Here is a 72,089-nt window from a genome sequence, read left to right as displayed (position 1 = left end):
GTCCTGATAATCTAGAATAAGAGGGCAAAATAAATATTGAAAGAATCCACCATCACCTCCTGAAAGAGACTTGAAAAGAGAAACTTCTAGGAATATGGGGGTCAAATTTCAGAGTTCCTAGGTCAAGGAGACAATACTTCAAGCAACTAGAAAAAAACAATTTGAATATTGTGGAAATGCAATCAGGATAACACAGGATCTGGCAGCTTTAACATTAAGGGATCTAAGGGTTTGGAATAGGATATTCCTGAAGTCAAGGAACCTGGGATTAAAACCAAGAATCACCTACCCAGCAAAACTGAGTATAATACTTCAAGGGAATAAATGGTCATTCAATGATATAGAGGACTTTCAAGCATTCATGACGAAAAGTCCAGAACTGAATAGAAAATTTGACTTTCAAACACAAGAATCAAGAGAAGCATGAAAGGTAAACAGGAAAGAAAAATCATAAAAGACTTTCTAAAGCTGAACTGTTTACATGTCTGCATGGAAAGATAATATTTGTAACTCTTGAGATTTTTCTCAGTATTTGAGTAGGTTCAGGGATTGCACACACACACATATAGACAGAGAGTACAGGTTGAGTTGAATCAGAAGAGATGATATCCATAAAAAAAATAAAATAAATTAAAAAAATAAAAATTAAGGGGTGAGGAAGGAAAATACTGAGAGGAGAAATGGAGAAAGGGAATGGGACAGGCTATAACTCATAAAAGGGATAAAGAAAAATCTTGTTCAATGGAGGAGAAAAGGGAGAATGGGAGAGGGGAAAAGTGAAGCTTATTCTCTTCACATATGACTTAAGGAGGGAATAACATACTAAATTTGTTATGAAAATCTATCTTACTCTACAGGAAAGTAGGGGAGGAGGCAACAAGTGGGGTGAGGAGAATGATAAAAGGAAGGGCAAATGGGAGAAGGGAGTAACTAGAAATAAACACTTTTGGGAGGGTACAAGGTCAAATGAGGGAATAAAAAAATAAGGAGGGATAGGGTAGGATAGAGAGCAATATAGTTAGTATTATACAACATGATTATTATGGAAGTGTTTTGCAAAATGACACATATTAAGTCTGTATTGAATTGCTTGCCTTCTCAGTGGGGATGAGTAGGGAGGGAGAGAAGTTGGAATTCAAAGTATTAGAAACGAATGTTGAGAATTATTATTGCATATAACCAGGGAATAAGAAAACAGGTAATGGGGTATAGAAATTTACATTGCCCTACAAGAAAAGAGAGAAGATGGGGATAAGGGAGGGGTAGGGGGTGATAGAAGGGAAGGTACATGGAGGGAAGGGGTAATCAGAATGCAAGGTACTGGGGTTGAGGGGAGGGGAGAAATGGGGAGAAAAATTAGACATGTTACAAAGTGATGTAAAAGCAATTAGTGTTAAAAACAATTGACTGAATTAATTACTGAAACTAAATCAGAGACATCTTTAGTTGAGTAATAGAATTTTAGTCTAAGTTTCCTAGAGGCAGGTAACTTTGGGTAAAATTTGGCATTGAGGGAAAAGTTAAGTTTTTAATGGTAAATTCGATTTTATGATTGTTATTTAATCAGGAACTAGAACATGTATAGAAAGGCATGTAAGCCACTTAAGACTTGCCTCAAAAGATGTTCCTTAGCCAGTGTGAAATTTAGTCATATCTGAAACCTGGTTATTGGAACTTTCTATTTTAAGATTCTATGGGACTATTAAGTGACTGTTCTTCTGAGTCTAACTCCAGGTATGGATAGCAAGAAAGGTGGTCTGAGCCTCCAATCTATGATGCCAGTAAGCCTGTGAGATGCTGGTATTAACCAGGTGATCTCCTGGGAATGGTGGGACAGCGGCTGTTCAGCCTGGGCTGAGGTAGGATTCTCCTGGCTCAATTTTCCCACTGATACCTGGAAGATTTTAAGCCTAACTGAATGCAAGTTGACAATCTACTCCTGCCTGGAATTGACATGAAGTTGGGGAGATATTGTTTCCCTGCAATGTTCCTATTCTTAGTGGCAATTTCCTATAGTCAAAAGGTTTGTAAGCTCAATACCAGATCTATTAAATTATAGTGTTGATAGGGGAACAACCAAAATTAAGTCTAAAATTAAGCTATTAGGCTTAGGACTTTAGACTAACAACAATACACTAGGGTCCTTTAATTCTTAGTAATAGTGTGGAGACAATTAGGACAAGGACTTGTGAAGTTAGCGTACATAGTTATTATTTTTGTCTCAGGTGGTTAACGTTAAAAAAAAAATTCATTTGTTGCTTATATTGTAAAGGCTTTAAAAGAAGTATCACCTGACCAAAAGTTGGAATTGTTTGATGTGATATGAACTGTGTTTAAAATGAAAAATAAAAAAATATTTTTAAATCATTCTGGTTTTTGTGGTTGTTATTGCTGTTAGTTTTGTTTTTGTTATTATTATTGAAGTTTGTCATAGTAAATAGTGACCCAGCCTTAGGTTCAGGAAAATCCAGGTTCCATTTTCCCTCTGTCCATGCTATTCTAATGACTTCATTATGCAATGCCCTCCAGTAACTTTCTAGGACTTTCAAAGCAGAAGAGGAGCAGATCTACCTTGGTAAAACAAGTCTCTCTCCAGCAGCTCCCTATATGGATAAAATCATGAGTCCAGTGGATAAATCTGGGCAGTATAGTGGATAGAGCCCTAGACCTGGAGTCAGAAAGACCTGAGCTTAAATTTGACTTGAGACAGTACTGTGTGACCCTGGGCAAGTCACTTAATTTCTGTTTGCCTGAGTTTCCTCAACCGTAAAATGGGGATAATAACAGCAACTACCTTGCAGGGTTGTTGTGAAGATCAAGTAGTGATTATATCTATATTTATCTATTTATAGCAAGATATACATATCTGAATATACAGATACATCTCTAGACATACTGATATATCTAGAAATAGATATAGATGTTTATTCCCTCTCCCCCTCTCATAACAAATACAATTGTTATAATAGCTTGCGTTTACATAGAGTTTTAAATTTTGCAAAACACTTTTCATATATTATCTTATTTCATATGCACTATGTTCAATTCAGTTTTTATTGTTTTAACCAGACATTCTCATTAACTAAATAAAATAGCTGATCCAGTAACTCAATATAGCTACAACTGAAATGTGAATAATTGTGGATTGAGCTAAATCAGTGTTATGCAAATTGACAGCTTGCACATACACACACACGTATACACACACATACATATATACACACACTTTCTCTCTTTCTCATTTTTTTCCTCTCTCATCAATTGTCTGTGGAAAGAAGGCAAGAGCAGAGTGCCAAAGGAATCCTTCAAAGGAGTATCTCCCAGCGGTGGAATTCCCAGAGAAAAGAGGATAGTTCAAGGACAATACCAAGATCCTGGACCAACTAGATTTTGGAAGCAGTAAGAGATAAGGCCAAAGTAGTAAAGGGCAAACTCAGAGTGAATGAATGAAAAATCATTTATTAAGGTCTTACCTTGAGTTAGGTACTACACTAAGCATTGGGGATACAAATAGAAAAGCAAGACATTCCTCCTCTGAAGGAACTCAGATTCAAAATAAGGGAGATAGTATATATGGGAGAATTTGATAACTGAACAAACAGAAAACTCTGGTGACCCTTAGGGTTCAGAAATGAGGCAGAAATCGAGGATCAGGAGTTCTTTAGGTATATGTACAAGTTAGATGACATTGCCTAGGGGTTTTGAAGATATAGCTGCACGCAGATGGTGGGAGCCCCATAGAACTTAAGAAGCAATGACTGGACAGATTATAAAGCCTGATGGTTCATGATCCTGCCATAATGATCACATGTGACCACTCCCTTCTTATCCAAATGGTGTGAGTAGCCACGCCCCTCACCTGTTATTTCTGTAAAGGGAGTAGCCGGCTAAAGGGACAAAGAGGGACAAAAGCTCTGTTTTACCATTCAAGGGAGTAGCAATAAGAGTCAGTATCCATACATCCTGGAGAAGGTATTCAAGCACCTGGTGGGAAGTGGCCACTGGGGCCGAGAAGGGAAATCTCAGATCACTACAACCCTTGTCCCTGTTGGTTCCTTGAATGCCCATTAGTACTTAATAAATTTGAAACTGAAGTGAATTCAATTAAGTGATTTGGCAGACATAATTACAGACTACATTCTACCACTTATGTTTCATGAAGATCCCCAAGATGATTTACTGCTTTCTGAGTTTTCTGCAGTCTTCACTATTGTCAAGGGCTTTGTAAAAGGGGCTTTAGCAAGGATGTTCTCTTCCAGATTTACTCTAGGAAATAAGCGTAAGAAATTTTAAAGTCTATTATTTTCCAAAGTCTTTACATAAGAGTCCCACCGTATAAATGAGTACATATTTTAAAACCTGAGCATCACATTTCAATAGTTGATCAAGGAAATGTCTCAAGTTGATATCAACAATGTGGCTAACAGTTTTAGTAGATAATTTTCCCAATAGATAAAGCCTTGAGTTCACACACATCTTTGACAAATGAAACTCATTGAGATTCATCAGACTGATGGCTACTATTCTTTTATTATACTTAAATAATTCAATCATTAGATGATCTAAGGAGGCACATCAAAGGGAATGCAGTCTCCAGGAAGGATGAAAACATCTCTTCAAACACGCTCTGCAGGGAAGGGCATTTTGACAAGGCAATATATTTGGAATGGTAAAACATTTTAAAATATTATTACATTGATTTTTACCCTACATTCTAGCAACAACACTGATCAATGAAAACAAAATAACTCAGAAGAGGTTGTAATATGGGTGTTCATTTAAAAGGACTAGAGAAAACCTATTTTGTTTTATAGTTTTATGGCTTGTCTCACATCATTCTAAGAAGGCATTATTAGTAAATGATTAGAGGCAAAACATAAAGAAAATCTTAGTCTGAGGACTACATTTCCAAAGCACTAAGTTGGGATTTTTCAATCATTCAGTTGTGTCTGACTCTTTGTGATTCCATGGGCCATAGCACACCAGGCCCTTCTATTTTCTGCTACCTCTCAAAGTCTAATTTCATGTTTGTTGTTTCCATGACACCATCCATTCATCTTATCCTCTGCCATTCCCTTTTCCTTTTGCCTTCAATCTTTCCCAACCTCAGGTTCTTTTCCAATGAGTTCTGTCTTCTCACTAAGTAACCAAAGTATTTAAGCTTCAGCTTCAGTGTTTGACCTTCCAGTGAATAACAGGAATTAATTTCTTTAAGTATTGACTGATTTCATCTCCTTGCTGTCTGAGGATCTCTCAAAGTTCTTCTCCAGGACCACAATTTGAAATCTTACATTCCTAACATCAGAATCCTTCTTTATCATATAAGTGACTAAGCAGTGTGGAACAGAGATAGGACAATGGATTTAAAGTCAGAAAGATCTGTATTTAAATCCCATCTCAAATATATATTAATGTTTGCGATTCTGAGTATGTCATATACCCTTCCTATGCCTCAGTTTCTTTTTCTATAAAATGAGCACGTTAGACTTGACATTTTCTAAGGTCTCTTCCAGTTCTAAATCTATGATGATACTATGATGCAGTCTGATAACAGAAGGGCCCTCTACCCAAAGATGTCTTCCTCATAGACTGACAGTCTAACATTTACACGATTAATCTAATTCAACTGGGTTAAGACATTCAAATGGCAATGACAAAAGACCAGGCTGTGGGGGATGGAAACCTCATTAATCTATTAACATCTACTAATGTGCAAAAAGATCTTTATATATTACACTGCCTATTTATCCACTGGTTCCAAGGACTTTTTTCTCCTCTCTATTCCAAATTCTGGTATTATATTAGGAGATTTCAACATACATATTAATGTCCCTCCAAATACCCAAACTTCCTGATTCTTCAAATTTCATCAACTCCCATCACCTCCCCTCCACCTAGGAATGGTTATATGCTTGACATTATTAGAAATGTTCTACTCTTCCTCAGTCAAAAACTCCAAAATTATTTTATCATATAATGATCTCCTATCATGCCGTGTCAACTTACGACTTACCTCTCCTAAACCTACTCTTTGTCCTTGAGATGGCAACCAACCTCTCCATGGCTCCACACTCATCTCTTTGTACAGTCTCAATTTTGTCTCTTACCAATCTTGGCTTCCTAGTTAACCAGTTAAGTAATATACTGCTCTCTATTCTAGAATTCCTTGTCCTATGTTCATTCTTATGTAAACAACACAAACTGTGGATCACTCTCACCATCTGCCTCCACTCTCTCCTGCTCATATGCAGCTAAATGAATGGAGACCCTTTCCTTCAAACTTACAGTAAAATCTCTCTACATTCATTTTCCCTACTTCCTCTCCTTTCATTTGCATCTTAACCCTTTGCATTCTGGCTTCTGATCTCATTACTCAACTGACACTACTCTCTCCAAAGTTACTCATGTTGCTTGCTGTTAACATTGTTTTTCTTTTTTATTTTTAGTTCTAAATTCTCTATAAACCTCCATTTAGTCCCATTCATTGAGAAAGCAGGCAATATGATACCCATTACACTTACGAAGTCATGTTAAACATATTTCCATAATACGCTTGCTGTAAAAAAAATGAAAAAGCAAGAAAAATAAAGACATTTTTAAAAGTATGCTTCAATTTGCACAGTGAGTGTTGGGGCCCAGCTCTGGACTGTGGCCTCCTGTATGGAAAGTTGAGACACCTGGAGGTGTTAACCTGCTTAAGTAGCTTGCTGGCTGGTCTAGTAAGCTACGAGGTACTGGGAGCACCTCAGTAACAGGGTAGGCTCCGCCTACGGGGAGGAACATGGGAGGAGCTCGGGTGCCTAAAGATTTACTGGAGCATTGGGGAGATCCCGGGGGAGGGAATGAACAATGAAAGAGTGAACTGCTGCCATCTCGGGTGTTCTGTCTAGTTATTCCCCTTCCCCACAGGAGGGACCAGGGACGCCTGAGGACCAACAAAGACTTAGATCTTGAGGTAAGATTCCAAGCGAAGCCCCAGGGAGGGAGGATTAGCTTAGAGAGCCCGGGACATTTAAATAAGTAAAAGGAGCCTGGTATATTTAAATTAGTGCAGAAAGCCCTGGACAAGTGAGTTTATCGGTTCTCTGTGGAGGTGGATAGAATTTTTCACCATGTGTCTAATGTCTTAAATCATTGTACTGATCAGATCTAAGTGTACCATCACAACATCTGCAAAAGGTAATGGTTTTGTTTCCTCATGGTATCAGTAATATTCTTATTTCTTCAATGTCTCTTTCTTGTGTTATTGCGATAGCTATCATTTCTAATACAATATTGAATAATAGTAGTAGTAATGGACAAGTTTGCCTCACCCTCAATTTTATTGGGAAAGTTTCTAGTTTATCTTCGTTACAGAAAATGTTTTCTCTAGATTTTAGATGCTACCTATTATTTTAAGAAAAACTCTATTTATTCTTATGTTTTCTAATGTTTTTAATGGGCCAATGTATTTTGTCAAAAGGTTTTCATGCATCTATTTATAGAATCATTTGATTTTTATTGTTGTTGTTTTGGATGTAGTCAATTATGTTTATAGTTTCCTAATACTGAAGCAACTCTGTATTTCTGCTATAAATCCCAAAATAAATTTTCTGCTCAGCTCTATTTTTTCATAAAAAATACTTCAAAGTCCTCTATTTCTTCATATAGTCATTTTCCCCTGAAGGATTATATTTAGTTTATGTGGATAAATTATTCCTAGTTATAATCAAAGCTCCTTTGCCATCCAGAACATCATTCCAAGTCTTTCACTCCTTTAACATGATAGTTGCTAAATATTACATGATCCTGATTGTGGTTCCACTGAATTTGTATGCTGGGATGAAAAAGTGTCTCACTTTGACCATTTTTTGGTTCTCAATTTGATTTGATGCCTTATTTTAAAGTTTTGGGAGGTTAGGATGGAATGCTGCCTCTACTCTGCCATATTGGTTGCAGCTCTTAATTGCCAAATCTAATGGTCTTGTCTTAAACCTCATCTTTATCAACTTCACAGCAGTATTTGATAATATTGCCTACTCTTTCCTCTTAAATAATTTCTCTTTTCTGGGTTTTCATAGCATAGTCCTTTCTTAGATTTTCTTCTATCTATCTGACTATTCTATGGCTCATTTACTAGTGCATCAGCCATATATGACATGCATTCATACACACATTCAAACACATACATACATGCATGCACATATACAGACTGAATGAGAGATCAGGAAAGACTTCCTGAGCAGGTGGAAATTAAGCTAACCTTTAAAGAGACAGAATGGCTCTAAGAGATAGAGGTAAAGAGCAAGAATATCCTAGTCCTGAAGGAAGACTGGTAGAAAGCCAAAGAGAGTAGATGGAACATCACAAATGAAGAACACAATAAGCCAATTGAGCTGTAACATAGAATAAAGGAAAGAAAACATTACGTTAAGAGGCTGCTAAGACAGATTCAAACCATACTGCAAAAAACTTGCCAAGTAGAATATTTTTTTCTTCTAGAGACAATGTGAGACCACTGAATCTTCCTGAGCAAGAAAGTGAGATAGTAAAGTTGAAACCAAAGAAACCTGGGAAGTTTGAAAGGGATAAGCCTTCTCAAATGTTTATTGGTGCTGACAAAACATGGTAGGTTGCTTAGTAGTGTTGCAAAGATAATTTAGTAAGATCTATAGCACACAAGACAGTCTATGTTATTTAAAAATTATAGAATGCAAGGTCCTTGAGGAAAGACACTGTATCATTTTTCATTTTGTATACTCAGTACATAGTACAGTGTCTGGCACGTAGTAGATGCTTAATAAATGTTTGTTAATTTGCTATAGGAATATCTGGAATTGCTTGTTGTGACTTGAAATGTTCGATCATCTTGGAAAGGCCCAGTTGTCAAGAGCAGATGGTTATTAACAATGTTGTTCATATTCACTGTTTTATGTCACTCTCACTGGAGCCCATGCTGATTGAGAGAAAAAGAAGCCTACCATCTTCCTTCAGTGTTCCCCTGTGGCAATTTGTTATGGCTCTCTCACCTTTGGAGTGACCTCTTTACATGTGGCCATCTTGTTCTCTATTACCCACTGTTATCGGTATGAGTTTCTACTGTTAGCTTCTGCCTGAACTGTCTGTAAATCAGAGGGAGACAGAATATGACTTAACCCTTACCTTTTTTCATAAAATGGACATCTCAGATTGCTAAAGACTCATTTCCTGATTATTGCTGATTAACTTTTAAAATCTACTTGGATATTTGGAAACTGTTTTCAGTCTTTAAAAGTGTATGGGATTTTTTGGTCTACAACTGACTATTTTCTTTTCTTAATTCATTTCTTTTGGTTTCATCACAGAAATTGGAACATTGGATGACGCTTACCTTGTTTCATCGGATTCAGATTGGATGTCCAGCAGAGGTAGAGCCTAGCATCTTCAGAACTTATTTCTTTATTTTGACTTCTAGCCCTCAGGTTCAGTGTTCACATAAAATTCCAAATAAGAATTAACAATAATGACAACAACTAGTGTTTATATAGTGCTTTAAGGGTTACCAAGCACTTTATGTATGTCATCTCATTTAATCTTCACAATCACTCGTGAGGTGGCATTATTATCTCTATGCTGTTTATGAGGAAATTGATGCTGAGGAAACTGAATTGACTTGCCCAGAAATAGACATTTCACACTTGTCTACGCCAGGATTCAAACTCAAGTCTTATCTCCAAGTCCAGAACTCTATCCACTGTACCACTCAGCTGCCTCTACCCTGCATATCTATTATAAGACAAGGCTAAATGACTTCATTTGCAATGCCTATAACTATTATTTGCATTCCATATGAAAGGTAATCTAGTGACCTTCCCAAACTAAAATGGGATACAAAAATTGCATGAAAAGGACTGGTATTATGGTTATTGGTAAGAGATTTTATTTTTTTTTTTGTAGTTAAGAGTCATGGCTTTCACTCCGCTATTTCAAGAAGACAATCTGAGGGGTATTATAATACGGTGGAAATAATGCCAAGCTTGGAATCAGGAGGAATGCATGGCATTCCAAACAGAGCATTGGGTCTGGAGTCTGAGACTTGGGTTCAAATCCTGCCTTTGCCATTTACTACTTGTGTAGCTTTGGATAAGTCACTGCTCCTTGGCCTTGTTTCTTCATATATTAAGTTATAGGGTTGGACCAGATTCTATCTGAGGCCTCCTTTTGGCTTTAGGACTATGATCTATTCTCCTATGATTCAAAAGCAAATTATAAAAACAGTTTTTGTTCAAATCCCAAAACAGTCCTGTACTAGCTGCTTGGGTTTGGACTAGTCATTTAACTTCTCTGAAACTCGCTTTTCTCATAGAGACGATACTTTTACAACCCATATTATAGAATTATTACTGTAAGGACTTCAAAAGTCTTAAATATTTACTTGAAGGGTCCATGATTCCAATAGAATGGATATTCTTTGTAGGGAAAAGGCTGTTCTCAAAGCCAGGAAAAATGGAATTCAAATCCCACCTCTGACACATATTGACTGTGTGACCCTGGGCAAGTCACTTAAGCTAGCAGTGCTTTAAACAATTCTTTAAACTCTAAGTCACATAGAAGTTTTCCACTCTGCAACAGCAGAGGAAATTTAGTCAGCTGGGAGGATTTCATTAGTATATGAAGTCACAGGTCCAATCCTTATATCTACCCTCTCTACTGATATAGCTCAAAACTTCTCCAGAGTGGATTAAGTAGTGCTGAAGAATTGTTGTAGCCAGAAATTCATCATCCTGAAATCAATGATTATGATTCCTTCTGTTTGGTTAACTTGATCTTTGAGTGTCAATCATTTTAAAATGCCATATAAATGTTATCACTATTGTAACCTAAACCAATTACCTCTTGTCTGGATTAACAAATGTTCTGAGAAGTAACACTATGGCTTTAAAGATGGCAAGCTTAATGAACCCCTAGTGTTTGATAATTTTCTGGGCAAAATAGAATAAACAAACCAGAGTAATAGTTTAGAATATGATAATAGGACATAGGTCTTGATATTTACAGAGAAGCATCTTAAGTTTTTGAAGAACTTATGAGTGGGATAGAAAACCCTCGGTGTAGGAAGCATTATTGTTTTATTTTAACTGCAAACATATGGGAACTTCCTTTATAATGAATCTATACTAACATTAAGAAAGTCATCCATTTGCACTGGTGGGAAAGTCCCTTTGAAGCACAGCTTAGTTAAAAAACACTGAAACAAAATGAGACAAATGTTGTAAAGGAACTGTATTCCAAAATTATGGAGATCACAGAAAGTACATTTATACTGGTATTGAATTGTAATGGCAACTACTTGCTTTGGGTGTGATTCACTAAAAGTACTTCAATTCAATTGGACTTCAAACATTAACTGAAATATACAAAATATTCTGAAAGCAATTGAATTCCTCTATTATCATAATGTATGAGGAATTCAGGTTAGAAAATATTTACTGAGCCCCTACTCTGGCTAAGCCACACTACTACCCACAGGAATAAAGGAAGGTTATGAGGCAGACCATCCCCTCTTCCATATCCCTGCATTCATTTAAGTCATCTCCACTGCCACCTGGAATGAACTCTTTCTCCTCACTGCTTCCATCTCTACTTTTCAGAGTTCTTCAGTTCCTTGAAGATATAACTCGGTTGCTAGCACGTCAGCAGAAACTTCCATGGTGACCTCCCTCATACCCAACTGAAAATAATCTCTTCTTCCTCAAATTATCCCCTAATAGAATGTAAGCTCCTTGTGGGCAGGAATTTTTTTTTCAGAGTATCCCCAGTGACTAGCATAGCATCTCACACATAGTAGGTGCTTGCTAAATGTTTTTGGATCGAATTACAATTTCCCTTAGCATTTTGAATCTATTTCTTTGCTTCAGTCACATTTGCCATGTTTTTTTTATTTACATGCATATCTGATCTTTTCCATTAGAATTTAAGCACCTTCAAAGCAGAGACTTTGTCATATCTATCCTTATATTAGAAGTAGATTTTTAATAAATGTTTGTGGAAATGAATTATAATCCCCAGGTGGAAATGTGGTAAGCACATGAAAATAATATCCTAAGAGATGTTGCAAAATTATATGTATATGAGTATTAACCAAATGAGTGGTGAGAGAGAAGGAGAGATCGTTTCAGGATACATCCAGTAAGTGATGACTTCGTACACTGTTAGGTAAGGATTTATGGCTTTGAATCAGACCTTAAAGTATGGGTAGGATTTTAGATAGGCAGAAAAGAGAAGCAAGGGTAGGTGAATGAAGTAGAGCATTTATAAACATGAGAAAAATTCCTTCCTTGCCATTGTGAGTAGTTCTAGAACAAGACTACAACATGAAAATTCACATAGGAATTCTAGTCATGTCCTTGCAACTAACTAACCTTTCAGCTCACTGCTGACAGGTTGCTTCTTCTCTCTAGACCTTAATTTCCACTTCTTTAAGTGGAAGATAACAAGTCTTACCTTCTTCAAACTGTTTCAAAATGATATTGATTAGCTGTTGTTGCTTCCTACTGCATACTAGCCTCTCAACATATGCACAGGGATTTAAAACAACATCAGCAACAAATAGTATTAGTAATTCTGACTTACAGTCCATAATAGAGAACATTTCATTAAAAAAAAAAGCATGTCTATATGAATCCTGAATCTTAAGGGGTTCTTGGGGTCATTGAATATATGTGCTTCTGCCTACAGGTAAGACTGAATTTAATTAGCCTTGGTGGATGACAGGCCATTCTATTTTTAATATCCAGAGAAAGCTATACGTTAACCTTTCTTGGCAGTCTAATCTTGTATCTTCATGCATGCAAAGTTTGTGTCTACAGACAACTGGTTAATAGGAGGAAAATGGCAGACAAACAAATAGTATTTTGAAGTTAGCTTTCAAACAATAATTCAAGTCCTATTTTTTCTTGTCCTCCAAAATAACCATTTGTTTTTCTGAATAATCACATTTTTATTAATAGTTGAGAAGCAGGTTGTATCTTTTTGACGCTAATTGGTCAATTCAGTCCTCAAAGCAGTCAACTTAATTAGGGAAAAAATAAGTTAAATTAGTTATTTATGTAACATGTGGCCCCACACCTCAAGCTCTGAACTTACACAAACTTAATTCAATCTTGGAGGTGGCCACCTCTAATTTAGCTCATCTTTGCCCCAACCTAGATTTGCACTGAAGAAATCTCAAAGTATAGCTTATATGCAGATATGAGTAAAAAGATCCACATTTTCCAGCAAGGACTAAAAGTAATAATGTGTATATGTGTATATACGTACATATACTATATATACAAATATCATATATGTATTTTTGTGGGAGTTTCATTGAATGGGCATGGCCTCAGATAAACAGACCTGGGAAAGACCTTAATTTAGACAAGTCAAGGTCACCCACTACATCCTGGGCCATTGCCACTCCTCTCGACCTTTGTCTTCCCAAACAAAATGTGTGTGAGTGAGTGCATGTATATGAATGTGAGGTACAGGGTACTCTTCATTCCATGCTACAAAAAATGTAAAAACCATAAGAAATCCAAGCCTATGAACTATAAGTACAATTTTCTTCCTCTCTTTGACTCTTTCCTGCCACACATACATGCTCACACACACACACACACACACACACACACACACACACAAGCTTCTTCTGAGTGCCTATATAGTCTCTAAGATTTAGAGTGACACACTCTGATTTATATTCAACTTGGAAGGAAAAAAAATTACTTTGACTGGCTAGATAGGCAACATTTTCCACATTCATCCCTAGGAAACTTTACAGGCTTCTAGCCTCAAAGAATTCTCTAAACAACAGAGACTTCCCATGAAGGAAAACAATATTGATAGAAAGTCAATCCCCTTCCCATAACACAAGTAATGTCCAAATAATTCATTGTAATAGCGGAGAGCAAAGTCCTGCTGTTCATGAACTTCCTCTTCTCTCACCAAAAGGAGGGGTCTCTGAACTCTCAAATTTGGTGTTTTAAGAGGAGTTTGTACTTCCCAGGAAATACTCTTTGTGGAACTTGTGGTCTAAGAGATAACCCCTTAATACCGCATGAGTGAGAACACAGGCAATTCCTATGTGTTTTTGCCCCAAGGCAACCACGTGAATGAATGAAAAGCATTTATTAATCACTAGGTACAAAACACTACATTGAGTGTCAGAGATATAAATAAAAAAGAAAGACAGTCCTTTTTCCGAAAGAGCTCATCTCATGGAGGAGATGACACAAGAAAAATCCCAGGTTACAAGTTAGATAGAAAAGTCCCATGGTCCATAAGGTACAGTGGCAAAGCAGAATACTTTTTTGATGTCATTTCCACTGATAAAGTCACATCAGTTTCTGCTGTTGAACTATTTGACTGTTTCAAGGACTTTGGTGGACACAGCTTTCTTTTCTGGGTCTTTAGAAGCTATGGTCATAGTATCTGTAGAAGCAGTTGCTAGACTGCATACATACAGGGTTTCCCTCCCTAGGAGGTGACCACAGACTCTGTGCTAGAAGTATTACTATTCCCCAGGCTCTTGGGTTCAAGGTTCTGGGTTAATTCCAGGTCTAGGGGAGGTGGTAGTGAAGGTAGGTAGTCAAAGGTAGTCTAACGTATCTGAATCAACTGCCTCCTGTCTTTCCCCTAGTATACTGTGGTGCCTCAGTTCTTTTGACTACCCTTCTAGTAGCAAGTGATTGGAGATATAATTCTATAATTTAGAAGAAAAATTAGGGAGGGAGGAGGGATGGTTGGAGGAAGGAAGGGAGAGAGAGAGAGAGAGAGAGAGAGAGAGAGAGAGAGAGAGAGAGAGAGAGAGAGACAGAGAGAGAGAGAGAGAGAGAGAGAGAGAGAGAGAGAGAGAGAGAGAGAGAGAGAGAGAGAGAGAGATATGAAATAAGTTTCCAAAAGATAAATCTTCTGATATGTTGGGTAGAGAAGGGCTGGATCAATCAGGTGGAGGAAGGAAGAATTTCATGGAAGGTATCATAGAAGATATGGTACCTATGTCAAATCTTAAAGGAAAGGAGAGGTCTTTAACATATCAGGAGGTAGATGCAGAAGTAATAGGGACAAAACAAGATTCTAGGCATGGATGATATCTAAAATTGACTAACCACCCTGTATGCCCCACCACCAGCAGCAAATGCTGATCAGCTTCCACCAACACACAAATGAGCCCAAAAGCTCAGAAAGTGGAAATACTCCCCCCTCCATCTCAGGTCTTCTCCAATAACCATAAACCAAGGAAGCATCCCCTGTGGAAAAGGGTCCAGCCATCTCAACCAACGGCCAACCAACAGACATTTGTCTCCTTATTCCTGATATTGGATGGATATTCCATCAGTGCCTAAAATTAATATCCAGAGTAGACATCATCATAACACATAAGAAAAGTGTCCAAAATCAAGCAAGCAGTTTCTCACAATGTGGCATGATCAGTGATCTAAGTGCCCCACATGTGTTATTATCGGAGTATTTAACACAGTCCAACCATTCTTCCACTTATGAATGAAATACCAGACGTAGACAAGTTCCATTCACTTCCAATGTGTCTATGACAGCAACATCAGTCCAGGAATACATAACTCCTGCTCTTTTGGTCAAGTTGGAAGAAAGGAGGGGGTGTGTGTGTGTGTGTGTGTGTGTGTGTGTGTGTGTGTGTGTGTGTGTGTGTGTGTGTGTGGTGAGAGAGCGAGAGGATACATATAGATATATACAGGCATATATGTATGTATACCTACATGTATAAATATATACAAATGCATAAGATTAAATATATACCAATATTAAGATAGGAAATTAGTATATCGTATGAATAGTTATTTGTTTCATATGTACATAATGTGTATATAAAAAATTTAAATCTTCTTATTCCAAATAAAATCATAAGAACAGGGATTGTATACTGCTGGACTTACTTTGCTCTCATAGAAAAAGTGGAAGTGAGTAGAAATTGTCTACAGCTGATAGTTCATTCAAAAGTGAAAGGATGGCTGGACTACCTTAGAATTTTTTGACGTTCAGAAAAAACCCCACACACATTATGACCTAGTTTGGAAGACAGGATATTTTATATATGTACATAAAGCTTCTATATTTGAAGCATATCTATCTGTAAATATATGTAGATATGTGTATATAATTATGTAACTATATATAATTATACATATACATATATATAATTATATTCACATATGGGGTGTGATTGTGGGTGGGTATGTATATCTGTGTGCATATTTTCCATATCCACCAGCTAACATGTTGAAAGGCTCTCCTCTCCTTCAAGATTCAACTTAATTATTGCATCTTCCCTGAAACTCTGCCCTCCTCCAGCTGATTGATCTCTTCTTTCTCTACCCAACATACTAGAGGACATGCTTTAGGTCTTTTGGAAATCCATTTCAAATACTAATATTTATATCTATATCTATATATATCTAATTTATCATCCAAATTCTAATCCTATATTTCAAACAACCTGCCACATATTTATTTCTACATATACATATTAATTGTATATGTGTGTAGGCAATATGAAGTAGTGGTTAGAGAACTGTCCTCAAAACCAAGAAGACCCGTGCCTGTAACATATACTTGCCATGTAGTTCTGAGCAAGTCATTTACATTTTCAATGTTTAAGTTACAGAGAAGGTACTGACCTGAATTGGTAAAGGGAATTTTCTTATCCAGGAATTCCCTATACCAATGAAATCACAGGTCATCCCTATTCCCATCTCTATTTCTATCCTCTGTCATCCATCCATCCATCTATATATATATCTATATTACACATATAATATGTGTATATGTGTGTGCATGTGTGTGTGTGTAACACAAGGTAATCTTTGCTATGTTTTCCAAGGGGGAAAGGTGAGGCAATTTGGAATAAGTGACTTGATCAATGTCACACAGCTAGTAAGTGTCAGGTGTCGGAGGCTGGATTTGAACTCAGGTCCTCCTGACTCCAGGGCCAGTGCTCTTTTCACTGTTCCACCTAGCTGCCCCAATCTGTGCTAAATTTCAAATAGACATTGTATTTCAAGAATTCAAAAAAGAAGACAATCTCTGACTTAATGCACTCTTAAGTTTCCATTGAACTTTTGGGGGTGGCTTCCAAAAGCTGAGTAGGTCCTTACTCCTCTCCTGAATTTCATTTTGCATCCATAGCAATTTGGAGGGAATTTTCACTCTAATATTTCACTATTTCCTGAACTTCAATCCTAAACATTGAAAAGGTTCTCCCTAGAGCTCTCTATTCTATCAATAGACTCTTCTTTTCCTTTCCCCTTCCATGAAGTGTGCCTTCCAAGTTCTGAGAACTCTTCTTTTATAGTAATTTTCATATCCATTCCTTCCTTTCTGTTCCCACTAATCATCAGCTCACATTTGTATTGTTGTAAATAGAGTCTTCACAGCTCTCCCTACTTTCTATCTCTTTCCCCTATAATTCATCCTACATACTGTTGATATGTTAGTATTCCTAACTTCTATTTTGTATCAATTACATACTTGCTCAAAAGATTTTAAATAGATTTTCAGTGCTCCCAGAATAGGGTATGAGCAGGATTGGGGGTGAGCAGGAGGGTATTGGTTTATTTTTAACCTGGCATTCAAGATCCTTCACAGATGGTGGTGACCTACTTCCTATTCAACCTCACCCTAATCTTCCCCTACACTAACTCTTCACTGTAAGTTTAACTGGTGTAAACTAATTATTTCACAGACCATGTTGTGTGATTTCTGCTATTTCCTTGCATAATACCTCATGTGGATTCCTGACGACATGACTTTGCTTCTGCCATATGCTTTCTTGAAATAACTGTTCTCCCTTTTTTTTTAACTTCTCTTCTAAAACTCTATCACTGACTCTAGGGATAAAGCATGAGGGAGTAGGAAAAGCATCAAATTAGGAGTCAGAAGATTTGAATTTCCAATTCCTTCTTTCACCTGTGGCTATCTGAGCTAGTCACTTCATCTCTCTAGGCCTCAATTCCCTCATCTGTCAAATGAGGGAGTTGGACTAGAATGGAAATGCAAAACACAAAGCCTAACAGCTCTTGAGTGTAGTCCAAACAAGTTTAAAATGTACTTAGGAAACATTTAGCAAAACAAAATTATAACAGAACAGAGGTAATGTTTACACGGTTTTCTAGGTGAATATGTTAACCACAGTGATTCTTGTATTCAGTTAAATGGCTCCATTTCTATTTGAGTTTAACACCACTGGACTAGAAGACCTCCAGTGTCCCTTTCACCTCTGAATCTATGATCCTATGATCCTGGTAAATGTCTTATTAGAGAGTTAATTCTGTATACTAAAAATACTCTACTACATTATCTGAGGGGCTCAGAGAAGCTGAGACTGCTTTATAGAAAGGTCCTTTGGATATTTGACTAACTAAACCCACATGAATGCGGTCAAAGACATACGCTTTATTATCAATTCTGTTCTATAGCAAACTGTGTCAGTGCTTCCCTTTTAAATGACTCTAGTGTCACTAGACTAGTGTCACTAAAACTGAAAGAATACAGGCATCAAAGAATGATTTTTTTTTAAAACCTAATTCCCCGTATCTTTTTTTAGCCTTCCCTACTAGATGTTTAGTGCATAATACCATTAGGGCATTAAGCCATCACCAGATAATCACTTCGGTCATGTAGCTACTGATATGAATTAAGGAATCAGGAAGTTGGAGCTCTTACAATCACGCCCAGTTACTAAAAGCTCAAGTGACTTGCCTGGTATTTGAGATTGTCTTGCTAAATCTGTCTGAATAGCTGTGCCATAATCCAGAGGCCCCAACACAAAGAAAACCACTGTACCAGCCCTAATTGGCACAACACAGAAATGAACATAGATAAAAAAGCTCTCTGGAAAAGGTCAGGGTACTGATAATCTTCCATTATTCAGGGATGCCTCACCAGCTGGTAGGAACAGATCCGGGTTTATTCTCTGTTAATGCCAATCTTTGGGAGGCAGTGAGATGAAAATAAAAAGGATCAACCCAGCTTCTGGGTGCATTCACCATTCCCATTCTATGTCAGCTTACTTGCCCCAAGATTTCCTTGACCTGACAAGGTTAGTGTTGGCACTGGGGCACATGAGAACTGAAACTAAACTATAAAATAAGAAGCAAAATCTGGGAAGATGTGTCAGAGGGTCTGGCAATAGGAAAATGATTCAGAAATGGAGAGAGAAGAAAATGCATTAAACTTTACAGTTTCCAAATTCTTCTAGTTCAAGCTAAACTTTATTGTTTTTATCTGTATCAAGCAATGTAGCTTGCAAATAAATGCTGTTGTTATAGGCCAAGGCTTCTTTTATGTATGTATGAATGTATATATGCAAGCATATATACATATATGTATATGTGTGCACATGTTTGTATATATGCATGCAGATACATACATACGTATGTATATATGAAATTGTTCACATAGAACACTATATCAAACTAAATATAGTCTTTGTTTAAATTAATATGTGCCTGAAAACATTTAGATAAAAATTTCAGTACATCCTGTGTTTTATATGACAAGAATACTTCAATAACGAAGACTTTACTATCCTTCTAGGGTTATTGCATCTCTAGAAAGAGTCTCCATCCAAATACTACAATATTTTTCTTCTAGGAATTTATGCATGGCAAGTACCTTCTGCCTGACATGGAGGGCTTCTGGTACAGTGTTTGAATATGTTGCTAGGTGCTGTCACTTAGTATTGGAGCATCATAGATTTAGACTTGGAAGGAATCCCAGACAGCAGATCTAGGAACTGACCTCAGGTTCTATTGGATGACCACTTATCCAGTATGTTACAGTGAGGGTTCTTTTCACAAAGGAGTTGGACAACACACTTCTCAGCTTCCTTCCAGTTCTCAAATTCTCTAACTTCAAAAGTAGTGAGTCTGATTTCTTTCATGTTCAAGGTTTTCTCTTATGCCACTCTGTTTTACTTTTTCAAGGGAAGGATGGTTGGGAGGGAGAGACAGTGTTAAGTAATACTTCTAAATGATTATAATGTAAAAACAAGAACCTTAAATAAAACTTTTATTTTTTAATGGAAGAAGTATTTTACCAAACATAAAGAATTCAGGCCATTTTCCTAAAACTCTCCCCACCTTCTCTCTCTCACTCTCATCTCATGCCACTCATACATCTTCTCTCTCACCGTGTTTCTCTTCTCTCCTATTGCTATTAAAAGGGTAGCCTTTCTCATTACCAAATTTTGTTATTTCTATAGAGTAGCCTCCAAAATTCTCATAATGCCTAGTCACTCACTGGACAATGTTTCCCTGGGGAAATAGGCCACAGCTGCTCCCTTCCCCCATAACCTTGAGACACATATTTTTAAAAATGTAGGTCAATCCATATTCCCCAGGCAAATTCTTCTTACTATCTAGAGGTCATTTGATCCTCCTCATAAAGAGAAGCCTTAGATTTTTTTCCATGGGATCCCTGTGTGAAGTAGCCCAATTTAGTGAAATCTCTGGCTTTTTTTGTTGTTTTTTTTTTTGGAAGTCAGGCTGCTTGTAAATAGGCCAGCCAATGGTTCTGTGACTAGTGTGCACTGCTGCGTCAGAATCAGACTGAAAGATTAGTGAGCTGTGGGAATCCAGATGTATCAGTCTACCTCTCATGGGGTTGTCTTAATGAACCACAGCGAATGCGACTGACTGAACCTTTCAGTCACAACTAATTCAGTCACGGTTGCAGAGATATGGCCCCTGTGCCAGGGATTTAAAGCAGGTTAGAACTGATGATTCAGCTTTGCTAATAAAATATAGGCCATATTTAAGTTAGCACTTTGGCTCTCTACTAAAAGACAGAGTTCTCTGGGACTCTAGGGATAAAGTCAAACGAAATTTCCCCAACTCTCATTAGTCCTAGAGGTATAGCCTATTATAACATGCTGGACTCTGATTTCTTTATCAGTCTTCCAGCAGAAAAACATATCTCTGACACAAATGTGTCTCAGTATAAGATCAGATTTGATAGTAGTTTAACTTTCTTTTACATCCATTATAAAACATTCCCTAGCAGTTTTCTGTCAAAAAAAAAAAAAAAGCAACACAGCATAAAGGACCAGTAGGTAGATGTGTGATCAAATCCTGTCTCAGGCACTTAATATTTGATCCAAATTTATTACTAAATCAAGATTCTGGTAGCTCTTATCTATGGACTCCCCAGGATATACTCCTTTTTCATTGAGTTCAGTGCCTAGTAAACTAAAACATTCATATTCACATTCATATTAATGCTCCCTCAAATATTCTAACTTCCCAGTTTCTCAATCAACTCAATCCTGATTACCTCTTTCCATTCCATTTCAAATATACCAAGAGATAGTCAGATATTTAATGTCACCATCAACCACGTGAACCTCAAAGTTCTTTTGTCTGATCATTATCTTTTTATATGCCTTATGAACCCTAACCTTGTCCTTTGTCCCCACTGTGATCCCCATTTCTTTTTCCCCTTAACGCTTTATGCCATCACCCTAAGGCTGGCTATATTGTAATCTCCTTTCTTCTCTGTCTTCACCCCTGAGTGAACCTCTCCAACTCTACACTATCCACTTTTCCTGAACCCCTTGTTCCCATGTCCTATGGCTGATCACACTTGGCCTTACAAAATCTCACCTGGGTGCTCACTACAGCAAGACAATCCTTTTATACCTGCCTAATCAATTCATTATTTCACTTGACACAGTGACTATTCCTTTTTTTATCATCCCTTCTCAAGTCTCCAGTTGCAACCCCTTCCTCTATTTTCTCATACTTCATCAAAGAATTCAGGCCATTTTCCTAGAGCTCTCCCCACCTTCTCTCTCTCATTCTCATTTCATGCCACTCATACATCTTCTCTCTCACCCTTTTGCTCTTCTCTCCTATTGCTGTTAAAAGGAATTTCCCCTTTCTGATTACAGAAGCAAATAGCTCCACATGCACCCTTGATCTCATCCTCTCTAGTAGGCTGTCCTCAATATCCTCTCTACTTTCTTTAATCCTTAATCTCTTCCAATTATTCTGCTTCCTACAAACATGTCCATGACTTCTTCCACCCTTAAAAATCCCACACTTTACTTGACCACCCCCACTAGCATATGCCTTCTATCTCTCTGCTTCTCAGCTAAACTCCCTGAGAAAGCCATCCATACTAGATATTTTCACATCCTCTACTCCCACCTCCTTCTTAACTTTCTGAATTCTAACTTCTGACCTCATCATTCAACTGAAACTTCCCTCTCCAAAATTATCAGCAATCTCTTAATCACCAGTGACCTTTTCTTGATCCTTATTCTTCACCTCTCTGAAGTCTTTGACACAGCTGATCACTGATTCCTCCTAGATACCATCTCCTCTCTAGCCTTTCAAGCCACAGTTCTTTCCTCACTTTAATTTTATCTTGCTGACCATTCCTCAATTTTCTTTGCTAGTTCTCCCTCCAAGGCACTCCCATTAATCCTGGGTGTCTCCTAGGGGGTCTATCTTGGGCCTTGTTCTCTTTTCTCTCTATTACATCACTTGGCAACTTCATCACTCTACTGAGTTCCAGTTCCCCATCACCAAATGCTTTTTGGACAGCTTAATCTATATGTCCTCAAAGCATCTCAAACTCAACACGTCCTAAACAGAAGTCATTATCTTTCCCAAAAGCCATCCCCTTTTGCCTGGAGAATAAAATATAATATCCTCTTTCTGACATATAAAGCCCTTCACAAGCTGAATCTTTCTGACCTTTCCAGTTTTCTTATACTGTACTTTACTCCCCTGAACATGCCCCAGAAAACCAGTCATACTTGCATATATGTTATTCCTCTAACTCAACACTCTTATCTTCTGCCTCCATGCCACTGCACTGGCCATCAGCAATGCCTAGAATGCTCTTGTCCTTCATGTCTGCCTCAACTTACCTGGCTTCCTTCCGTTAAGCTTCAGATCAAATGCTTCCATAGGATGTACTTCCTAGTCAAGACAATTCCAGTACCTTTCCCCTATGGTTGGCTTCAGTACAATAGAACATAACATAATATGATACGATATAATTTAATATAAGTATATATAACATAGTCATTTCCATATTTTTTGCCCCTTTAGAATGTGTGCTCCTTGAGAGCAGGCAAAGTGTTTTTGCTTTTCTTCATATCCCCAGTGCCTAGCACAGTGTCTGGACATGGTAAAATATATGATAAATGGTTATTCATTGGATAACCCTAGGAAAATCACCTAACTTTTCTAACCCTTAATTTCATCATCTGTGAAATGAAATAATATTGCCTGCAGCATTTTCCTCACAAGATTTCTGTATTAAATCAATTAGTATATTTAAAAGATTTTGAAAACCTTAAAGTACTGTATAACTGTCTTCCATTCAGAGTAATAACAGAAATCTCATTCTCTTCTTTCTATGAAGTTCAGATTGAAATGGCCCTGCAAAAATGTTGTTACTCTGCTCCGATTCTTTCATATTATATTGTTATTATCATGATTATTTCATTATCTTCTCATCTCTTTCGATGGAATTCAAATAGAAATAGTTCGGTTAGAAGTCACTATCTTTATATTCTTTTTTATTTTCTATATACTACTTCACAAGAATATAAAATAAGTACTTTTTGAAGTGGAATAAAAGTATTAGGATATGAGCTTATTCTTAGTATGTTCACTGAAAGTGTTGTCATTATGCCCCAGGAGCCAACAAGAAAGGCTGTTATGCACCTTATCCTCTTCCCATACGTGATTTTGATCTCCTCTGATAGGTCTCAAGATATTGAATTTTTTTCATGTCATGCACCTTAGAAATTATGAGTATTTGAAATCTATGGAGATAGCTAGGGGGCACAGTAACTAGAAACTAGACCTGAATTCAAATATGTCTTCAGACACTTACTAGCAGTTTGACCATAGGCAAGTTGACGCCTGTCTCCCTCAGTTTCCTCAAATGCAAAATAGGGATAATAATAGCATCTACTTCCTATAGCTATTCTTTTTTTTTTTTAAATATGGACACTTCATGAATTTGTATGTCATCCTTGCACAGGGGTGTAGCAGTAAGCACCCCAACATAACACAGGGCGGCCTGTTACCACAGGTTCTTAGATCTGCATTCATAAAAGGAAAGCAACTTCCAAGGGGCTAACAATCACTTTAATTAAGCACATATATCATTTCTTTAACCAGGCACATATATCATTCACCTACTTCAGGAGAATCAACACCCTGAACTTCAAAGTCTCTAGTGTAGGAAGTTGTGGATAGGGACTTGTATCAGTAAGCACCACAAGGGGTTAACAATCACTTTCATCAAGCACATATATCGTTCCTTTAAGCCAGTACATATATCATTCAGTTAGTTCAATGAATCAGCACCCTGAATTTCAAAGAAAATACAGAGAAATCAAAAGTCAACAGACATGGCTTCCTCTGTCCAAATTCAACAGACCATTGGACCCCCAACTATCTGACCGTAGTTACTAGAGAGGGAAGCAAGACATCTAGGTTCTCAAAGCCTATACCTTTTTTACAGCCAAAGGGCCTCACAACCCTTTGACCCAGTGCCTCAATAGAAAAAGCAAAAGGTACTTGACATCCTCCTATAAAACAAGGCCCCTAATTAAGCTTCCCACAATGGGCAAACCCATCAATGGGTGGGAAAGAGCTTTAATCACATTAAAATAATTAACGATACAAATACACTAGTTAAAGAAACTCTTGTTTCCATAGTTATTCCTTGTAAAGACTCTTGATGGATAAAGGCAAGATTCAAGCAGGGGTACTTGATTATACTAAAACAAAAACAGCGAAAGATCCTATTTTGATTGCCATCACTAGGGGTTATCCTAATCTACTCTGTATCATTCCAATTTTAGTATATGTACTGCCAAAGCAAGCACCTCCTACATTTATTCCAAGGATAAAATGAGATAATATTGATAAAGTGCTTTGCAAACCCCAACATACCATGTAAATGTAAACACTATAATTATTAATGTGTTGTTCTTAAATTTTGAAAGAAGGAAAGGGAAGGAAGGAGGGAGGCTCTAACATATCCCTGATTGATTGTTCTAGGGTGTTTCTATTCCTATTTGGTTATAAGTTGCTCTGTAAAAGCTTCTTAAAGTCATGGGCTCTGTCCTATTTCATCGCTGTTTTTCCAGGATAGGACTTTGCAACTTTGGGATTCTTTCTTGGAGCTGAATTGTCTCAGACTATGTTTCACGGTACATTCAGTCATCCACCAAGACATCAGGACCTACCCAGCTTGATTTCTTGCCATCTTCCCTACCACCCTATAAAGACTTCCTCCTCCATCCCTTTTTACTCTTGTTCTTGCTTTAGGAACAAAAATCAATTCAGTACATGATAGCCCCTAGGGAGAGCATGACACTCTGCTGTCCTGTGGCTCTATTCACAATCCCTGTGACATCCCCCCCAAAAAAATCCCCTTCTCTGGACACCCTGATAATTATCATAAGTGTCCCTATTAGAATCTAAATTCATTGGCAGCAGGTTCACTAACTTTTTGTATTTGTATTTGTAGTTTTCTAAGAGAAAGGCAAATCTTGATTATCTTTATTTAACCCTGATGGCCTGTCTTCCAAGCCCCCTATTAATAACACCTGCAGCTGACAGATACCTTCAGCCTCTGTTGCTATATTTTCATTGATGTCTTGTTTAATTCTCAATCCTTTCCATTTTTCCTTAAAGAAAGTGTCAGAGAGAATCCTCCTTTCTTTTACCTACTTTGTATTCAAATTTCTTCCTGGTAATTGTGCATTAACTCACCGAGTTCTACACTTACTTAGTGATAAATTCCCTTCAGCCTTTATCATAGACTATTTCCTTCTATTATATAGGAATGCAGGCAGTATATGGGCAAAACAGACTATTTTTTAGAGGTATTGAAACCAACCTGGAGACCTGGTTGGCTCAGAACACTAAAGGCTCAAACTCTTGTCATCACTTTTTCATTTCCTGAACACAAAACAGCCAGGAAGTACTCCAAGGATCACTCTGAGGCTTGATTGGTAGGTAATGATAGTTAGTTCAGGCAAGGGAATTTCACTTAGCTGAATATATTCAATGCCTATCTTTGTTGAATAGGCTTATTCAATATGGGCAAGTAAATATTTTTGTTTTTGTTAATAGTTAAATGATCTATGAGTATCTCATGTTATTTCACTATTGAATCTAAACAACCAGGGGACTAGCATACTCCAGAACACATAATATCATGAAATTAATTCATTTCCTTCTCACAGCTATTCCATAAATCAGTCAATAAATCAATGAAAAATGATTCATTATGCTCTTACTACTGCTGGACAATGTGCTAAGCACTGAGAATAAAAATAGTGCTAAGCAAGACAGCCCCTGCTCTCAAGGATCTTAAATTCTAACAAGGAATGGCAACACATAAAGGGGAGCTAAGTTGAAAGGGAGGGCACAGTGAAGGCAAATGGTAGCAAAACTAGGAGATGACTGGGAAGTGGCTTGTTGGGCCAGGTAAGATCAGGTGAAAAATAACCAAGCACATGGCCAGGCTATACATCTGGATGTTATATGAAGCATGGCCTATCTGGACTCAGATAGATGTAGGCTAGGTGAGTTAATTCTCTTTTGCCTATCAAAACAGCGTATCCTCAGGGTAGAAATTGCACAGCTGAATGGATTAAATTCCCCATGAACTGAGGGCATGGATTCTGGTAGTCCCATTCAAAGAATACTATTCCACATGGGGAAAAGTGGGGCAATGGTTGGACCTATGGCAGGATAGCTACAATAGATAGCAGAATTCATGGTCTGATTTGGGGTAAGTTAGATATTGTAGCTATTAACCAAACCAGAACTGGTCTCTAACCTGAGGGTGACTGGAGCAGAAATAAAGCCAACTAGAGACAAGAAAGTCAGGACACAAACAGAAGTTTAATTAATTTCAGTGAGGAAAATGATGTTTGCAAATGGAAGTCCCACCTCCTAAGAAGGAGGGTTTGACATGTTTAACAAGGCAGGTCTTATATACATAAAAACCACAAGCAGGCTGTGCCCTGAGCTTGGCATGACAGTACTCCTTTGTGCTGCAGAATGATCTCATCCTCTGGCAAAGTGTATTGCTTGGCCCAGCACCAGGTGTTCACTGAGGGATTTTGCTCCCTCTGTTTCCCAGGTCCATCCATCACATATCCACAATCCCTGTTTCTTGTCACTGGTAGGTATTATACTCCTGTTTCCATCACAGATCTCTGATTCTGCACCCTGTAAGCAATCACAGCCCCCAGGACTTGATATAATACTGTTCTCACAGGGCCCATGACAATTCAAGACCTAAAAGTGATTATTTCATGTCCCTTATGGTTTCCATGTTTATAAGATCTGCTTTTGGTACACCATGTTAAGCCCTACTTCTTGTGTGTGTGTGTGTGTGCGCGCGCGCGTGTGTGTGTATTGTGAAGGGGGCTTCCATTTATAAACATCATTTTTCTCCATCTGAAATTAAACTTTTCTTTGTGTCCTGACTCTCCTGTCTGTAGCCTTCTCTGTTGTGATCCCAGCCACCCCTAGCTTAAAGGCTTGTTTTGTTCTAGTTGACATGAAGGACACTAGCAGGAAACAAGAATAGACATTGAAAGTTAGGTCAACTCCCTGATCTTACAAGTGAAGGCAATGAGATTTAAAGAGGTAACTTTCCTCTCTAAGGGAACTCTGAGAGGTGATTTTCCTAATATCACATGTCGAGGTAGTAGAAGAGCCAGGACCAGAATTCACATCTTTTTAGTCCCTCTCTGATCTTTTGCCTATACACTAGAACTGATATATAGCATAAATGAAATCTGATCCTGCATGGCTGGTCTATATGCTATTTCATCAAGAGCAAAGCATATCTATCCATGCATTCATCTTGCTGATTCTTTGTAGTACTTAATCAATATTTTTCAAAGTAGAACTACAAAACTACTAACACTTTCAGAAATGCTGCTTCAGCACACACGTGAACACAAGGTAGTGTAAGATTAATAGTTTTGCCTGAGAAACTGTATACAGTACAAATGGATGCTCTTCAAATAAGAATTTAGAGGTGGGGGTGGGAAGGTATCTGTCTGCTGGGCTAGATGAATTATTCCCTTCTGCAGTATAAGCAGTTCAAAAGACAACAATTCTAAGCATCTCCACACATTTAATTTTAAATCAGTTTCTTTTCAAGTAGATACAGGTAAATTTTTTTTTATCAATTTCCTAAAGCCCACCACCACCCCAATCTTCTGGAATTAAGTAGAAAATCCTGTTGGACTAATTTGGATTGAATCAAATCATCTGTGTGAAGCACTTCTAATGGAAGTGGAAACTTCCTCCAAGATAGATACCTTGTCTGTAATATAAAATCTTGGAGGTGCCTAAGAGGTTAAAAAACTGCCCATAGTCATGTAGGCAGCAAATTTCAGATAAAGGACTTGAACTCAGGTCTTCCTCGTTTTAAGACTTGCCCTTCATCTACTATTACACACCATGTTAACTTATCTAAATCAGGTATCAAGTAGGAATAAAATATTAGGTAGAAATGTTTGGTGTGTTCTCTTTGAATGAGAGAGGAAATCAATATGTTGAATAAAGCCAAAGTTTCATTTCAATTAGAAGTTCTAACTGCTCTTTGAGATTATCTAATTCAGTGACTTTATTTGTTAAGTAACTTGTCAACAACCAGGCAAGTGGCAGGTAGAAAACCCAGGATTTGATCCCAGGTCATCTGATTTCAAGTCCAAGGCTCTTTGTACTGTACCATTCCAGTAAGAGTGATCACTCTCATAGTTTCACTTTATGTGGTTTTGGAAAATGATTAAAATTCAATTTCTGTGAGCACTGATATCAGCACCATGGATAGTATTTGTGACCCTGCTGAGACTCTAGTCAGTAGAAGAAATGGTGTTATTAATACCAGTAGCTTTCATTAGACTGACCCACTTTCTGTGCCTTTGGGTGGTCTGGTTTGCTCATTTCCTTTTGTCACTAGCCTTATAATTTGTGGGGCTGTGTCATTACAGTGAAATAACTCAGAGTTATTAAATTACATTTTATTTGTCTATTCAAATAACTTTATTTTGTTATGTTGAATTCCACAGCTTGATATTTGGGATACTGATACCAAAATGGAGAGGTCCCTAAGAATGCAAGAAGTTACTGGAAAAAAGGAAGTCATCTAAACTATTCTACTACTTCATATGTATATATCCCCTAGATGTATTCTCACTCTGAAATATCTTTGATTTTTTTTGTCTCCTTTCTTCTCCTCTGCAAATTCTTCCCCTCATCCATCTCCATAATCTTTTAATCTTTTCCTATGTATCACACTTCCTACTTCTTCATGGTAGACATAATTTTCTCCTATTCATAACCCTAATAATCTAATACACAGGACTCTGTCTCTAGTATACAGGGTCTAGCCTCAGTGGAAATATATTCTGGGAAAGTCAGATATCTCCTATAGTTCAATTTCACTTAAATCAACACAAGTCCTCAGGGACTCTGGCAGAATAAAGGTCCCAATTATGGAGGGCACAATCTGTAGAGGGGACATTAAATAATTTGGGCGTGTCCTAGAGCCAGCTCATACATTTTCATGAGAGCCAGTAGCTAAATTTTCATTGTATTTTCACCTCAATGATTTTACTGACTGTGTACATTTAAAAATGTGATATAGTGTTAATGCACATTAAACTTAAAAGTGTATCATGATTTTTGAGGAACCAGTTGTTACATATTTACCAACATACCCCTGGGGTGTTTGAAGGTATTATGGTCTCATAGGATTTAAATCTAAAAGGGACCATAAAGATCATTCTAATCTAATTCCATCGTTTTACACATAAGGAAAATGAGGAGCTTAAGTGACTTGGAAGCATAGAACCAGGAAGCTATACAACCAGTATTCGAACCCAGACATTCTGACCCCACACCCAGTATTCTCTTCACTTAACATGGGAGTGTATTTCAGGGTGGAGGAAAATGGATTTAGAAGAATGAAAGTCAAATGTCATCTATTTCACACATTATCTTTAAGCCAGCTTCCACCTGGTACAATCCTTTGCCCTCTGGAAAGGTAAGGGGAAGGCTGCAATAAAAGCTACTTAGCCAAGTATGAGTGGGAACAAAGACACTTCTATTTGTTCAGGAAAATATTTGTCTCTTAAGTATTACTGTTCCTTAAACTACTCCCTTTGTCATTGGATATGATGGGACTGAGCAGTGAGAAGAATGCATTCTAAGTGCATTTAAAGTTCAGTAGGTAAGTGCTCTCTCACAGCAACTGATGCAAAAATCACTTGGTTGTATTAGAAATTGCCCTGAAGGTTTTAGGGGCTTCCAAAGAGGAAGAAGGGGCTTCCAAAGAAGAAAAATGCTCTGGTAAATGGTAAAAGAGACTGGATTTTGTCATGAATGAATATAGCAACAAAGAGGGTTTGGTGAAAGGCAGGAAACGTGGTGGTGAATGTGATTAGTGAGGAGAGATCCATAAAATCTGGGGGGCACAGAACTATGGCAACAATGGTGTTTAATAAAACCTATCCTTTCCTTATTGTCCTCAGGGTGGTGTTAGAGAGAATGTTCATGAGTGTTGGTGTTGGCCTAGATTGTACCTTACTCCATGCATAGCTTGAACCATAATGAAGAGCAAACAGTGATGAAGCTATAAGGTTAATTCTAGTGTAGTCTAGCTGAATTATGCCACCTGAGCTTGTTTTTTTATTTTTATATTCCTATTTCCATATAGAGGTGTTTCTTTGTCCATAGAAGCAAAAGGCATCAATAACTTAGGCTACCTAATATACTCTGAGGAAGGTACTTGAAAATGAGGGTTGTCCTTGGCTGAGTGACAAGAAAAGAGAGTGATGATAGAAAAGTATGGATGGGAAATCTGATTAGACACAGAACAGTCAAAAGCAATGAAACCATGCTTAATTCCTGTCAAGGAAAGGAAAGTTATTCTGGGAGTTGCAAAATTTCAAAGCAAATGGAAAAATGCCAAAAATAGAGTATAATTACAAGCACTTATACAGTAGGAATCATCTGTAATCAGTACATGTGGTCCCAATGGAATATCTAATTAAAAGCTACAGATAAGTAGTATGTTACCATGGGTCTGGCTTTGTAGTCAGAGAACCCAGGTTCAAAACTCACCTCTGATATTATTTGTGTGCCCATCAATAATTCACTTAGCCTCCTTGGGTATCAATTTCCTTACTATAAAATGAAGGACTGGACTAAGATAACCTTAGGAGTCCTTTCCAGTTCTATATTTATTATCCTAAGTGTATGATGATCTTTGAATCAATAAGCACTTATTAAATACCTGCTACAAGTCAGCTATTATGCAAATTGCTGGAAATTTTTTTTAACGAAATAGTCTTTTCTGTAGGAGAGCTTGCATTTAATTCACTAATGATCATTTCAATATTCTGGTTTGCAAGGTTAAGAAGGGAATACAGACTTTGCTCAGTCCCTTTTCCCTTATGAAGGGGACAAGAAGTAAATTCAGATTGAACAGGAAGTAGCAAAACTTCCCTAACTATATTACTTGTTCCAGGGCATAACAGCAACACAATAAAAGGTGGAGATTTTCCGTCAATATAGAGGGATTTTCCAGTTTTCCAATATTCCAATGGATAATAGGGCCCAACACACTGTGTTCAAATATAATCTTCTACAACTTTCTACAAGTGACTAGGGACATGATATTTCCCTATCTTTCCACAAGAAGTGTGGATAAGACAAAATATTGTTAGAATAGCTGTACACAAGTCCAGGACTACTCATTCTCATTGGCTCCCAGACAAGTTAAAGACAAAATAATATTTTCATATTTCCAGTCTGCTTTATTTCTGTGTATTTCTTCTACAAATTATTTTTACATCTTTACTTATCTGTTTTTCTCATTCTTAGCAGTCTCCCCCAGAAGCCTGGCACTTGCCTGATGTGTTAATTTTAGCTGAAATCACCTAATTAGAGTTTTAAAGATAATTAGTAGGCTAGCTAACTTTCAGGAAGAAATACTAGTGACACTTCCAATAGACCAGCAGGATGGATCCATTTATAAAGACAAAGAAAATAAAAACAACAGGATGGCAAAAACCCATGGAGGGGCAGATTGCATTTTATAGGGAAAGATACAATTTCATTTAGCTGTGGTCTTTATGCCCTGCAAATGTGCTCAGCACTTCCAGGTCCCATGGGTCTCAGCATCAATATTTACATGCTAAAATACTTTACTGCCTCATAAAACAAGAGGCAACCAAGTATTTTTACTCTCAGGGAAAAAAAAATAAGATGTTACACCAGGTAGTTTCCTGAGGCTCTATTTCTCTCCTTCCTCACACTTTTATGCATTAATAGTCAGACAAGTTTAATCCTCAAGAAACAAGGAGCAGGAAGCCTTTTCTTTCTTTCCTCAGGATGACTATTATCCATCCACTATTCTTTAGTTAAATCACTCACCTCTAACCAGTATTTCCTTGGGAGAAACTTAATAGAAACTTAGTGTCTAGGAAAATTCAAGGGTCTGAATACTAAGCTTGAAAATTCCCAAATCCTTTGTCTTAGGGAAGTTCTAAGTAGATTCAATATAAGAAACCACATTCAAAGTTGATGCTTTTGGAGGAAACAGAATCTAGTGATCTTACCCTGAGGGTATCCCAGGTCTCATTAAAATTAGATTTCATAAATGAAAATCTCATTTGGATTTTAGACATGATTCTTCAGGACTCCTTGAGAGAGAAGATACTTGTTTCATGAAGAATTCACTGGTTGAAAAATCTGTCTCACTAGACTCTACTTCCAATTGTACTGACAGCTCAGTTTTCTAACTATTGGAAGGCCCATTAGCAACGTGTCTGATCTGAGTGGGAAAAGAGAAAAGTGAATGAAAAGAAAGCTAAAGCCAGGGTCCATCCCTCCCACCTTTCTCCTATTGGCCCATCAATTTATGAAAATATTATTAAAGTTACCTTTGGATAGTAGAGTGACCGATTTCTATTTTGATTATAGGCAAAGGAACCATATCAGAGTTTTGTTTGGTGCTCCAAGTTTCTTGTTGCTGTGTAATCTAGAATAATCAAAAGAATATGTAGCACTCTCTTTGGGATTTTTTTAAACTAGTTTTTTTATCACTTCTACTATGTGCCAGGAGCTATGCTAAATACTTTACAAATATCTCATTTGATTCTTACAACAACCTCAGAAGGTATGTGCTATTATTATGGACAGCAGAATTATATCATATCATATCATATTATATTATATTTGTCCAAGGAGTGGAAAGACCTGACCTGACTTAAAGGCGAAACCATCATTAGGTTAATTGAAACTTCTGGACAAATTAAGTCAGTGAGCCAGAAGATTCCTATTACTATCTCAAAGGATTTTTATCAGGTTCTTTCCACCACTTCTAGAACCCTGAACTCCCTCTTTTAATTTTTGACCATTATCACATTTAAACAAAAGTTCTTTTTGCTATTACATAGTAATAGCAAATTGCCTCAGTGTTTGCATAATTTGAACCCAGACCCTCTATTGGTTATATCATCTCAGTTGAGGTTTCCAAGAATTTGCAACCTCTCAGACACGAGATAGTGTCCAAGGCTGTAAATATGTATTGTCAAGGCAATAGTCACAGCTATGAATATGCTGGTGTAGTTTTCAATCACAAAGTATAGCAAAGTATGACAGGCTCTCCATATAGAAGGTAGAAGAAAAACATTTATTCAGATACCAGAAAGTCAAATCTTCAAACCAGAAAGTCAAATCCATCATAGTAGCCAAGAATTCAATACACATTAGCACTACAGGGGACAAAGCCACTCCCAAGCCTTCTCAACCCCCCTACTGGGGCCTCTCTCTCCCTCTGCTCCAACTACTGTCACTCACTTCCTCCCAGTTCTACTGGACCCTTCCTGTTCCACCCATTCAGCAAGCTCCTTCCACCACATGTGACTTAGTCTTCCATGTAAGCAGGTCACATGGAACTACTAATGAATGGGAAAGATCTTCCCATTTAAATTACCGTTACAAAATATCTATCTCAGGAGTAGAATCTGGCAACCTAGGCTCAGGAAATTAAACATAAATGAATGAGGAAGCAAAGGTCAAAACTGAGGTTCACCTAGATGAGCACACACTCTAGCCATGTATAAGTGGCTGCCATAGTTGCTAGGGTAGAGAGATATCACTCCTCCTTCTCATAAGAAGTACAACAGAGGAACTCAAACCTTTCTCACACAGTTGGTAGATGAGAAAAGAGAGCTCCAAAAAAAAAAAAAAAGACCATGAACAATGAGGCTAGGTAAAAGATTTATCTATTAGAGATGCTAATCCCAGTAGGTAGCAGTTTTAGGATACCACAATAAGGGAATAAACATTACAGCTCTATAGTACCAGAAGCATGAGTTACCTTGGCAATACATGTGTGTGCCCTACTGTCAATTATACTGTATGTGTAAGAAAAGTCATTCTATCAATGACAGATAGATAGATAGATAGATAGATAGATAGATAGATAGATAGATAGACAGACAGACCGACAGATAGATAGATAAAAAGATTTATATGAGGCCCTGATGGAACAGACCTGGGATGATTCTTAACAGTTCTGGAGAGAGAGATTCTGCTCTTTATGAAAAAGTAAAGCTGTACCATTACCAAAAATTGCAACTGAATCTGAAGGAAGTAAATAAACCCATTAAGTGCCTACTGTGTGCTAAGCTCCTTAAATATATTATCTCATTTGATTCTCTTCACAATCCTAGGAAATAGGGGTTATTATTATTCCCAGGAATACTAAGGAAGACAAAAGTTAAGTGACCGGCCCAGAATCATGCAGCTATTAAGTAATGAAGCTAGATTTGAACTCAGTTCTATCCTGACTTTAGGCCTGGCACTCTTTACACTGCACTGACTTGCCATCTCAAAAACTGGAGTGATAAAGTCTGATCTAAAGTTGCACAGGTAGTAACAGAGCCAGTATCTGAACATGTTTATTCCAACTCCAAATTTATAGCTCTTTCCATTGCCCTACTCTGGCTTCACAAAGTTCCTATTACTTTAAGAATAAGTTAATGCTCATATTCAATAGCTATATCTGAATATCAGGACAAAATTAACCTAACCAAAACTGGACATGATCTTCAAAATTCCTGATGTTATTTGGGGAAGATTGATCTATTGCCATGAGGTAATGTTTTGTAATGCATAAATAGCTTAGTTCAGTCAGAATAATCTGGGTTCAAGTCTTTCCCTGATATACACTGATTTTCATACCACAGTCCTTGTGCAGAATAAATATATCATATTATAGCAGAACTCTGATATAAGCCTCACTACATCCTCAGATTAGGTCACATGGCCTTTGAAGAAAAGGGAAAAATATAAAATGTCAGCACCTAATGATTTATCCATTCAAGTGTAACTGTTAGAGACTCTGTAAAGGTCCCTTTTTATGCAACAATCCCTGGACAGTTTCATTGCAATTATGCATTTCATGTAAACATTTGTCTTTTCAAAATATTATAGCAAAAATCCATCAGTCAAGAAGCATTTATTAAGGGCCTACTTAGGGACCAAGCGTTGTACTAAGCACTAGGGATAAGAAGAAAGGCAAAGGACAGTCTGCTCTGAAGGAGGTCACAGTCTAATGAGGGAAACAACACATGAACACCTATAGACAAATAAACTATATACAGGAAAAGTAGCGATAATTTTGAAGAAAAGATGCTAAGATTAAAGAGGACAGGAAAAGCTTCTTGCGGGAAGTGAGACAATCTGTTAGTTAAAAGAAGCCAGGAAAGCCAGGAGGTAGAGATGAGGAAGATGAGAGTTCCAGGCATGGGAGACATCAAGTAAAGTTGCATGGAGTAAAGAGATAGTCTTGTTTGAGGAACAGCAAAGAGGTCATTGTCACCATATAGCAGAGTGTTTAAAGGGGAATAAAAGATAAGACTAGAAGTAAAGAAAGAAGTCAGGTAATGGAAGGATTTGAAAAGCCAAACAGAGGGTTTATATTGGATCCTGGAGTCAATAGGGAGCCATTGGGGTTTATTGAATTGGAGGATGATATGGTCAGATATGAGTTTTAGCAAGATCAATTTGACAGCTACAGAGTGTGACAGAGTGGAGGATGGATTAGAGTGGGGAAATACTTGAGGCAGGGGGATCAGAAGTCTATTGCAGTAGTCTAAGCAGGAGGTAATGAAGGCCAGTACCAGAGTGGTAAAATATCAAAAGAGAGAATGGGGTACATACAAGAGATATTACCAATGTAGAGACAATGGGAATTGGCAATTTATTGGACATGGGTACAGGAAAGAGAGAGAGAGAGATGGAGAAAGAGTAGTTGGGGATGACAGCAAGCCTGGGTAACTGGGAAGTTAATAGTATTTTCAACAGCAATAAGGAAGTTGGAAAGGAGGAACAGGTTTGGGGTAGGGGAAAGAAAATGAGATCATTTGTAGAAATGTAGAGTTTTTGATATCTACAGGATATCTGGTTTTAGAATTCAGTATGCAGTTAGAGACGCAAAACTGGAGGTTAGGAGAAAGATTAGAAATGAACAAATAGACCTGAGAATCATCTACATTGAGATGATAATTGAATCTGTTGGAACTTATGAAATCACCAAGTAAAATAGTATGAGGGAGAAAAGAAAAAGGCCCAAAACAGAGCATTGGGACACCCCATGGTTAGCAGTTGTGACATGGATAAAGATCCAATAAAGGATACTGAGAAGGGATAGTGCAGTAGGTAGAAGAATGAGGAAGGTATAATGTCTTGAAAACCTCAGGAGGAGGGAATGTAAGAGAAGAGAGTCATCAAAGGCTGCAAACCAGTCAAGAAGGATAAAGAAAGGTCAAGTCAGGCAATAGCATTTAAAAGCCTATTCAAAGCTAAATGCTGAAGATACCAAAAAAAAAAAAAAAATGCAAAAGATAGTCCCTACCCTTGAGGAGCTCACAGTCTAATGGGGGAAAAACATTAGATAAGAGATCATTGAAATTATAAAGGAATGTAGTTTTGGTTGAATAATGAGGTTAGATATTAGAATATAAAGGATTAAGAAGAAAAAAGGAAGTGGAATCATCAATCATAAATGGTTTCACAAGGAGTTTAATCACAAAAGGAAGAATATATATATGTATGTGTGTGTGTATATATATACATATATATACACACAGTATCTAAACAGGTTGGACATATCACATGAGGGTTCTTGAGAATGAGGGGAAGAGGGGCACGTTTGTATCAAATAGGGAAGTAGCAGAGAGGGAAAAACTGAAAATTAGTGAAAGATGAGATATGATAGAGGGAACAATCTGCTGGGGAAGGTAGGATGTAATGAGATCATTTTACATGTAAAGAGGTTACCTTTGAAAGGAGAAAGACCACACCTTCACATGAAATGGGAATAGAAGACATAGTAGAAGAAGGCAACTGAGTGACGTGAGAAAAAGAACAGGGGAGAAAAGAGAACTCTCCATGAAAGGCCTCAATTTTTTCAGTGAAATATGAGGCAAGGTTCTCAGCTGACAAGGTGGGTGCAGGAAGAGGAACTATGAGAGATTTGATGAAGGATGAAAAGATTTGGAAGCAACCCTATGATGAAGATGATAGTAAATTGATTAGGGAGGTACAAAAGAATTGCCTTCTTGCAGTGAGGGTCCAGTTGAGAATATGTAACGCATTTTTTTTACTATAACCAGACATCATGGTTTCATAGTTTTCTCCAACTTCATTAAGCAGCACATGCATAGGAGTAAAGGCAGAGGATGGTGAGAGTAATCTAAGGTTGGGTTCAAAAAGGTAAAAGGGCAAGGGACCTGAGAGACAAGAATAGTGTAGGGTTGAATTGGTTCACAAAGGGGTCAAGATGGACAAAGGGAAGAGTAAAGGTCTGGAAAATAACCAGAGTTGCCAAGGGATTAGAGGTCATAATGAAGATGAAAAACAGGTATTAGAGTTGCAAGACAGAGAAAGAGAAGAGGAATTACAATAGATTATGATCAGTTAAGTGTCTGATTACATTTTAGAGTTCATGAACATGGATATGGAACTCTTGTAGGTGACAGTAAGATCAAAGGCATGAAAATCTCTATAACTGTGACCGAGTGGAGGAATGAGTCATGAAAAATGACTGAGTTGAGTAATTAAGAAATTAGGGTGCTTGAAGTATTGCTAAAATATATACAGAAATTTCCTAGTATGAAGGCAGAAGTTGGAAAAGAAAGACAATGTTCCAGGCATGAAACTCAACGTGAAGGAGAGTGTCCTAGAAGTCAGTAGAAAACAGCCACCAAAACTTGATTCAGCAATAAATAATAGATGAATGAATCTCAATATATATTGATATAGGGAGGGCCTGGAAGTGGCAGTGGAAAACAAAGACTTTCATTTTAGTAATAAATTTGCATTTTAGTAATTTTAGAATGTATCAATTAAGCAAACAAGGAATCAATATGCATTTGTTGAACAACTATTATGTGTCAGATACCAGGCTAGATACTGGAGATATAAAGACAAGTGAGAAACAATCCTTGTGGTCAAAGTGTTTACCTTCTGAAAAGTATATACAAAATAGTAACAAGGAGGGAGTAGAGCGAATTAGCAATTGCGGGGATTGGGGAAGTCCTCATGTAAAAAGATGGTGGTGCTTGTGCTGAGTCTGGAGGAAACCAGAGGTTCTAAGCAGCAAAAATGAGAAGGGAATACATTAAAGTGATGGGGGACAGTCAAAGTAAAACCACAGAAACCAGGGGTGGAGAGTCATGCAGAAAAGTACGTTGAGGTCAGGTTGTAAAGATCTTTAAATATCAAAAAGGGGAGTTAATATTTTATCCCAGAGGTAATAGAGGGCCATTAGATTTTATTGAGCAGGGTAGCGACATGATCAGACCTATGCTTTAGGAAATTCACTTTGTCAGATGTATATAATTCATATTGGAATGGGGAGAAATTTGATGCAAGGAGGCCAATTAAGTAATTACTATAATAGTCTAGATTAAAAGGTGATGAGAGACTCCACTGTGATTCAAGTAGAGAAAAGCATATGAGAGATGAAGTGGAAATAAAAACTGTAAGATTTAATAACTGGGTATGTGGTGGAGGGGGTAAGAATTCAAATAAGATAGCAAGGACACTAAAAACCTAGGTGACTGGAATAATCATAAAGCCCTCCTTAGAAATAAGAAAATTCAGATGAGCTGGTATGAGGTAGGGGCAGAAGTGAGGTACATATGAAATGAGTTCTGTTTTGGAGATGTTGAGTTTGAGATGCCTGTGGGACATCTAGTTCAAAATATCTATTATTAATATGAGACTCAAGCTCAGGAGAGAATTGGAGCTATATATATATATATATATATATATATATATATATATATATATATATATATATATATATATATATATATATATATATATATATCCAGCTGGATATATAGATCTGGAAATTATCTGCATAGAGATGAGCCACTGTGTTAAAACTGAATTCTACCATTATTGATTGAACCACTAATTAGGTAAATGATCTGAAACAAGATAGCAGAACTCTCTGTGCCTCACGGTTATCAGTCTTTAAAATGGGAGGCCTCCGGTTTTATTATCACAGTTCAATTGCAAGGCTCCATTCTGGGCATTGTGGCTTTAGTAACAAAAATGGAATAGATTCTTACATTCTGCTTGATTATATTAAGTTTGTGGGATTTAGAGCTAGAAGGGACCTAAGAGATAATCTAGTGTATTTCCTTCATTTTGCTGATGATGACAATGAAGCCAAAAAAAATTTAAAGAATTTGCCCAAGGGTACAGAGTAAAAAAGAAAAAAAATGGGAAGGAACTAATTGGAATCCAGATCTTCTAGTTTGTAATCCAATAGACTTTCAACTATGCCATGTTAAAGTGGTTGTGATAATATTACTTATTCTACTTGCTCAAGGTAGAATACATTTGAAAAGTTGAATTGTTTTACAGATCCTTCTTATTTTAAATACAACAGAATTAAACATACAATAAAATCATTTTTATAACTTATAAGGTAAAGAAGGTACATATCCCATAGAACCTACAAACAGAAATGTTATATTTTAGGAAGATGACTCTGGTAGTGGTAGGCAAGCAAGAAAAGACACAAGAAGCAGAAAGGTCCCCAACATATGCCATTTATACCATGGGACAGTGGAATGAACTGTGGCTTTTGAATCAAAGGAACTAGATTAAAATCCCATGTCTGCTATACTTTTTGCGTCCATAGGTACATCATCTGTTTTGGCACTCAGTTTCTGCGTCTTTAAAATGAGATCAGCCTCTAAAATCTAAAATCTTCTCTATTTTTCAGTCCATGATCCTATGCAGTAATTTAGACATGGAATGACGAGGGTCCTTTCTGCAGCCTAAAATGAACAGGATAAAAAGTCTTTTCTCTATTATTGCTTTAGCTGGATAATCAATTATTACAATGGCAAACCAATTCCCTGATGTAAACAGCCAAATATCTTACTCTTGCTTGGAGACTCCAGAAGAAAGAAAAGGCCTGTCTTTCTATTTCTGGGGCTAGTGAGAGCACCTCAGTATGGACTCCTCAGCCTAAGGAGGGGTAAAAGAGTACTATACTTACCATCGTTTATTTGGTCTCCCCCATTTCACACTAGTGTATTCTCCTTGCAGCCGTGTGGAAAATATGATAACAGCTTTCCTTATGGTGTTTTGGTCCTCTGTTTGCAGCCTGCAACCAAGCAGTGCAGAGGGATTTTAAAAAGTTAATTAAACCTCAAAGAAAGTTCAAGCTCAATGTGGTGTGTTTGAGTTTCAGGTGAAGGTTTGGGTCAATTCACTGCTGAATCATCTTCTGGTTATAAATAATAGTTAAATGGGAACAAAATAAAACAAGCTGAAAAGGCTTTTCTAGGTCCTCCATAGCAAAGCAAATCTTAAGGGACTTCAAACCATTCCTTAAGATTCATCAGGCTTCTGCCAGGCCATAAATCACAGGAAGCGAAAGAGGTAAGGAATATCAATGGAGAGGAAGCCAGGGCACAGAGGAAAGGTAAGCAGATGGAAAAAGGAACTCAGTTATCAGGGGGCCTAGAAATGGGCTGCACATCTTCAACAAAGCAACCTGGAAAAACATCCAAGATCCCAGCCTACTAGGTCAGGTTTCCTCCTGTGATGTGGCAGCCATCATTATCACTTCCTGACTCCAGCTGAAAAAGTTCAATGAATACATTCCACACTATTTTACAAATATCTTATTTGCCTTTTGGGGGAGAGGAGGGATTCCCATTAATGCAAAAAAAAAAAAATGTAAGAATGGAAAATTACAAAATAAAACTTTCAATGTGGTACTAGCTAAGAAATAAAGTAGTGGATCAGTGCAATAGATTAGGTACAATACACAGTGGTATACTACAGAGGTAAATTACCATAGTAATATAGTGTTTGATAAACATAAAGATCCAGGCTTTTGAGATGAGAATTCACTATTTGACAAAAATTGTTAGCAAAACTGGAAAACTATTTGGCAGAAACTTAGGTATAGATCAACATCTCACACTGTCATATGCCAAGATAATGTGAAAATGGGTACATGATTTAGATATAAAGAGTGATATCATAATCAAATTAGGGCATCATGGAATATTTTACCTGCTGGATCAGGTAAAATTTATGACCAAATAATAGGTAGTATTGTGGGATATAAAGTGAGTCATTTTAATTATATTAAATTTAAAAGTTTTTTCACAAACAAAACCAATATAGTCAAGATGAGAAGTAAAGGAGGAAACAGGGACAAAATTTTGAGCAAGGTTTTCTAAGAAGGGCCTCATTTTTCAATAAAGAATTGAGTCAAATGTATAAGAATATGAGTCATTCCCTAATGAATAAATGATCAAAGGATATAAGCAGGCAGTGTTCAGAAGAAATCAAAGCTATCTATAGTCGTATGAAAAAGTGTTCTAAATCACTATTGATCAGAGATTAAAACAACTTTGAAGTACTACTCCATAACTATCAGATTGGCTAATATAACAGAAAAGGAAAATGACAAATGTTGGAGAAGATATGGGAAAACTGGGACACTAATGTACCATTTTTGTAGTTGTGAACTGAGCCGAACATTCTGGAGAACAATTTGGAACTATGCCCAAAGTCCTATAAAACTGTGCATACTCTTTGACTCAGTAATATAAGTACTACATCTGTTTCCCAAAGAGATCAAAAAAAAAAAAAAAAGGAAAAAGACATATATGCACAAAAGTATTAATAGCAGTTCTTTTTTGTGGTGGCTAAGAATTGGAAATTGAGGGGATATCCATCAATTGGAGAATGACAGAACAAAGTTGTGGTATACGGTTGTGATGGAATATTGTTGAGCTGTAAGAAAGGATAAGGAGGACAGTTTCAGAAAAATCTAGGAAAACTCATATGAAGTGATATAAAGTAAAGAGAATGGAACCAGAAAAACATTAAGCAAAGTAAGAACAATATTGTACAATAATCAACTGTGAAAGACGTAGCTATTCTCAGCAATGCAATAATATAAAAAAAAATTCTTAAGGATTTATGATGAAAAATGTTGTCCCCCTCCAGAGAAAGAACTTATGGAGTCTGACTACACACATCAAAGCATCCTTTTTTTCATTTTCTTTACTTTTCTTGTTTTATTTTGATTTTGGTCTGCATTTTCTTTCATGACATAGATGATATTGAAATATATTTTGCATGACTGCATATGTATAATCTATAGCAAGTGGCTTGCTTTCTCAAGAAGGAGAAGGGCAGAGACAGAGAAAATGTGGAACTAAAACTTTAAAAACAAATGTTAAAAATATTTTTACATGTAATGGAGAAAAAATATTTTTTTTTTAAATGTAAAAGGACACTTGACCAAATGGAAAGAATAGTACTTGTTCCCCCTCAGGCTCAGGATGTTCCTTGCACCCATGAAAAGTGGGTGATCCAATTCATAGTTTCGCAGAAACTCTGATTTGGAAGGGATCTTGGAGGTCATCTAGTTCAATCTTCAGTAGAAGATAAATCTTCTCTTTAATGGGGGTGAGGGTGGGGCAGAAATTAAGCCAGGCACTATGCTAACCACTTTTTCTTTTTACACATATTTTCTCATTTTATCCCCACAACAACTCTGGGAGGTAGGTGCTGTGATTATTCCCATCTTACAACTGAGGAAGCTGAGGTGAAAAGAGATGAAGTGACAAGTCGCACAGCTACTGTTTGAGGCTGGTCTTCCTGAATCAGGCCTACTGTTAACTCCCTCAGCAATGGCGTTCAGATCTGCTTTAAGATTTGTTGTTATGAGAACCACGTCTCCTCCTATAGAAGTCATAAGGAAACAATGGTTTTATCTATGGACGCTCTGATGGTTAGGAAGTTTTTCCTTCTATCACACTGATATCAAATTCACTTTTACCCATTCTGGCCAAGCAAAATAAGACTGAATTTTGTCAGAATCCTCACACCAATACCACCCCTCTCTTTCTACTATTAGGAGAAACCCTGTTTTCCAGAGCGAAGTTCCAACAAGCAAACTGTGCCCTGAGCTTGGCACAATGACAATCCTTTGTGCTCACCCTCCGCGTGAACTCTGCCACAGCAGAGTCCCAGAATTGTTTTTGCACCAGCCTCAGGTGGTCCCTGAGCTTGAATAAGCACCTGCAGGAACCATGTTCCTGTCATGAAGCCCTGCTATGATGGAACTGGTCTCATTGTTGCTGGTACTGCTCATTGTCATAGCTAAAATATGCATCCATATACACGTATGTAGCCCCTACTGTATGTATCAAAGCTTGGCCTCACTAAAGTGGATCTCCTCCTCTAGGATTCCCTGGCACACATGTCAGGCTTCCCCCCTCCAACAGAATAAGGAAAGCTCTTTGCTAATAACCACTGTTAGCTCTCTGGTTTTATTTATTTATTTATTCATTTGTTTATTGGTATGTTTATTTATTTATTTAGACTTAGCTGTGGTAGTATTAACCTGTGTGACTCTTTGGTGTTATTTTAGTTTTCAGAGATAACTGTGGTTGTGATAACCTATATGAGCCCTTTGGTATCTTCAGAGTTAATGGCAGTTGCATAACCCCTGTAACTCTTGGTCAATTGTTTTCAGAGCTGACAGTTTCATTTCCTCCCCACTACCTTTCTTATGATTTGGGGTCAAATTTCTGGAAATTACCTAGAAATAATGTGACAAACTTTGGGGGTGCAGGAGACTGGATATCTACCTGCATTTGATGTTGAGGCCTTTCCAAGCTAGGCAAGGTTAATTTTGACCTTTTGTGGTTCCATACATTCCATAAATATGGTGAGGGTCACAAATTTTAGACATTTACAGCCTGAATCAAGATTCAAGTGTTCTGTCATTGACATCACAATTATGACACAAATATTAAGGCAACGCCACACATATAATAGGTATTTAATTAATGTTTGTTAAATGACATGGTGTGACATAATATGAAATGAGCAAAGATATGCTAATGAGATCACAGGAAATAGTTCAACAAATTACGTAATAATTTCAACAGAATTCTACTCATTCTGAAAAGAGCAGGGCAAGAGAGGGAGACATTGATGGACTTGTGCTGTGTCAGAGGTAGGATTCACTTTTTATCTGTAATGCTTTTGTCTTTGGGAAATGCCCAAGGGCAAATTTATACTGAAGATTGTCTACAGAGTTTAATAGTGAAGAATAGCAAGCTCTTTTTTATCCCCTGGGAGAAGTTTACACTGACTGCTCTATCAGTGCTGTTCAGCTTTTCAGCACACTGGATAGATCACATAGAAGCCTTTGTCTCAAACGCTGCATTATTTGCAGTAACAAAGGTAGCAATATAACTGCTGACATTTTTATGGAGCACCTTTCTTTTGTAGAATTCTGGGAACTTTGCATATCTTATCTGTTAAGAAGTTATCTTGTGGTAGATAAAGGACTTGACTTCTACTAATGGAAGTTAGCAACCTCCTGTTTCTTTGCTGTATATTCTCTTACTCCATTTCTCCAGATTTGTGTGTTTTATAGCTTCTAATCTCCTAAGGATGATAATGAGCTTTTTAGTAATGTTTCACACACTCCATTAGATCAAGTGCTCCAACAATAAAATCAGACCAGATAACTATGTATAGCACTTTATCCTCTCCTCAGTAACTGACCCACAGTCAATCCAGGTTGCTAATACAGGTCATCCCAGTCTGGTGCTATGTTGTCTTGCATATCAAAACTACTGGGATGCACTGGTGATGAAGGGATCAGCATGGAGACCATGAAACCAAATTTACTTTACTTCTTCTTGCCTCAGTATGATATAGGTGATAGAAGAGAAGTCAGTAAATCCTGGGTTCAAGCTCTAACACTATCACACATTGACTGTGTGACCCTGGACATATCACTTGACCTCTCAGTGTCCTAAGCAACTCTTTTAGACTATAAATTATGTAGAAGGTGTCATTCTACACTGGCAAAGGGATTTTGAGTAAATCCCTCTACCAAGGTAATCACAAGTCCAGTTTAAAAAAAATTAATAAAACCCTACAAGAAGAGGGTTTAGTGATATGTGATGAATCAAAATAAAGATGTTCTGGAGATTCTGATATCCTTTGGTAGAAATTTAAAAAAATAGCTACCTCAATGCTAAGCTAAAACAGCAGTCTAAGATAGAATACTTCTGTTGGCATTCTGACAGTCATGATATAAAAGAAGGTTCTTCTTATCTTTGTAATCAAATCATAATAATCTACATTTATAGATCACTTTGAGACTTGCAAAATGTTTTAGAGCTGTTATCTCATTTAAATGTCAAAACAACCCCGCCTATGACATATTATTATTACTATTTTATAGATGAGAATATTGAGGCCCAAACAGGTTATATAACTTGTGGTCCTACAGTTTGTAAGTACTATGGGGAGGATATTCAATTCAGGTCTCCTTGTCTCCAAATCCATCAATCTATTTTCACTATGTCCTGCTGCTTCATTATCATATAATAAGTAACATAAAAACTAAAAACTTAAATTTTTAAAATATCTTCTTTCATACTCATGACTGTTGTTATGAACTGAGCTTATCTTTGAATTTGTATTTTTAACAGGGATTACTAGTTTTCAAGAGGATGAGATTAGAACTGAGATGTGGGGATAGGAGAAGGACTACACATAAGGAGCAGACCTGGGTAAATGAGTGGTAGAAGGAAAGGGTAAGAGCCTACCTATCTGTCCAACTCATACCCATATTCCACCCATGGAACCTCCTGATGCCAGAGATGGTAGTAATGAATAAGTAATAGTCAAGAAGTGAAATGACTAACCCAAGTCTCCTGGATAGAAGAAATGATTAAGACCAAGAAAGAAAGACAACCTAGAACAAACCCAGACCTTGCCTTCCACTGGCACAGTGAGTTAGGAGAGGGTCATCCCTTTGTCAATCCTCCAACCCTAATTCAATTCTTTCTTCTTTTAGGAGAGTCTCAGCTTCAGGATAGTACTTTAAGGATGGAGAAATATCTAAACCCTGGGGAAGATAGGGCTCACTGGAGAAAGGAGACTTGTTTTAATTGATTTAAAGCTAGGATGTGAGTTTTCTGTAACATATATTCTGTGGGGTAGAATAAATATTCCTACAACAATAAGAATAAAGTCTGTATGCATTAAGCCTATTGCTAGCTTGATTGCTTACATGGGAGCTATCTTTTCTTCAGAGATTTGGATGTAACTTTCGCTGTTCCCAAATGTGATGGGACCAGAAATTTCCTGACAACTTCTTTCCTCCCACCCACAAAATAGGGAGGCTTTGCCTAAAGAAAGATAGAGCTGCTGCCAGGATCCAAATGACCTACAGGATTAGACTGTCTTCCCAGATTCAGCTTCCTTCCCCATCAACCCCTACTTCACTAGCCATGGGGTAGGCCTATGACATAAATGTACCTGGGATTTGATTGTCCCCAGCTTTTCTGAAATACTTTCTAAGATAAAAAACACCAATCATTTGGAACTGCTGTTTGGACTTATGAATATCTGAGGCCTATGTGAGTAAACTTACCCAGCTCTGCTAATTAGATGTGTTTCTACATGGAGAACAAGGGAAGTTTATCCAGAGAAGTTAAATGCTGTTGTATCTTTACTGCATATCCTTGATGTGTTGGGGCAAAATAAACATTTTTGTGTTAAATGTTAAATGATCTGTGCATTCCTCCTTTCAGCTCAACATTGAGTCTAAACAAAAAAAGTGTTAGCATTACAGTGGTACCTCTGACACTAAGGGAGACCCTAGGTTCCAGGGTTTGGAGAGGAAATCAATCTCCCAATATTGAATTATTGATTAATAGACTGGAATGATGATAAAACTATTGAGTCTGCTCCATAACAAGTCAGAGTGTAACTACGAGGCTACAATTGGAATCAATAAAGATTTAAGTGCCTCCTATGTACCAAGCACTGCGTTAAGTACTGAGGATGCAAAGAAAAGTCATATGATAGTCTGTACCCTCAAGGAGTTCACAGTCTAATGAAGGAAGACGATATATAAAAAATAAGGTGAAAGAGTGAGGTAGAAGGGTACTCAGCAAAAGGCATGATGAACCAACTAGGGAAATGAGGTGAATACCATGAACACCTTTATTTAATGGTGGAAGATCTGGGAGGAGCTCTCCAATACCAACCCTAAGTCCTTTCAAATAATAAAGAGGGAGAGGCCCTAGTGGCAGGAAGTACCAAGGAGGGGTGAGTTTTAGAGTTAATTTCATCATGAAGAATGATAAGTTTCTAAAGATCATGAAGTGCAGGAGAGCAGTCAAGGCTTCAAATAGGTTTCAGTAAAATAATTAAGCACTCAAGCCTACTCAGCATGGGTCACATCTCAATAGTTTTATCATCATTCCAGTCCATTAATCACAGTTTTTTTTAATTGTGTTTCATTTTCTGAGAGTATGCTACTCACAGGTTTCTTCCAACATGCAGCTTCCAATACGCAATTCATTTTGTCTTTAACAGTTACAATTATTGTGATCAACATGAGAAAAATTCCCACTCAATATAAAAATGTAAATTTCCCCTTTCTCTTCCTCCTCTATTTTTTTAATATCTCAGGGTAGCAATGGACTAGGAAACTGAGTAAGAACCTTGGTACCACCTGTGAAATTCATGAAAATCATGATCTGGGGAAATGGAGAGAGAAGGATACTGAAAAAGGAAGCAAGATACTTTGGCAAGTGTATCTCACATTTCTATGGAGGAAGAAAGGTAATTTTTATTTTTGGTAATACCATATTTCCATTATCTACAATGTGCTCACCATAGAACTCAAATGATATGTTATGTTGAACAGATCTATGAAGAGATTGTCTTAGAAATAGGCAGAGTTGAGGAATCAGTGGGCACAGGGGACATATCTGGGAACTGAGTTATACAAGTTGAAAAAGGCAGAATCTCTCTTGGGCAGTTGAAAATGGCACATTAATAGCAATTGTAACTATTTTTTCTTCACCCTCACACAGACACCTGCGAGCATTATGTGTTTTATGTGCAACATTAGACCATTAAATATGATTCCATCAAAGTAAAGAAACTTCCTCAGTCACTTCATTCCAAGAATCTAGGGGAAAGGGATGAGGGGATAAGTGATTTTAACCATAATCAAAGAAGTAACACACACACACACACACACATACGCACACACACATACGCACACACACACACATACACACACACACACACACACACACACATATGCAGGAACTATGGAATGGGGAGCCATATTTTTTGTGAAATGATGCAACTGAACAATGCATAAGGAGAACAGTTTTCCCAAAGAAAATGAACAGATGTTGACTTGGGAATGAATACTCATCAATCTGTGTTCCCTGTTGTCACCAAGCCAAGTGTGGCTAGCCCATTCAACTGAGAGAGGAAATTATATTCACCAATCAACTTTAGAGGGCTGGGAGACCTAGAGGAAAACTAGTCTTTCCAGAAAGACTGTATTGCCATAATAAGGAAATTAGAATAGTTGATCTATAGAGCATGAAGGGAGCAGATGCTAAATATGACCATGATGAAGGAATCACCTTCTCTTCCACCCCTCCCCACCATCAGAAATTGCCAATAGACAGTTTATAAATGCATAACTACCTTGTGTTTTTAGGCTAATGCTTTTACTATAGCCCTTCAACACGGCAGAGCTAATTGCATTGGTAAGGAACATCAAATAAGAACTCTTTGGATCAGAAAAGGATCTGAGTCAATTGGAGGTTTTAAAGTGTGTCTGTGCTTAGTTGGCTTCCCCTATTCCTGTGGAAAGTTTCATGCAGTGGCCTATATTATAAGTTGATGAATATCTAAAGGTACAGCACACACCAAAGGGTAGCTAGTTGAGTCAGGCTAGAGTGCTGAGCCTGGACTCAGGAAGACTTGAGTTCAAATTTAGCCTCAGACACTTATTTGCTATGTAACCCTAGGTAAGTCATTTAGCCCTGTTTGCCTCATTTTTCTCATCTGTAAAGTGAACTGGTAAAAGAAATGACAAACTACTCCAGTATCTTTGCCAAAAAAACCTCAAATGATGTCATGATAAGATAGACATGACCAACAAATGACTGAACCATAACAACACCAAAGGATTGGGCAATAATAATTTCATCCCACAGAGTCAGTGACAACACCTCCAGAGCTCTCCTCTAGTCTTTCCATTGTGTTGAGAGGTTATGTGATCCTAATAGTCTGGGAAATTGCAGAAAATATGTTATAAAATATGACTTCATCTGTAAAATAGGGATAATAAATAACCTTTGCTTCTCAGGAATTTTGTAAGGATCAAATGTGTTAACTCACAGAAAATCATTTCACAAACCTTAAAGTGCACTTAAGTACTTGTGGCTGATGTTATCGCTCAGTTTCTTCATCTGTTTAAAAAAAGGATAAGAATAACAGCACCTATGTCATAGGGCTGCTGCAAAGGTCAAACAAGATGATGTATAGAGAGCATGGGAACTGATAAAGGCTTCTCTGATCAACCCCTCACTATAAATGGGAAGCAACTGTCAAATGTTAAAACACTATATGAATGTAGGTTATTATTATTATTATTTTAAGCAAACCTTACTAGACATACCAGTCTGAAATCCCCCTGTTATTTACATGGTTCATTCATATACCCACTAGGCTGAACTCAATTCAGAGACACATACACGCACACACACATACACACATACTCACTATGGACATTATCCTTGTGGTATAAGGGACCCCTCATAGCCCCCTCCCACCTCATCTTCCTAGGTTCATTTTGTAACCTCATTTGCCTGCCCGTTAGAATGACAATTAATAGTGTCATCAAGTTCGGTAACATTTTACTATGTTTTCCAAAACAAGAATGGAAAATTCCCATGATAACAGTACAGAGTTTTCTGGGGTTAGTGAACCACACCTGACCCATTTTACACAATACTCTCAGGAAAGTGAGGAGTTTGAGAGGGGAGGGAAATCATAGTTGTAACAATATTATATGGGGGAAAGAGCACTGAATTTCAGTTAGAAAACCCATGTTACAATCTCAGCTCTGTTATTTGCTTCCTACGTGACCTTAGACTTGCTCTACACTGGTCTGGACCTGTATCTTCGTCTACAAAATGAGGGATTGAATGAGTCGACCTTTAAGGTCTTTCCCAGCTCTAAAGCCCAATAGTTCTCTGAGCAATCATGGGACCATAACCCCAGAGCCAGGAGGGATCTCAGAAACAACCTAGTCCAAACATTTCATTTGGCAGCTGAGGAAATTGAGGACAAGGAATTTTAAGTATCTTCCCCAGACTCACATATGTAGTATCAGTTAGGATTCATTTGGGATTGAACCTGGCATGGTGGCACAGCCCTGTGATCCCTGTTACAGAGGAGACAGAGGCTGGTGGATCACTTGAGCTCAGTAGCTCTGAGCAGCCGTGAGCTAAGTCCTGTACAAATATAGTGAGCCACTATGATGGGATGTGGGAGGTGGGAGATTGGGCTGTCGATAGAGAGAAAACCATCCTAGGTCAGAAATAGGGCAGGTAAAAATGCCTATGGTGATCAGTAATGGGACTGGTTCTATTACCGACTGTTGTACACCTAGTCTGAGGGAGCTAGGGAGATCCAGTCTCAAAAAGATAAATAGTTAAGATTGGAAGCTAGTTTGTCTTACACCAGAGCCCATGATCTCGCCACTATTCCACTGTACCACATTGTTTCACAAGCCTGGAAAAAAAGGAACTGTGATACTCCTTATACTTCAATTCTTTGTCTTTGCCCAGACATGCTAAAAAAATCCCATTCGTCCTGTACTACCATACACATCAGTCTGCTAACCCCTCCTCGTTGAGGAATCTGCTCACTCAGGTTTTTCAACACAAAAAAAACTTGGAAAATCAGGATTATTTTTTTACCTCAACAAAAGGATGTCTTGGCAGATGGTTCATATTAATTATGCACATTTATTTCTCCCCAAAAAGAGAGGACATAGATGTATTGAGCATACAGTGTTAAAATATACATGAATGATCGTAGTGTTATTCTAGCTCAAAAATAAATACCTTACACAATAAGTTATTTGCATTGAGAATTTGGCTCCACCAACACAAGATGATCCCACAAATACAAAGGAAACATATACATGCAGAAGAGCTTGAGGGGGATTATACATTGTAAGAGGCCTGCTAGAGTTTGGGCAGTGAGGCCTGAGAGCAAGAAGTTCCCAAGGCTCCACTATGGAAAATCAGCTGTGGAATGTGAAAGCTTCCCAGCCTCAGAATTCCTTGAAAAGCTGCCTCTCCAGAAAAAGAAAAGCCCTGTCCCCACTGTCCTGTATCATAACCAGCTCACTTCTCCCAACCAATATGTCATTTCTCCCATTAGCCTGTGGCTATAGCTCAACAAAAGTGAAACTTATGAGGTCACCACAAGGTATCCGTTGTGAATACTTGCCTACCTGGCCAGCTCCACAACCTTTCAAATGTATTTTTTCATGTCATATTTTGAAGTTGAAGATCATTCAAAAAGTACAATTTCCTTTATTTTTCTGTGATGGGCAGGTATATGCCAGTAGATGTTTAACAACACTTTCTGGGGGCTGGGGAGAAGGGAAGTCTACTTGACACACTTTTAAGTCTAATTTGTATTGATAACATTTCCTTATGCCTAGACAATCAACAAAACAACAAATTAAGCCCTGATTTATGGCCCTTGCTGATTTCCATGTTGTAAATGTTCATATTAACATCAGCTCCTGAGAGATGGTCTAAGCTAGCTCCAGAATACTCCTAGTGATGGACATCACAAAGAAAAGCGAAACTTCTAGAATCAGAGCATATATAAGAAGTTCATTTATAAATCTGGAACTAGAAGAGACTTCAGAAGTTATCTAACCAAAACTCTTCTTTAACAGATGAGAAAATTGTGCCCCAGATTTAAGTGACTTAAATATGGCAATGTGAGTAGTAATTAGGATTTGAACCCAGACCTCCCAACTCCGGATCCAGCCAGTGTGTTTAGCTATACCATACTAACCCTATACCATATCATAATGGAAGCACCTGATCCTTTTTAAATTCTTATGTTCCTAGTGATGCTTATTCCTATCCTTGCTTTTTTTTTCCCTTCATGAGTCTCTATCTTGGTCCTGAAGTTGTGAAGGTCGTAGATAATGAGCTAAAGACATGTGGCTTGTGCTTCTCCACCCTTCATGCTTCCATCAATAAACTCTTTAACCAACAAGATTGGTTAGGTGCCAGAGAGAGAAGTAGGGATTATCCATTAAAAAAGATGAGAATTTTTTTAATACTCCCATTTTTCACAAAAAGTTATTCTACCAGTCCATTTGTGCTGCCCCTGAATAAATGCTTACCTGAAGCTTTATCTTGGCTTCAGTTTTCACTCCATTAAACTGCTGGAATGCAACAAGACATTAACCTCACTTCGTGGTCCCACTGGAAGATGCTTAGCTAGCATAACAAGCAGCCAGCTGATACTGAGCAGGCATCCTCCCACTTGCCCAAGTTGGTCATTTATTCAGTTACCTCAGGAGCATTAGGCATGATCTGTCCAGTGTAAATGTTTGACTACCTAGCTGACTCTACAACCTTTCAGATCTTTTGTACCATATTTTGAAGGTTTGCCAGTATTTGAAGAATAAAGTTTTCTTTTATCTCTGATGTGCATCATAGGGAACAATAACAATTCTAGAATCAAAGCATAACCAGGAATTTTATTGATGACCCAAGGCAAGAGAGACCTGGGCTTGCTCTTTTGCAGAAATATGAGATCTGCTGCTCTGTCGGCAGTAAAATCTTGTTTGTCAGCAGCAATGGTGAGGAGATAGGACACAAAGGGCACATAAAAGCATATATGTGAGCTAACAAGATACCATGTTTAGGGAGTCACTTGGGGGAACTTAAATGCATCTCTCATCTTTGTCAGCCCAAATCATAAAATATCTTTTGGACCCTGGATCTCAAAGAGCAAGTCCCCCTTTTTTCATGACTTAATAATATGAGGTCAAAGAAAAACTAATGGTTCAAAGAAAGGGCAAAGAAAATATGAGCACCAGCAACTCAGAGAATCATAGAATACTGTAGCCAGAAAGATCTTGGGCAAATGATCCCACCTTCTCATTCCTTCCAGGCCCAAAGTGGCTAGGCAATTTGCCTGACAAAATAATAATAACAAGCATTTATATAATACTTCAAGATTTGCTAAGCACTCTATAAATATTATCTCATTTTATCCTCATAACAACCCAGGGAGGTAGGTACTAGTATTATCCACATTTTACAGATGAAGAAACTGAAACAGACCACAGGGCTAAGTGACATGCCCAAGGCCACACAGTTAAGTATGGATTTTAACTGAAGTCTTCCTGCCTCTAGATACAGCTCTACCCAATGTGACATTCAGCTGTCTAGTTAGTGGTAGAGATCAGAATAGTATACAGGCTTCCTCACCAACAATCCCATCACCCCCAAGGTGGAGATTTTTCCAAAGAAACATTTAAGATACTTCTAGACCACTGATTCCCAATTTATAAACAAAACAAAACAACACCTTATTCGTCACCCTATTAGCCCTCTTGTAACATCACTAAATTTCAAAGGTGACTTTATTACATTCACAGTTTCTATGGAGGTTTCCACTTACAATAGCCGTCTTGGGGTTATTTGCTCCTTGGGAATTCCATCTGAAATTGGCATAAACTCTTGCTGATGGGTTGGTAGTGCCAGGGCTGTGGTCTCCCTGTCAAAGCAGCTGGATTCTCCCTTAAGTGAACTAACTGAAAGATACAGATTTTTGTAGCATGTTCTTCTACTCAATTATGATACTTTTAAAGAAAAATGTGTATTTTATTAAAATGACTAAGAATAAACATTTGGTAATTACAAATTACTATATAACATATATTAAATGGTATGCAATTTCTATGAAAATATGTAAACAAGAAAACACCAAGAAGGCAATTAAGTGCCTTGCTAAGCAATGTTTAATGTTCTCAATCATGGTTTAATCTAACCCTGCATTTTATCCATGAATTAAATCTAGGGTTATAAAATAAGTCTTTAAAATAATGAGCTGTAGCCTTAGAAAACATGAAATGTAGCAGCACTAACTTAAATAGTAGCAAAAACAGTCCAAAACACAAAGGATTCCCAAGTACTTGAGAGCATTTTGATGGCAAAAACATTTGAAAATGCTTTTATTTAAGTCTTTTATCTGTGTTATGTCATAACCACAAATGGTCTATTCATTCTAATCAGATTAATAGAGAGACAACCTAATTTAGCCTTCCTAGAAAATCTGATCTCCAGGAGTAGCCACCATTTCACATCCTCCTCTTGAAACTTTTCTCAGGTTATAATAATGCAGAAATAGAAAGAAAAATGTATGGAGATATGATGTTGCTGGTTTCCATGAAAATTAATTTTTAATTAATATTTGCTCTGCATCAATAACAATAAATGATTCATAAATTTGTATGAAGCTTCTACTATGTCATTAATTATGTTCTGTACTAGAGATAGACAAAAATCTATCTGTCCCAGTCCTCAAAAAAAAAAAAAACTTACATGTGCACATAGAACTACATACAAATGTGTGGATGTGGGTGTGAGTGTATATAAATGAATAGAAAGCAATAGGGGTGAGATACAAAAAGCTAAGGGAAGTAGTAAAGGTCTCATGGCATTTGAGTAAAGTGCTAAAGAAAATTAGGAATTCTAAGAGGCAGAGATGAGAATGGACTGTATTACAGACATTGGAGTAAGCTAGTGTAAAGACACAAACTGAAGATGATATGTCCATTCCCTTAAGGTATCTAGATATTAGGTATTTGCTGCTTAATTGTCATCACCTAGCTCCCTAAAGTGATACTGTTACTCAGATGATCAAATAACTATCCTTCATCAGACTATTTTAAAAAGTGTTTGGGAACACCAAATGAAATCAAAGAGAGAAGAAAAGGATTTGTATGTTGTCCCGGGTCTGTCCCCGGGACCTTCGAGTGAGAATCTCCCTTCGGTGGGCACCGCTTCGGACGTCTCCGGACCTACCCCGGGGGACACGGCGGCAGGCAATAGTCAGGCAATGCGCAGGAGGTTCATAGCTTTATTGCATGGAGGAGTCCCCCGAGCAGTTCAGGGCGTTGTCTTATATAGGGAGGTTCTTCCGGGCTGCCATCCTAACCCGCCCCGAGGGCGAGGCCTACCACCCGATTGGATCCAGCCCACCCGACCAATCCCGTGGGCTCACAACTCCTCTATGGGAGCCGTGTCCCCCTCGGATTGGTGGGCTGCCACTCCCGGGGAGGCCCCTATCCGCCCAGGCGCCTAGGACCGACCCCCGTCAGTATGTAAAAAAAAATATTTATAGAAGCTTTTTTTTGTAGTAGTAGTCAAAAATGGGAAATTAAAGGTGGAGGGAGTCCTTCTATTGGGGAATGGCTAAATAAATTGTGATATATGAATGCAATGAAATATTCTTGTGCCATAAGCAATAATGAAATGGACAATTTCAGAGGAAACTGAAAAGACCTTTATCAAAAGATGCAGAGTGAAATGAAAACAAGGAGAACAATTTATACCATGATAGCAACATTACTGAGATTAAAAATGTTAAGAGACTATAGAACTCTAATCAATGCAACGACAAACTACCAATTCAAAAGAATGGAAATGAAACATGTCATTTACCTCCTGAAAGAGAAGGGACAAACTTAAAATGCATAAAGAGACATACATTTTCAGGTGTGACTAATATGGACATATATTTTGCTTGACTATATAGAAATATATTAAATTTTTGTTGTGTGTGTTTTTTAAATTTGCTCAATGAAGGGGAAAAGTAGGAGAGACACATTATTTTTGTTAAACATGTTAATCTTTTTAAAATTAAAATAAAATTGTTTGGGGGTACAAATCTAAGCTATGCCAAGATATCACTTTTTTTAACTTTTTTTTAAACAGAAAACTTATTGATTTCTTTAATGAATCTGTGAAGTCATTTATCAGATGACAAAATGGGTCCCATGGAATGGTATTTTCTCTCTTGTCTTTGGTCTCACACACACACACACACACACACACACACACACACACACACACACACACAAACCCAACAAAACATTCACTCCATTATTTGCTTTTTCAAATAGGGACTGACTCATCTTTCTATTTAAATGCAATTTCCTTGTGTCTTCTGGTTTCATTTATGGCAAGAATGTCAAAATTAAAGGAATTCAGTTCCTCTAATAGTATATTCGCTTTCTTCTCTTATCATTTCACCAAAACTGCTCTCTCCAAAATTGCCACTGATCTATTTGCCAAACCTAATGGCCTGTTCTCAGTTTTCATCCAGCTTTGCCTCTCCACAGTCTTGGACACGATTGTTCACTTCTCTCCTCCTTGATACTCTCTTCTCTCTAAGGTTTCAGAACATCATTCTCTCATGGTTTTCTTCTTATTTACCTGACCATTTTTTCCCATCTCTTTTGCCGGATGCTCCTCCATATCAGGTCCTATAACCACAGATGTCCCTCAGGTTTCTGTCCTGGGACCTCTTTCCTTTATACTATTTTATTTGGTGATCTCATCAGCTCCCATGGATTTAATTGTCACTTCTATGATGATGATTGTCAAATCTACCTATCCTGCCCCAGTCTTTCTGCTCACCTTGAATCTTGCATCTTCAACTGCTTTTTAGACATCTTGAACTGAATGTTCAGTAGATATCTTACACTCAATATATCTAAAAACAAACTCATTATCTTTACCCCCAAAGCATCCCTATCTCCTAACCTCTTTTTTATTGTTAGGGGCAAGACCATGCTTCCAGTCCTTCAGGCTCACAACATAGGAGTCATCTTGAATTCCTAATTCTCTCTCTCATGTATGTGTGTGTGTGTGTGTGTGTGTGTGTGTGTGTGTGTGTATATATATACACACACAATATACATATGTATGTGTATATGTTATATGTACATGCGTATATATGTGTGTATACATACATGTGTATACATATGTATGTGTGTGCATGCATTACATGTACATGTGTGCATGTATGTATCTACAAACACATATATGTATATATGAAAACCAAAATATACATGGAGATTTCCATAGTATTATCAATTAATTATATAAAATAACTATTAGTTTTTCATTCTTTTCCTTCTTCCATTTAATAAGAGCATGTCTGTTAAGAACAATAAGCACAACTCCACAGAAAATCATTGTTTGAAAGAATGCAAATAGAAAATGCATTTCAGAAGATAATGATTCAATTTACTTGAAAGTGTTAGAGAACTAGGTCTGGTCTACATTCAATATGAAACTGATCATTTTCTGTTTGATACAAGCTGATCCCTGAGTAGCTGACCAGACTATCAAATAACTCATCCATTTCAACTAGAAAGATAACTGAAGTAACTACAACACATATGTGTAAGGTGTGGCTATAACCACGTAAGATGCATACAACCATATGGGTTGTCTAATTGTAGCTCATAGGAGGTTTTGATAGATATCTATGGAATTTTGCCCACCTCTCTCTAAGGAGGACAGCAATTCTTGGCTTAAACAAGTGAAGGTTTGCAAGCCTAGGCATTCCTTCCGCCAGTCTCTGATAACACATTTAAACTAGAATTATGTGTATCAGCTCCCCCCACCCAGTAAAAATAGTCTAGGAGCATGTTTTTTTTTTAATTTAAAACAAAATTCTGCTTCCCTAACACTAGTCCTTATCTTAAAGAGGAAGAATGACCCTAAACCTTACTGGCTTGGGCCTTTCCCACAAAACAGAAATTATACAAAAGACCATCTCAAATAGCAAACATTAACTAAGCCCATTTATTCAAGCAAAAGAGCAAAAAATAATCAAGTTATACAGATTAGAATATGCCAGAATATACTTAGAGGGAATGAACCCTCCAACTGGGAGCAAGAAAATTTAAATCAGGAGAGAAGGAACATTTCCAAATTTCAACCAACGAGAAATTTCCCAAAGTTTCTAGGGTAGAAAACTGGAAATTAGGCATATAGTTAGGAGCTGGATTTCCATACATGGCTGCAACTTCCAAAGTCTTTCACTTTTCTTCTATTTGGAGTCAATCTCAAATAGACTCTGGAATTACACATGATTCAATATTAGGAAGACTATCAGCACAATTGACCGTATCAACAGCAAAGCTAAGAGAAATCATATATCAATAGATGAAGAAAAAACTTTTGACAAAATTAATCACCCATTCTTATTAAAAACACTAGAGAGCATAGTTTTCCCCTATAATAAGTAGCATGTATCTAAAACCATCAGCAAGCATTGTATGTAATGAGGGATAAACTAGAAGCATTCTCAATAAGATTAGTGGTGAAACAAGGATGTCCATTATCACTATTCTTATTCAATATGGTACTGGAAATGTTAGCTTTAGCAATAAGAGAAGCAAAAGAAATTGAAAGAATTAGAAAAGGCAATGATGAAACAAAACCCTCACTCTTTGCAGATGATATGATGGTATACTCAGAGAATCCTAAAGAATCAATAAAAAATTACTTGAAATAATTAACAACTTTAGCAAAGTTGCAGGATATAAAATAAGGCCACATAAATTATTGGCATTTCTATATATTACTATTAAAGTACATCAGCAAGAAATAGAAAAGTCCATTTAAAATAACTGCAGACATTATAAAATATCTGGGAGTCCACTTGCCAAAACAAACCTAGGAACTCTATGAATATAATTACAAAACACTTCACACAAATAGTCATATCTAAATAATTAGAAACATGTCAGTTGCTCATGTGTAGGCTGAGCTACTATAATAAAAATTACAATCTTACCTAAATTAATTTACTTATTCAATGCTATACCAATCATACTACCAACAAGTTATTTTATAGATCTAGAAAAATAAAAATGAAATTCATCTGGAAGTACCAAACATCAAGAATACCAAAGGAATTAAGGGGAAAAATGCAAAGGGAGTGGCCTAGCCATAACAGATCAAAATCTATATTATAAAGCAGCAATCATCAAAACCATTTAATACTGGCTAAGAAATAGAGTGGTAGATCAGCTGAATAGGTTAGGTACACAAGACACAGTCGTCAATGACTATAGTAATCTACTATTTGATAAACTCAAAGATTCTAGTTTCTGGGATAAGAACTCACTATTTGACAAAAAACTGCTGGGAAAACTGGAAAGTATTATGGAAGAAACTAGGCATGGAGCAGCATTTTACACTATATACCAAGATAAGGTCAAAATGGTTACATAATTTAGACATAAAGGGTGATACCACAAGCAAATTAGGAGAACAAGAAATAGTTTATCTGTCAAATCTATGGAGAAGGGAAGAATTTATGACCATAAAGAACATTATGAAAGGCAAAATGGATAATTTTGATTACATTAAATTGAAAAGATTTTATACAAAGCTAATGCAACAACTATTGGAAGAAAAACAGAAAGCTGGGTAACCATTTTTATTGGCAGTGCTTCTGATAAAGGCCTTATTTCTCAAATATATAGAGAAATGAAGCAAATTTATGAGAATATAAGTCATTCCCCAATTGATAAATGTTCAAAGGATATGAACAGGCAGTTTTCAGATGAAGAAATTCAAGTTATCCATAGTCATATGAAAAAATGCTCTAAATTCACAATTGATTAGAGAAATGCAAATCAAAACAACTCTGAGGTACCACATCACACCTATCAGATTGGCTAACATGACAAACAAAGGAAAATAATAAAGGATGGCTAACATTACAAAAAAGAGGAAAATAATAAATGTAGAAAAAGATATGGGAAAATTGGAACACTGATGCATTGTTAGTAGAACTGTAAACTGATCTAATCATTCTAGAGAATGATTTGAAACTGTGCCCAAAAGGCTATAAAACTGTGAGTACCCTTTGATCCAGCAATACCATTACTATGTTTGTATCCCAAAGAGATCACAAAAAATGGCAAAGGACCCACATATAGGAAAATATTTGCAGCAGCTCTTTTTGTGGTGGCAAAGAATTGAAAATGGAGGGGATGCTCATCAACTGGAGAATTGGAGAACAAGTGGTGGTATATGAATTTAAGGGAAAACGATTGTTCCATAAGAAATGGTGAGCAGGTGGATTTCAGAAAAACTTAGAAAGACTTATATGAGCTGATGCTGTGCAAAGTGAGCAGAACCAGGAGAACACTGTACACAGTAACAAGAACATTGTACTATGATGAATTTTGTTAGACTTAGCTCTTCTGAGCAATGTAATCATCTAAGACTATTTCAAAGGCTGATGATGGAAAATGCTATCCACACCCAGAGAAAGACCTATGGGGTCTAAATGCACATTAAAGAATACCATTTTCTCTCGTGTGTGTGTGTGTGTGTGTGTGTGTGTGTGTGTGTGTGTGTGTTTTTAATTTAATTAATTAATTTATTTAACTTTTAACATTCATTTACACAAAATTTTGGGTTCCAAATTTTCTCCCCCCTTGTCCCCTCCCCCCACCCCAAAACACCAAGCATTTCAATCCTCCCATCACCAATCTGCTCTCTCCTCTATCATCCCTCTCTGCCCTTGTCTCCATCCTCTCCTCTATCCTGTAGGGCCAAATAACTTTCTATACCCCTTTACTTGTATTTCTTATTTTCTAGTGGCAAGAGTAGTACTGGACAGTTGTTCCTAAAACTTTGAGTTCCAACTTCTTTTCCTCCCTCCCTCCCCACCCCCTCCTTTTGGAAGGCAAGCAATTCAATATAGGCCAAATCTGTGTAGTTTTGCAAATGACTTCCATAATAGTCATGTTATATAAGACTAACTATATTTCCCTCCATCCTATCCTGCCCCCAATTACTTCTATTCTCTCTTTTGATCCTGTCCCTTCCCATGAGTGTCGACCTCAAATTGCTCCCTCCTCCCCATGCCCTCCTTTCCTTCATCCCCCTCACCCTGTTTATCCCCTTACCCCCCACTTTCCTGTATTGTAAGATAGGTTTTCATACCAAAATGAGTGTGCATTTTATTCCTTCCTTTAGTGGAATGTGATGAGAGTAAACTTCATGTTTTTCTCTCACCTCCGCTCTTTATCCCTCCTCTAATAAGTCTTTTGCTTGCCTCCTTTATGAGAGATAATTTGCCTCATTCTATGTCTCCCTTTCTCCTCCCATATATTTCTCTCTCACTGCTTGATTTATTTTTTAAGATATGATCCCGTCCTCTTCAATTCACTCTGTGCACTGTCTCTATGTGTGTGCCCGTGTGCGTGTGCATGTGTGTGTGTGTAATCCCACCCAGTACCCAGATACTGAAAAGTTTCAAGAGTTACAAATATTGTCTTTCCATGTAGGAATGTAAACAGTTCAACTTTTGTAAGTCCCTTATGACTTCTCTTTGCTGTTTACCTTTTCATGCTTCTCTTCATTCTTGTGTTTGAAAGTCAAATTTTCTTTTCAGCTCTGGTTTTTTCATCAAGAATGCTTGAAAGTCCTCTATTTCATTGAAAGACCAATTTTTCCCCTGAAGTATTATACTCAGTTTTGCTGGGTAGGTGATTCTTGGTTTTAGTCCTAGTTCCTTTGACTTCTGGAAAATCCTATTCCATGCCCTTCGATCCCTTAATGTAGAAGCTGCTAGATCTTGTGTTATCCTGATTGTATTTCCACAATACTTGAATTGTTTCTTTCTAGCTGCTTGCAATATTTTCTCCTTGGCCTGGGAACTCTGGAATTTGGCTACAATGTTCCTAGGAGTTTCTCTTTTTTGGATCTCTTTCAGGCGGTGCTCTGTGGATTCCCTGAATACTTATTTTGCTCTCTGGTTCTAGAATATCAGGGCAGTTTTCCTTGATAATTTCAGGAAAGATGATGTCTAGGCTCTTTTTTTGGTCATGGCTTTCAGGTTGTCCCATAATTTTTAAATTGTCTCTCCTGGATCTATTTTCCAGGTCAGTTGTTTTTCCAATGAGATATTTCACATTATCTTCCTTTCTTTTTCATTCTTTTGGTTTTGTTTTGTGATTTCTTGGTTTCTCATAAAATCACTAGCCTCCATCTGTTCCATTCTAATTTTGAAAGAACTATTTTCTTCAGTGAGCTTTTGAATCTCCTTTTCCATTTGGCTAATTCTGTTTTTGAAAGCATTCTTCTCCTCATTGGCTTTTTGAACCTCTTTTGCCAATTGAGTTATCCTATTTTTCAGGGTGTTATTTTCTTCAACATTTTTTTGGGTCTCCTTTAGCAGGGTGTTTACTTGTTTTTCATGCTTCACTTGCATGTCTCTCATTGCTCTTCCCAGTTTTTCCTCCACCTCTCTAACTTGATTTTCAAAATCCTTTTTGAGCTCTTCCATGGCCTGAGCCCATTGAGTAGGCTGGGATACAGGAGCCTTGACTTCTGTGTCTTTGCCTGATGGTAAGCATTGTTCTTCCTCATCAGAAAGGAAGGGAGGAAATGCCTGTTCACCAAGAAAGTAACCTTCTATAGTCTTATTTTTTTTCCCTTTTCTGGGCATTTTCCCAGCCAGTGACTTGCCTTCTGAATATTCACTTCACACCCACTTGGCCTCCAGATCCTCCCAGGCAGCACTTGGGGTCTGAGATTCAAATGCAGCTCCCCAGCCTCAGGGCTTGGGGCAGGGGCAGGGCTACTATTCAGTGTGAGATCAAGTTCAGGTGCTCAGGTTGGGGCAGGGCTGCCTCTCAGGCTCAGTTCCCTCAGGGGGTTTATGCAGAGACCTTCAACAATGGATCTCGGCTCCTGCCTGTTTGGGGAGCCCTGGTCCTCCCCCGCCTCCGCTGCTGCCTCCCGTGGGGGTCCGAGCCACGGGGGCACCCCACTCCCCCCTCAACCTGCCAAAGAGACCCTCTCACTGACCCTCACCACCTGTGGGTGGGGGGAACAGCATAGCCACTGGACATTCCATCCCTGAAGCCTGCTCAGATCTGCTCCTCTTTATGCTGTGAGGCCGAGACAGGGCTGTGCTCAGCTCCTGGTCCACAGCATGAAGGACCTTTTGTGAGAGGTTTTCAGGCTCTCTGGAACAGAAATCTTGTCCATTCCATTGTTCTGTGGCTTCTGCTGCTCCAGAATTTGTTGCTCCAGAATCTTTTTTACAGATATTTTATGGGCTGTGGGATCAGAGCCAGCATATGTGCATCTGTCTACTCCACCATCTTGGCTCCACCCCAGCTTTTTTTTTCTTTCTTATAGTTTTTCCCTTTTGCTCTGAGTCTTCTTTCACAACATGACTAATTTGGAAATATGTTTAATATCACTGTATATGTATAGCCTATGTCAGATTACATGCCCTCTTGGGGAGGAGGAAGGGAGGGAGGGATAAATAAGTAATTTGGAATTCAAAACCTTGTAAAAGTGAATGTTGAAAACTATATTTACATGTAATTGGAAAAAATTAAATACTCTTAAGTAGGAAAAAATAAAGAATGTCTCCCTGTCCAAAGCTCTCTCACACCAACACTGCCTCCTCCCAGCAGGTCTGCAACCTTCTGTCAGCATTCTCTTCACCAATCCAGAGTCATATATAAGTAGGAGAAAAGAAAAATTGCCCGGGATAAAAAACTCTGATCTCATATGGATATTTGACCCATTTAGCCACCAAATAAATTCAGCTGATCAGTAATCCAATCAGTTGTTCAACAATTGGCCATTATGACAAAAAATCAACAGAAAAATATATGATTCTATTATATCTGTCTTTAAACTTTCTATCATTCTACTATCTACAATTATGAAGCTATCTCTGAAGAATATATTTTCGTAGTTGCTATAGACAAAAACAATTAGCAAACTGCTAAAATTCTGTATGTTTAAACTTATAAGCATCTGGTTTTAAGATAGCAAATAATGAGATTCTATTCCTTAGCTCTGAAATAGAAGACAAAGGAATTATACCAATTATCTCACTGTGCTTTCTCCCCTCAGCTATTCGGAAAACATTTCTTAACACAAGTTTAAGCTTATATTACAAAAGCTCAATTTTGATAATGGAAAGGAAAGTTTACTGTTTTCCTCACAAGAACCCTATGAAGCAGGTAATAGGGATAGAGATAGGGACTGAGTCTGTGATATAATTGATAAAAAGGAATTTTTGGATAAGGAAATCCCCTCTTCTTTTGGGAGGGAGTGGGCAGTGTATGAAGTATTTAGGGGGGACTAGCACCTCTGGTATGAGTGCTTATCAAGCCCTTTTCAAGGCAATTCATCTACTTCTGATGTCCACTTGACATCAATTTCTCACTTGTAGTTCCAAGAAGCTGTAGCACATGCAGTGGCCACACCCCAGTAAAACCAGCTCAGTAGATGGGAAATCCAGGTTGAGGGTAACCAAAAAGTCTCAAACCCATTGTGAATTAGGGGAATGCCTAACCCAAGCTTGTGAAGATGTCCCCTAGTGGAATGGGCAAATGAAAACAAGTTGTTTCAACAGCCATGAAAGCAGCTAAAACAGGTGCTGTGGAACACTTTGAGCTTGACTAAATATCAAAGACATCAAGGCCTTCTGCTACATTCCAGGCCATCACCGTCATCTCGACTTTTGTCTTCCCACTGGACTTTGATGACCCCAGAAGAGATAGTAAGGCTAGAGACTTTGAGAAATTCTGTCTTATTAAAATCTAGTTCACACATAAGTCAAGATATCACCCATCATCTAATCCCAACATTCCGATGTCATTATTCCTGTTCAAAAATAAAGGAAAAACAACAACAGCACCTTTCCTGAAATGTATATTCTTAGAGTACTCTTAGAGAGTTGAATGGTTAGGTGACTTTGCTAAATTCACACAACCAGTATGAGTCAGAGGTAGAATTTGAACTCAAAAGACTAGCTCTCTATTCACTGTAGGCCTCACTGCCTCTGCTCAGGTATATAGTAAAAATAGTATTATACCAGTTTAATACAGAGATTGAGAAAGGGGAGGAGGATGAAGAGAATGAGGTTACATGAAGTTATAGCCAGAACTGAACACAGGTCTTCTAACTCCAAGACCAAGTGTCTTTCTATTTCAGCATGCATCAAATCTACTTATTTCCTTCCTTCCCTGGTCAGAAAATTGGGCTTTTTTTGATGATGTTAGTTTAGTTTAATAAATGCTATCTCCTTACTTCTGGAGTATGTCAAAGATCTAAGTGACAGAATAAAACTCCTCACCAAAAAAAAACTTAACATTGTACAAATGTTCATTACCAATGAATCAATAATTTAAATGACTGAAACCCAAAGAACCATAAACCAATTTTTGTGCATTGTGTTTTCAACAGATCAATAAATCAATAAGGCCTAGAACATTCTGGGATTAGTATCAAGAATTTTAAGGTAGAATTCCTACACTTTCTTATAAAGGAGAGAAAGAGGTAATATAGCACTATCCTCATTGCTTATTAAAATATAATTTAAGAATGCAACTCAAGGACTTTTTTCTTCTCTTACAAATAGCTCTAGGAAAAGTATTTCTGTTTACTCTAGATAATAATCTATCAAAATAAATCTGGTCAGTGAATGACATGAATACAGATAAGGATGAATAGGCAATTAAAAGGCCACATATATTAATTATCACAGTGATAGCTACAGATGCTGAAAAATCCTCTAAGTTGCTCTATTTTAAAAGGTGGATGAAAAAACCTCTAGAGTAGGAATTCTAGGACACAGACTGGAGTTGAAGAAGATAGACCAGGATGGACTGGGGTTAAAAATGTTGTGGTTGATAAAAATATGAAGGTCATGGTACTAGACGAGAAGAGGCACAGCCATGGAGTAATCAAGAACCAGGAAGGCATGTGAATAATGCCACAGTCCAGATGAGGTAGAGAGGCCTTAAGTAGAGAGGTAAACAAGGTTCAGACCAGGCCAGACAATGCTGACAGGAAGTATATGCCACATGCACAGGATGAGTATGAAGTTTAGAAGTCTAGGGTAGGTTGAAAGCAGTCAAGGAACAGAGAAGAGTTCTTAACCTTCTTTGTGTCCTACCCCTTTGACAGTCTGGAGAACCTGTGTAACTATATTTTCTTCTGAGAATAATGTATTACAATAGTAGTTTTCAAACTTTTTGCTCTCAGGATCCATTTCTACTCTTAGAAAGTATTGAGGACGTCAAAAAACTTCTGCTTATGTGTGTTATATCTATTGACATTTACTATATTAGGTGGGCCCCTAAGTGACAAAATGGATATGTGGAGTCAGACTGGATGTGGAGTCAGAAAGACGCGAGTTCAAGTCCAGAGTCAGACACTTACTGACTGTGTGGCTCTAGGTAAGTCACTTCACCTCTATTTGCCTTAGTTTGTTGTTGTTGTTCAGTCACTCAGTGGAGTCCAATTCTCTGTATCCCTATGGACCATAGCACACCAAGCCCTGCCATACTCCACTATCTGCCAAAGACTGTCTAAGTTACTGCCTATAAGGTTTCTTTGACAAAAATACTGAAATGGTTTGCTACTTCCTCTCTGGTGGGTCACCTTTGTCAGAAATCTCTTCTATGATCTGTCTGTCTTGGGTAACCCTTTACAGAATAACTCATAGTTTTATTGTGCTATGCAAGCCCCTACACTGCCACAATGGAGAGATCCAGGAAGGTTTGCTTCAGTTTACTCACCTGTGAAACGGGGACAATAATGGCACCCACTTCCTACGGTCATTGTGAGATAAAATGAGATATTTGTAAAGCATTTCGTAAACTTTAAAGTGATATATAAGCGCTGTTGTCATTATTATTGTTAGCTATAATTATCACATTAGATATTAAAACTGATATATTTTAAAATTCATTACTCATTTTAAAATAATAATAAACTTATTACATGTTAGTATAAATATCGTTTTAATGAGTGATAATTTTTCTAAACAAAAAATTGATCAGACTAACATTATTTCACATATTTTTGCAAAACTTGTTGATGTCTGACTTAACAAAAAACTTGATTTCATATCAGTTACTGCATTCATTTTGTTGAGATACATTGCTTTGTTTAAAGCATATGAAAAAAATCTAGCCTCATATAGATATATATTTGAAAAGAGAAAGAATATTTTTAACAGGTAAGTAATGTTTTAGTATCATTTTGAAATAGTTTTCACTTTACAGACTTCCTGAAAGGGCCCTATGAATCCAAAGACCACATTTTTGAGAAATGCTGTTTCAAAATAAAATGCATGAGATTACAAAGGGAACAAATTAAATTGTATTTTTTTCTATTCAAGGTCAAGGTTAAAAATCCCTATAACAGAAGTTCAACTTGACCCACAGGACTTACAGGATACAAGGGAACTCAACACATCTCTGCCATCATAGACAGTCAGTACAGTCAGTGTTTGGGAGAGTATGCTTCAGAAAACAAGAACCTAGAATTTGAAGAAGTTAGAACAAAATTTTTCTAATGAAAGGTTCCTTCCAGGATTCCTGTCCAGACATAGAACTGAGGTTAAAATTAAACAAGATGTGGGTAAGTACATTTAACCTCCCTGAGCTTTACCTTTTTATTAGGATCCTCTGTGGGTAGACCTAGATGAGACCTAACAGGTTATTTTGTTTTTATATAAGGGTCACAGTTTCATTCTAACTCTAGAAAAAAAAAAAGGAAGAGTGAATGTGAGAGGAAGGGGAAGAGATGATCCTAAATATACTCTCTGTTCTCTTTGTAAATCTTAAACCTCTATTTTTGGTCCAGCCCTATAGTTTCATTGGTGGGAAGAACTCCTCCTGAGGAAACTACATTGACTAATCCATAGCTATACCTGCTCTGCAGTTTAGAGAGTTGCCTAGGCCACTGAGAGGTTAAGTAACTTAATCCAGAATCACATAACTAGTATTTGTCAGAGAGAAGGCTTGAACTCAGGTCTTAAAGATTCCGAGGCCAGTTCTCTACCCACAATACCACTTTGCCTCTCTAAAGCTCTACCTAAATGTGAATTAATAAAAACACACTTCAAACTAATATTACATTATGCACATGAAAATTCTACTGGTAATTATAAGTCTTTAATGGATGCATAAACAGTTGTTTTTAAATAAGAAGACAGTCAAAAGCAGGTGGCAATTGGCATAATTGTGTTTATGTAGTAAATCTCGTCTGCTCCTCCTCTGTCTTCTTTGCTAGATTTTAGTCCAAGACACATTCTCTAAAGGTGGGTGTCCCAAAAAGCCCTATATATGAGTCTTTTCTTTTCATCCTCTAGTCTTCACTATTTTTCTTAATGATCTCATCAATTCTCATGGTTTTAATTATCATCTCTATTCACATGACTCTCATATCTACTTGGCAAGACCTAACTTCTCTCCTAAGCTCACGTATCATTTCTACACCTAACTTTTAAATATCTCAAACTGTATGTCCTACAAATATTCCATTGACATTTTAAACTAAACATGTCCAAAACTAAACCTGTTACCTTTTCTTCCCCTCAAACTTTCCCCTTTTTCTATTGCTATTGAAGGTATCAACATCCTCTCAGTCACTCAGGCTCACAACTTAGTGCCATCCTCAACTTTTCTCTCCTCTTTCTCACTTCCTCATATTCAATTAGTTGCCAAATTCTGTCATATGTACCTTGGTAACATCTCTCCTATGTTTGCTCTTCTCTCCTGTGACAAGGTCACCACCCTGGGATAGAGTCTCACCCCTGGACTCTTGCAGTATCTGCTGATTGGTTTCCCTGCCTCAAGTCTTTTCCCACTTCAGTCCTTCTTCTACTCAACAATCAAAATGATGTTCTGAAAGTACAAATCTAACCATGTCTCTTTGTCTCTCTTTGTCTCTGTCTCTCTTTGTCTCTCTCTCTCTTTCATCTCTCTCTGTCTCTCTTCCCTAGTCAATAAACTCCATCAGTTTCCTCTCACCTCCAGAATAAAAAAAAAAGTCTTGTTTGGCATTCAAAATCCTTCACAACTTAACTCCCTCCTACCTTTCCAGTATTCTATATCTTCCTGCCTCCAACTGCCCTACACTATAATCCAGTGATACTGTCCTCTTTGCTGTTCCTTACACAAGACACTTTATCTCCATACTCTGGGCATTTTCACTGGCTGTCCCCCATATCAAACTCTCCGTTTTCATGTCTGCCTCCTACTATCCCTGGCTTCCTTCAAGTGTCAGCTAAAGTCCCATCTTCTGCAAAAAGTTTTTTCCAGTCTTCCTTAATCTTACTGTCTTCCCTCTGCTAATTCTCTCCCTTTTACCCAGTATACGTCTTGTTTGTATATAGGTTTTTTTTTATGTTGTTTCCTTCATTAGACTGGTTTTCTTGAGAGTCTATACTGTCTTTCACTGTTCTTTGTATTCCAGCACTTAGCACAATGTCTAACATATGGTGGGTCCTTAATGAGTGCTTATTGACTAACTGACAAACTTAGGTAAGTAAGTAGATAGATGGACAGACACAGATAGATAGATAGATAGATAGATAGATAGATAGATAGATAGATAGATAGATAGATAGACAGACAGACAGACAGATAGATAGACAGGCAGGCAGGCAGGCAGACAGACAGACAGACAGACAGACAGACAGATAGATAGATAGGTAGATAGATAGGTAGATAGATAGGTAGATAGGTAGGAATGGCGTATCTTTAAAAAAAAGCAATAATCATCCTTACATTTTGTCACATACAAAAGCTTAGTCTTAAATTTTCTTTGACTTTCATAAAAATTTTCAAATTAGCAAAAATAAGCACTTGATTTCATTTAGTTTTCTGGGATGCATAACCTGGAGAACTAGGCTTATTTTAATCTGCCGAGGACGTCTGCCTGGAGGACTAAGCTTAACTCAGCACTGCCGGGTAGGAATTGAGGGCTGCTCTCCACAAGCCTATTTTTCTCCTATGTTATTTTGAGAGAAGATTACACGCACATTTTGGCCATTAATTCAACCCTTGACTTCATGATCACTTTAATTCTCTGAGGATCTGCTGAGAGTCAATGACAGCCACCAGATATATAGAGACATCACTGTTTGTCGTGCATCTGTCCTTCTAGAAGCTCTTATCTTCTTCGTATTGTTATAAATCACAAAATAGAGTGATGTCATTGATTCTAAAAGAATGACACAAAACCATACTAATATTTGTTGCAGAGGGATTCAATTAGAGTACTCCCAGTGGAGTTGGGCATACACGCTTTGTCTCCATGGAGAATACATTTGTTCTGGCTCCTTCCTAAAGAGTGTATATGATCAGAGGCACCTGTTTTGCTCTGTGATTCCTATGATTAGGTGGCAGAAGGGAAGGCTATGTCAAAAAAGATTGGTGATTAAGACAGGATGAGCCACTCACTCTATAGCCAATAAGGAACAGAGGAAAAGACATTTTCAAGCTCGGCAGCTACCTTATTAGTGAGAGAGGGCTGGAGTTCTTGAGGAATTAGGTGCTGATTGCCTTGCAGATACTTCTTACATTTGCCTCCCTCTCAGAGAAGATGAGCACAGACAACCATGCCCAAATAACTAGAAAATATGGACCTTGAGCTATAGCTCACATAGTACAAAGTGGGGTAAAAACAATTCTGTTTGATAGTTCCTCAAGTCTCCTAGGAGTCTTTCCTAACTCTAGCAAAAGTATAGTACTTGTGTTTTTAAGCATTTGTCAATTTATGCTCGAGTCTTCTGTGGTTTATTTGGCTGAGAAAATAAATAGCTGCCATTCCTGGTATCTACTATTTTGCATACAAAGTAACTTTTCTAGAGTAGACCTGATTATCCCTTTACGGGAATAGACCAAAGCTTCATATAAGAGATTTTTCCCAGGGCTGAGACAGAAACATAAATGGGAGAGTGGGAGAAAAATACAGGATCCACTCTTTTGTGGTCATAACTGAATGTAATGCTACTTAAGTCGAGATTTGGGGATTTTTTTGAGTATACAACCCCCATGGGCCGCAAATAATATATCTTTTAGGAAACACATTTGAAAATAAATCGTATTACAATAGAATGGAGGACAATTTAGTTAGCCTAACTCCAACTTCTCTTTCCAGTCTAGTTTCCACATATCTGACAAATGGATGTTCATGAACACGTTTATACTCATGTCAAACCCTTCCTCCCACTGAAAAATCTTCAAGGGCTCCCTATTGCATCTAAAATAAAATAATCATTTTGTGAATTTTGTGGTTGAACATCTCTCCATAATTATTTCCGATTTATCTTTCTTACTATCTATTACTCTCCATTTACTCACTCTCTACTCCAGTCAAGCTGACATACTAACTAATACCCTTATTCTATATGACATTCTATTTTCCATCTCTATTTATTTGCTTTTCCCTCACATATGAAGTTGAGCCCCTCCTTTTGTCTGCCTTGTAGAATCTTTGGCTTTTTTCAAAATGCAAGTCACTTAGCACAGTACCTGACACATAGTAGGTACTTAATAAATGCTTGTTGATTTGACCTCCTATGGGAGGTCTTTCATGATGACCCCAGTTATTAGCACTCTCTCCCTCTTGGAATTATTCTATGTCAATTTGTATGTACTCTTTATACACTTAATTATATATACATTTTATCTCTGTCATT

At 37.5% G+C, this 72,089-nt stretch overlaps 1 long non-coding RNA gene and 1 pseudogene across 2 annotated transcripts; both read right to left on the bottom strand.

Moving 5' to 3' along the window:
- Nucleotides 1–24,788: 24,788 nt before the first annotated feature.
- On the bottom strand, nt 24,789–24,889 carry LOC140521810 (U6 spliceosomal RNA; annotated as a pseudogene).
- A 7,673-nt stretch (nt 24,890–32,562) lies between these two features.
- On the bottom strand, nt 32,563–53,142 carry LOC140527343 (uncharacterized). 2 transcript variants are annotated; one of them, XR_011974773.1, is made up of 4 exons: nt 52,909–53,142; nt 40,642–40,749; nt 32,990–33,087; nt 32,563–32,880 (listed from the first exon to the last, which is right to left on the bottom strand). It is a non-coding gene; the product is annotated as an uncharacterized lncRNA (long non-coding RNA). The 2 variants fall into 2 exon arrangements; XR_011974771.1 differs by lacking the exon at nt 52,909–53,142 and adding an exon at nt 51,994–52,263.
- Between the last annotated feature and the right edge of the window lie 18,947 nt (nt 53,143–72,089).

Source organism: Notamacropus eugenii, chromosome 1, assembly GCF_028372415.1.
Source record: "Notamacropus eugenii isolate mMacEug1 chromosome 1, mMacEug1.pri_v2, whole genome shotgun sequence".
Taxonomy (NCBI): Eukaryota; Metazoa; Chordata; class Mammalia; order Diprotodontia; family Macropodidae; genus Notamacropus; species Notamacropus eugenii.
Note: the sequence above shows the minus strand (reverse complement) of the source record. Positions and strands in the feature narration are given on the sequence as shown.